The sequence below is a fragment of the Molothrus aeneus genome, chromosome 3, assembly GCF_037042795.1.
Source record: "Molothrus aeneus isolate 106 chromosome 3, BPBGC_Maene_1.0, whole genome shotgun sequence".
Classification (NCBI taxonomy): domain Eukaryota; kingdom Metazoa; phylum Chordata; class Aves; order Passeriformes; family Icteridae; genus Molothrus; species Molothrus aeneus.
Genome location: NC_089648.1, coordinates 14,352,358 through 14,422,452, shown reverse-complemented (window position 1 = coordinate 14,422,452; position 70,095 = coordinate 14,352,358). Strand labels below are relative to the sequence as shown.

General features: G+C 41.6%; 4 protein-coding genes across 6 annotated transcripts; 2 read left to right on the top strand and 2 right to left on the bottom strand.

Moving 5' to 3' along the window:
• Positions 1-1,101: 1,101 nt before the first annotated feature.
• On the top strand, positions 1,102-15,006 carry PLEK (pleckstrin). The gene is made up of 9 exons (XM_066547806.1): positions 1,102-1,187; positions 1,734-1,889; positions 6,933-7,114; positions 8,137-8,228; positions 9,041-9,225; positions 10,469-10,573; positions 12,220-12,303; positions 12,957-13,026; positions 13,870-15,006. The coding sequence occupies exons 1-9, from the start codon at positions 1,140-1,142 to the stop codon at positions 14,007-14,009; spliced, it is 1,062 nt and encodes a 353-aa protein (XP_066403903.1). The 5' UTR covers positions 1,102-1,139; the 3' UTR covers positions 14,010-15,006.
• Positions 15,007-23,284: 8,278 nt separating this feature from the next.
• Positions 23,285-25,480, bottom strand: FBXO48 (F-box protein 48). The gene is made up of 2 exons (XM_066546326.1): positions 25,011-25,480; positions 23,285-23,718 (listed from the first exon to the last, which is right to left on the bottom strand). Exons 1-2 carry the CDS (start codon positions 25,278-25,280, stop codon positions 23,557-23,559), a joined length of 432 nt encoding a protein of 143 aa, XP_066402423.1. The 5' UTR covers positions 25,281-25,480; the 3' UTR covers positions 23,285-23,556.
• On the top strand, positions 25,360-44,836 carry APLF (aprataxin and PNKP like factor). 3 transcript variants are annotated; one of them, XM_066546325.1, is made up of 9 exons: positions 25,360-25,586; positions 26,984-27,132; positions 27,817-27,947; positions 29,686-29,860; positions 32,561-32,949; positions 37,848-37,973; positions 39,183-39,229; positions 40,196-40,234; positions 44,375-44,836. In XM_066546325.1, exons 2-9 carry the CDS (start codon positions 27,034-27,036, stop codon positions 44,584-44,586), a joined length of 1,218 nt encoding a protein of 405 aa, XP_066402422.1. In that variant the 5' UTR covers positions 25,360-25,586; positions 26,984-27,033; the 3' UTR covers positions 44,587-44,836. The 3 variants fall into 3 exon arrangements, with proteins under 3 accessions (XP_066402422.1, XP_066402420.1, XP_066402421.1); XM_066546323.1 differs by lacking the exon at positions 25,360-25,586 and adding an exon at positions 25,604-26,189; XM_066546324.1 differs by lacking the exons at positions 25,360-25,586; positions 40,196-40,234 and adding an exon at positions 25,604-26,189.
• Positions 44,837-50,696: 5,860 nt separating this feature from the next.
• PROKR1 (prokineticin receptor 1) lies at positions 50,697-57,754 on the bottom strand. Its single transcript, XM_066547805.1, has 3 exons — positions 57,702-57,754; positions 55,516-56,186; positions 50,697-52,929 (listed from the first exon to the last, which is right to left on the bottom strand). The coding sequence occupies exons 2-3, from the start codon at positions 56,010-56,012 to the stop codon at positions 52,239-52,241; spliced, it is 1,188 nt and encodes a 395-aa protein (XP_066403902.1). The 5' UTR covers positions 56,013-56,186; positions 57,702-57,754; the 3' UTR covers positions 50,697-52,238.
• Between the last annotated feature and the right edge of the window lie 12,341 nt (positions 57,755-70,095).

Sequence of the window (70,095 nt, the reverse complement as noted above, 5' to 3'; positions counted from 1 at the left end):
AATACCACTAAATAGGCATCAGTGAGGAATGTCTAGGAAAGGTCTCTGAAGGCTCTGCTAACCTTCTGGTCCCCTATCACAGACCTTGTCAGACTTCTGAGTAAGACTTCCTTTGGAGTAAAGGCTGAGACAGAGAGTCATATGGAGAACAGGAATTTCTGTCTGTGAAAAAAGTCCCTGTTTAGGAATTTTTAGCTTGGCAGACGTGACAGATGGAGTCACTCTGGGCTCAATCAACACTTATCTGAATGAGGTTAGCTGCAAAAGTGACCTGGAATCTTGTGCTTGAAAGAACACAAGAGGCTGCTTCAAGACACCATGAAGCAGCCTCTTATTGCTTCCCATATACCCCCACTTTTTTCTATATGGGGAAGAGGGATTGTGACTCTGGTATGTATAAAAAACTATGGGTTTGCCTTGTCTTTTCCCAAATAAAGCCAAACAAGCTCTCCAGCAAGTAAAAGATGACTGTAGAAAGCATTTTGTGATCAGTGCTCTATGTAATGCACAGGTCTAATCCATTTGTGCCTATTTGACAGCTGACATCTTTGAGAGGCCTCAGCACCAAAATCCAAATCCTGATTAAGTCTGGTAAACAAATTTCTTATGTCAGCAGAGGGCGCATCCTTGTTAACGAAATGAGGGTCCTCCACCTTCCTGCCAACTTCACATGCTTGCCTTCATGGAGCCAGGTTTGGAAGGCAGGGTGAAGTGAAAGCATTGATGCATTGAAAACCTGTCTCTGAAATCATTTGGCACACGCCAGGCAGCAGCAGCACCATGCCCTGTGTGTTATGGTAGAGCTCATGTATTTGCAGAGCAGGCCCAGTTTCTTGTGACTGAGCAATGAAGTGCTTATTTAACTTCCCAGGACTCTGTCATCAAGGCTGGCTGTATTTGAGATGATGGAGTGTTTTGTCAGGCTGTTGTCTGTGCTGTCAGAGACAGACTATAAATACACACGTACTTCTGCATTTCACTATCTCTCACTTTGTAAGAGGAAATGGGCTTGCGATTAGCATTGAGAGGAACTTGTGAAATGACACAGTTGTACTGTAAAAACACCATCCCACAGACTTTGCTGCCAGAGGAACTCGACAGCCAGCACTGATAGAGCTGAGAGCAGGATTGCCCAAGCCATGGAGCGAGAGCCAATGCGCATAAGGGAGGGCTACTTGGTTAAGAAGGTAAGTGGGGTAGTTTGGGATTGAGTGGAAGAGAAAACTAACTCTGAACAGGTTGGGAAGATGCAGGGAAACATACTGTGGAATCTTGGCAAAGAGGCAACAGGAAATAGCCACAGCCTACTCAGTTGCACTTAATTGGGTTAAACATCAAGGAAGAATAGTGAGATTAAAGAAATCACATCACCTTGCCTCAAGACAGTGTGTGGGGCCACAGGCACATCAATCTTTGGGAAGGTGTTTGCCACTCCACAGCAACCTCTTCTTCGGAGTCTTTTGTAGTACAGCCCATAGGATAAAGCCTTTACTTTTATTTAAATCCACAGTGACCTCCACTGGCAGAGCAACTACAAGGGGAAATAAATGGTGGTCAGAAAAATAACAATATTTAACTGCATAGTCAGATGGGTGAGGCTGTGGCATGTTCTCCTTGAAACACAAACTGTAGTTATTTTAGCATCAATCAGGCACTCCCTGGAAGCTCATATCTTCCTTGGGTATCACATGAAGAGTGTTTTATTGAACATAATTTGTGATTTATTGATGCAGGGCAGCATGTTTAATACCTGGAAGCCAATGTGGGTTGTGCTCTTAGAAGATGGAATTGAATTCTACAAGCGGAAGGCTGATAACAGTCCCAAAGGGATGATCCCACTAAAAGGAAGTACTATTCACAGCCCATGCCAAGATTTTGGCAAAAGAATGGTACGTACTTTTTTTACAAAAAGAATTGACAGTATACTTATACTTCTGGAAGCACTGAAAAGGCAAAAGGGTGATGGTTGCAAATTCCTGGCACTCATCCTAGCGGAGATTCTTACTTGCCTTAGGAGGTCACAAGCAGGCTTGGAATTGTGCACTATTTGAATTCAGGACACTTCAAGAGGAATAATTCAAAAAGCACTTGGGGGTTGGTTGGTTGGTTTTTAGTAAACTTCTGAATCTCTCAGAGAGCAGAACTAAATTTTATTGGTGTGAGGATGTTTTGCATCTGAATGGCAACAACTCCTGTATAAAATGTAAATCTAAGTGCCACAGAAAAATGGTAGTGGGAAAGTATTTTGTGAGCAGGAGAAACATTTATTTTTTGTCAAGGAACAAATTACTTGCTCAGACAGGAAGGAGATAAATGCTGTGACACATATATTTTGTTACAGGGTTACAGGGTTACAGGGTTCCTGAAAAATAGTTGGTAAAACGGGATTTCTCATATGAGCAAAGAAATATATCATTAGTAATTTATCATTTTGTCCACTCAATTTCATCAAATAGGCATGATATCCCCATGAATTCCTCTGACAAAGGGGTGCCCCAGAATCTGGAACATTATTCCACCACAGTTAAAAAAAATTTACCACAGGGATACCTGACTAAAGATAGAAGTCTCTGTGAGAGTATTAGAAAAATGGAAAGCGTGAGACACAGCTGAGTTGGTGAACTTTACTTTTTCATATGAGTAAAGTGAGGATACTTAAACCTGTCCTTAGGTTTGGTAGTAAGTGGAATCAGGATCCCTTGTGTCAGATTTGGACCTGCTGGCTTTGCTTTTTCCTTCTTTTCTTTCTTCAGCATTCTTTCTTTCCTTTTCTTTTTTTTTTTTTTTTTTTGGGGGGGGGCTGTGGTGTTGTTGTATTTTTGTTGTTGTTGTTGCAGAACCCATATTTATATGAAAAAAACCCACCCTGATCCTTACTAAGTCTTTTTAGACTTACATCTGTCAAGAGAAAGGGCCTGTTAACTTCCAAGCTGTCTTTAAGACAGTATAGAAAAAGGATGAGGCAGAGAATAAAGATTGCTGTTAATCCTGTGCTGATTATCTTATTAACAAGCCTCACCACAACACTCCTTACTCTATACATGAGGTATGAAGGGTACTATGCAAGAGTATCACCGACCTAGATTATAATGGTAGAAATTAAGTTTTTCTCACGAAGCATTCTTCTTCAAACAGTTTTGTGTTGGGTTTTGGCTTTTTCCTTTAACTCTCAAAAAGGCACTGCCATCAACATTGTTTCACAGTAGTTGCTTGAAAATGTCAGTAACATATTTACAATAAAGGAAAAATAATTCACCAACATATGTGCATTCAACAAAGCAGGCACAGAGGTCTGAAGTATCTGATGTCTGCTGAAGACAGAGTGAGAGAGATCCTCACCTGCCCAAAGCTATCCTTTGGCATGCACCAGTCTCCAGAAGATGCATTGTATCTTTATGGAAGGGTGACAGTCTCTGAAGATCATTCCTTTGGCTGCACTGGGTTTTCTGTTATGCTTCATTTTACATTGGGTGTTTACATAATGAGCTTTACATAATGTTTCATTTTAGTTCCTGGGGCCTTTTCTGAGGGATAATAAAGACAAAGAAAGACCCAGGGGTTGAGGCATCCAAAATAGCTTTTCATAAATGAGATATGCTGCAGGGTTTGCTGAAGTCAGTGGAAACAATCCAAATTACTTCAGCAGGCATTGGAGCAGATCCTTCATATTGAGGTGGTGAGATTGTTCTGCAAGTCCACAAACCAGTAGCCCCGGAGATGGATTTTCTCTTAAAATTTCAAATAGTCAAAAATTGAACATGTTTATTCATATGAGCAAAGCTATCACCAGGATTGTTCTTACAAGTACTGCCTAATATGATTATACCTAGGTTCCTACATGTATTCCTTGAAAACGTAGTATCTTTATTTTTACATCTTACATTTTACAGCTTTACAGTACTGCTGAATTCAATGTTTCTGCATTCTGCTCTGGCTTCTCACTAGTTACACGTCAAAGCATACGGTTATTCCTCTAATGGGAATTACTCTGGTTCTTAAGTTTATATGGCTAGAAATGAAAGTATATTTTTAGGACAGGAATTCTGTATGGTGAATAGTGGGATAATTCTCATTGGGTCTGTTTTAAGTATAGTGTCATCTGTCTGGGCCCAGTTTGGAACAGGGACTATTGGGCCACAAACAAACTTCCATATTTCTCTGGTTAAGTTTTTAAATCAGCTTGTGTATCTGCACCAGGACTTCATTTGAAAGCTCAGAGCACATCACCAACATGCTTTGTTTACTACATCAATTGCAAATTGCAGGTGCTGAGGGGAAAAGAACCAATCTTGGATTTGTTAAGCACAGGTAAAGGCTGTTCAGAAGGGGCTGCAACTGCATATTTTGAGATTATATTTCAAAATGCATTCACTGCTGTCTGCTGTCCTTGATTTAAAGTTTGATCATTGTTTAATGTAACATAAATTCTGATATTCTTCAGCTTTTTCCATTTCCCCCATGGTTTTCTTGTGAACAGCATTATCCTGTTTGGTTGCTCATAGTAAGATTCATCTCTCCCAATTTAAGTACGTAAAATGTTGGTATTTAGTTTAGTCGAATGGTCTAATTTTCTCAAAAACACAACCCGATATACATCATCAGAGGGAGGCTTGGTCATATCTAGGACTGGAGAATCAACCTCTACCAATTTCAGAGGAAGCCTGGAAGTCCATCTAACTTACTAGCTTAACTTTGTAAATGCTAAAAAGAAATGGCTTTGCCAGTCTTTTCTGTGTGCTGGAAGTGAAAACCCTTCTTGGCATTTCACTCTAGGTTCCTTCTCAGCTCTTTGAAAAGGCTATTTTTTTCCTTTGGTAATAAATTTCATCAATGCTTTGGTATTTCATTCTATTAATCTGGGGTGTTAGCTTGACTGTTGAATATTGGGATTTGGATACATCTGTCTGTTTACTTTTGTCATACATTGTGCATTGATTTTTAGTGTGTAAGTCTTTCCTGCATAACAGAAAAGGTGAGTATTGCTGGAAATATGAACAGTATCAGATAAGAAAAGGCTACTTTTCTATCTGAGATGGACTTTGATGACTTGTTGCTTTATAAGTTTGAAATGTATCTTCCATGAAATTCAGTTGGACTTTGCACAATTTCAGGGTGTCAGATTTTTTCCTATTGGCCATTGTTTGGAAAATGCTTGTGAGGGATGTTCAGAAATGTATCATTTACAAACGTGGGCTTCAGCAGACTCATTCAGAGTGCTGATTTCACTGATGTAAATTTACTGCTCTTTGACAGAGGCCTTTGCTTTCCTTGCAAGTCGTGCTGTTAGCTTGTGGCTTAGCTTGGCATTTTTAGACACCTGCTGAGTCAGAATCTGTGATATTTATTATAATACAACTACAGAACAAATTAGTGTCACTCATGAGGAGCTATATTTTAGAGGAAGTGGAAACCTGAATAATTAGATCCTGATTTTCCATCCAGAAGATCACTGGATGGAAATTAGTTCAAACAGTGTGAACTTTGTTGGATGGTTTTGGGGTTTGTTTTTTTTTTGTTTTGGTTTGGGTTTTCTTCAGCTTATTGTTATTTGTTCTGTTCACAACTACCTCTAGGTGATCTATTCTCATTTTTTGGGAAACACAGTCTTTCCATTGTTGCTAGTGTGTTTGGATAGGTGATCCTAAGGTGTAGCCAAGGGTTGGAGGTATCATCTCCCTACTAAGCCATTAAAGGTTTACTAGGCTGCAAATATACTCAGGTACTCTCTAGTGTATGACCTTTTCTCCCCTTGTGAGACAGTAGCTGAATATGATGTGAGGTATTTTTCCTTCTTCAGACTGCTCACGTGTCTCTAAATATTAAAAAAATTTACATCCATTGTAAGCCTGCAGGGGCTGGGTGCTTCTGATGCCTTAGGGTTTTAATTTTTATCTTTTTCAAATCCAAGTGTATAACTGTAAAACTCCATATAAAGTGTTAGCTATTGCTTCACATTTTGGTCAGACAAAATGATTCTCTAGGCCTGAAGCCCAAAGACACCTCATTGTTCCAGGCCCTGAAAAGTGAGTTGGGGGAAAGAAACTGGGGGTACATGACTTCATTTCCTGAAGCTGTAATTGGAATATTAACTTCTGATATGTAAATGGACCAAACTTATATCTGTCTGAAAAACTCATGACCATTGTCCATCTTGGGTGTAACCCCTCAAAGGCCTCTGACTGTCCAAAGTGTACCTATTGAAGGCCTTTAATAAATACCCACTTTTATTCTCTTAATCTTGTCTAGCCTCTGTTCCAGGTAGCCACTCCAAGGAATCACTTCAGCCTTTCAGCTGTGTTGAACTTCTCAGCAAAAGTTAGAATCAGTAGCTGTACTGGTCCCACATACTGTTGCTATTGGGTCAGAAACAACACAGATAAACAAGTGCCACACTCCATGCATTCACAGAAGACTAAATAATTTTATTAAGAAACCCATTCCTTTTATACTCTAGTTCACTACAGGTGGACCTGATTGGTCCTTTAATTAAAACACCGTCACCATCAGCTAATTAAGAAACCACCCTTTTGGAAAACATATCTCCATAACACATTCCACATATTCACAACACCAGGTGCAGCAAGTTAAGATAAGAATTGCTTATAATTCTTCTCTCGGAGCTTCTTACAGCCTTTCCCAGAACAATGCCTGGGAAAGTTGTCTGTTTCTCTATGTGACTAAAGAGCTGCCTCCACAGAAGACTTTGGATGTGCTGATGTCAGCATCAGTGATGGTGAAGTAACAAAAGGATTCAGTTACATGCAGTGCTTGTTCATGGTTTTCTTCAGAGTTTCTATCATTTTACTGTGTCTCTAAGGCACTTTCTATAGTCCTTAGGCATAGGTAGGCTGTATGCTGTGGCAGCTTAATTGTGCCCAACTAGCTACACAAAAGCAACTTTTAAAAAAAACTCCTGTAATTTATTATTCCAGTTTGTCTTCAAGCTCACTGTGGCCAAGCAGCAGGACCACTTTTTTCAAGCTGCCTACCTGGAGGAGAGAGATGCCTGGGTGCGGGATATCAAGAAAGCAATTCATTGCATAGATGGAGGCCAAAGATTTGCCAGAAAATCCACAAGGAAGTCCATCAGATTGCCTGAAACAATCAATCTGAGGTTTGTTCTCATGGCTCTGCTCTCCCATTTACTTCCATCTGCAGTCAGTGTGTCAGACATGTAACCTTGGCCAGGAAGAACAATGAGCCTGTCTGTCCATGGATTCTCTCACAGCCCCTTCTGCATGACTAAAAACTTCAGTTTGTACCATGTGTCAGAAATGACCTGTCAATCAGAACTGGAAAGATCTTTTTGAATATACTATCATTTAACAAAACATGCTTGTTTATCAAAGATTTTTTGCTGATAAAGAGATTCCTGGGCATAATGGAGTGCAAGAGGATGTGCCAGCCAAAGTGTGACTCTTCCAGGAGAAGCATTTTATACAATAAATCATTTATTACAAAAAATATTTTAGACCTTTTGTTTGCTCTCCATCTTCTCTTCTTCTGATGTTGGCCTAGTTTTTGGATGGTGAGGGGACTGTGGTGCCTGTCAAAGAACATGAAACTGGCAAAGGGAGAAGAAGAGATAAAGGGAAGCAATCTGTTAGTACTTTTCAAAATCAAGGATGACTTGTTTTCTGCCTCAGAGCTGTAAATACCAAGATAAAGATGAGCCTGAAGTGTTCTTATAAGACAGTAAAACTGCACACAGGGTGAAGATCATCTGAGAGCATGCAGGCTTTGGGACAGGGACAGGTTTTCTGCTCAGCCCAGGAGCTTTGGGTGAACACAGAGCACAGCAGTGAACCCTCTTGCTGAGTCTGTGGGGCCCTGTGAAGGTCTCTCAGCAGTGGGTGTTCCTCTCTTCATGCTATAGTCACCACAAGTAGTTGCATTCTCAAAATAGGGAGATGTGGTGAGCCCTTTGTGCACTCTGCCCTCTGCTCCCACAGCTGTGAAGTAATGTAGTGAGACCTCTAGGCTTTTGCAACTTGAATTTTTCAGAAGATGCAAGAGATGAAACTAAGCCATGTTACAGCTCTGCAGAGAGCTGAACATGATGACAATGATATTGTTGTACAAACTGGCAAAACCTTTTTATTTGCTAACAGTTTCTGTGGTTCTTTTTATGCACAGTACTTTGTACCTCTCAATGAAAGATCCTGAAAAGGGAATAAAGGAATTGAAGCTGGAAAAAGATAAAAGAGTGTTTAATCACTGCTTTACAGGTAAGGAGCTCCTGTCCCTCTATTCTATACAATAAAGGGAGCACAGAGTTGAAAAGCTAAAGAGGTGAAACAGCTCTAAGCTCTGTAGAGCACATAGAAGTTTGATTTTTTTCTTGACTAATCCAGGAGATGCTCAAAGGATATATCTTGGAAAAGTGTTCAGTTATGGCCATGGTAAACAAAGGAGAATGATGAAATTTTACTAGTGTCAGAAAGATTAAAGTAATCTTCTGAGCAGATTGTAGTGTGAAACACTTAAATACAGAAGAATTACTCCATTCTGGATTTTTCATCACCAAATGGTGTCCCATTGTAATTCCCGTTTCACTCAAAGTCAAATCTGTATTTGTGCTCAAAAACACATAGATGTAGCACTTGAGGACATTGCTTATGGGGGGACATGCCAGTGTTGGGTTAATGGTTGGACTGATGATCTTGGAGGTATTTTCCAACCTTGGTGATTTCCAACAGCATTATCTTAGTAGCATAGCAGCCTGGATCCAGGCTTGGCTATCCTCCGTACATCCCCAGTCTCTGCCTTTGAGGCTTCCCAGCTCAGCCCTGTGTCCCCTCCCAGCTCTCTTCTCCATCAGGAATGGTGTTTGAGAGTCGTCCCGGCCCCTGCCATCAGCTGGAAAGGCTGTACCTCGTTGGATGGCCAGGAACCTCCCTAGATTAACTCCCCATATTGTTACTAAGAACATTGTTCAGGAGATTGATGAATACATGGAGTAGGCTTGTTTCCTGTGTACTTTTAGGCTTTTTCATGTCTCTCTTGGTTTGTGGCTGATATTTTGTTCCTTTGTAACCAGGCACATGTGTGATTGACTGGCTGGTGTCCAGCAGCTCCATCCGAAATCGCAAAGAAGGTCTCCTGCTTGCCTCTTCCCTCTTGAGTGAAGGCTATCTACAGCCTGCTGGGGACACATCCAAGGCAGCTGCAGAGGGACTGTCAGACACCCCCTTCCTGGATCTCAGTGATGCCTACTATTACTTTGTGAGCATTGATTCTGGTTTTTATTGTCTCACTTACTGATGCTCTGCTTTTCTCATGCTTCTTGTTCGGCTTCTTAAATCCTGGAGGAAAGATTGTACAGAAGTGGAGAAATCTGTCTTAATTGTCTTTTTCCTGTGATGCTCAGAATGAGCCTGCTCACGTTAATAGTTGTAACCAGGATAGATTTTTTTTTTTTCTGGCACCTTCTAAGTGTGAATTGAGTGCTGAGACTAAGTGTGGGAAATGAATTTTTAGAGAATTCTCAAAGTGTGATAGAAGGCTCCCATAGTATGCATCTTTAGGCTGGGTTCTTTTTAACTTAGACTTTGTTCCTGGTAATTGTACTGGTGACCAGAATTTAACCATCTGTTTCCCTGTTGATTCAGTGGAAGAGAAGAGAGTAAATCATTCTCACAGGGCCTCAAAGAGTGGCAGAAGCTACAAATCCATTTTTGTGCAGAGCCATCAAGTCTGACTCAGCGTGAGTGTGCACACACACAGCTTGCCCGTGAGCAAAGAAGTAAAAGTTTTTAATATCCCCCAGTAACCTGTCCTGGGTGTCATACCCAGCCTTCTCCATTTATTACTTCATATTGTGTGGCCTGATTTGGAGAACTTGAAATATCCCAGTCAAATACTGTTTGAAAGATATTTGGCTTATGGACTTATGCTAACAAAAAAGTATGCCTTCTATAAAGTGGAAAAAGTAAATTGGTATTACAATTCTGTTTATATTTACCACATGGAATCACTTCACTTCAGCAGAATGACTCTCCCACTACTCATTTGTTTTCCTAAATATGTTTGTGCTAGGGAGACTTTACCTGTTAGCAGAGACACTCCTGGTAAAGGCAGCCTTGTGGCCTCCTGGGTGCTTCTTGTAGCAGCCCATGTGTGACCTGCTTGCTTTTGGATTATTTTTAGATTGATTCAATGCCAGTGTGGTGTGAGGAGGCCATAGAAAGTCAATGTCTTGATTTGGTATCTTAGAAGTGTGGTTCCACCTCACACTGAAATGTGCCCATGGTGATTTGGAGAGCTCCTCAACTTCACTGGGAGGCTCTTCCAGTAAAAGGTTCGAGTATTTAACAATAACCATAACAACAACAACAACAATAATAATATCTTCTTTGGGGTGGCAAAAAACAGCACGGAGGGAAGCAAAAAGATGCCAGCTTGGTACAAGTACATAAGCATGCAGCAGCTGTGTAACTTCTGTAACATTTCTCTTGTGGTCTTGCAGCCAGACAGTGGATTTTTCTGTGAGGGATATTCCAGTGATGATGACGTGGTCCTAAAAGAAGAATTCAGAGGCACAATTGTCAAACAAGGATGTTTGCTGAAACAGGTCAGTGCTGCCTGTCACTAGGATGATGTTCCATGGGTGCAAGATTACTCTTTTACACTTAAAAGCTTTAGATAAGAGCGAAACTACCCTATGGCATCTCCACCCTTGGCAGGTTTCTTCTCTGTCTCTCCTGCCTTTGCACAAGGAACACTTGCTGCAGCACAGCAGCAGGACTCTGGACAAATATTGCAAGGTTAATTGCTCTTACCACAAAAGAAAACAGTTGATAGCTCTAATTAGGAAAGAGTCCTACAGAAGATGTGACAAGTCATTGGTACAATGCAAAACTGAACTCAGGTAAAAAAGCTGTCACTCTGTGTCCCTCTGGACACAAAACTGGATTCAGTTGCCAGTTTTCATGGACTTTTTCAGCATGCTTGAGCAAAGGAGTTGTTTCGGTCACTAATATTTGACGTGTAAGACAGAAGATAACGGAATACCTTCATTTCCAGCAAAACTTTAAGCAATACAGTGAATGTCATGTTTCCAAGGCCATTGCAAGCAGATATCAGTGAACTGAAGGCAAAATCAGGATTCTTCAATGAATAAAATGGATCAGGTGGGAGGGACCTGCAACAATCCTCTGGTCCAACCACCTGACTGCTTCAGGGTTGACCAAGGGTTAAAGCACATTGTTAAGGGTTTTGTTGTCCAAAAGCTTCTTACACATTGACAGACATGGTGAATTGATCAACACTCTAGGTAGCCTGTTGCAGTATTTGACCACCCTCTCTCTAAAGAAATGCTTCCTAATATTGAGTCTGAACCTGCACTGTTAAAATAGTCTTTGAGGGCCTAAGAACTTTTTGGTGGTGCTAACAAGTATTTCTCTTGTTTAATCAGTTTACTCAATGGAAGAAATTAGACTCACGCCTTACTGCTCTTTTACTCTGTCACGTTCTTACCAACCTAGTTAGTAAGAGCTTCCATGCAAACAGGAGGTAATTGAGAAACTTGTATTTTGAAATGCCAGAGGAAGTGATTCATGACAATCTTCCACCAGTGTTAGTCTGCACTTGGTCAACCTCAGTGAGTTGTGGGTCATTGCTTGGGAGGGTCACTGCTTCTGCTGAAAATGCTTCCATACCCATCCTTTTCAGTCATGAAAATGGGCCATGAGGCACTTATGTCCATATGTCTACCTGAGCTTCTCAGCCATGAGCCCTCCAGGGTGTTTAAGCCAGATAAGCATTTTTTTTGTTGTTATCTTTGCAGGGACAGAAAGACTTTCAGCTCATCCATGCCAATAATTCAAGGTACCTTCCTGCCAGGCACTTTGCAGCCATGTCTCTAGCAAGTAGTTATTAAACCCAGTTCTTACAGAACTCATGTGCATGTCATAACTACCAGACTGTGTGATATGTTTAGAGGAATCTCCCACGTTGAAGCTCCTCTGTTTTGCACAAAAAAAAAAAAAAAGAAAAAAAAAGAAGAGAGAGAGAGAGATAAAGCAGTTTGATAGGCCAGTTCTTGTGCAAAAGATTGGAATGTAGAAAAGGCAGATTTAATTCCTACTCCAGTGAGTATTTCCTGTCCAGAATATTCAGGTTTTTTCCCTTTTGTGTTTGCCTGTCCTCTCACACGTGGGTAAGATTTGCATGCAGGCCAAGCAGCTCTGTGACACTCCTGGTTTTGAATTTTCCTAGGGACATCGGAGGAAGAACTGGAAAGTGAGAAAGTTCATTTTAAGAGATGATCCTGCATATCTTCACTATTATGATCCTGCTGGAGTAAGAGAGATTCGGTTTATTTCCCTGTTTGTTTTGAATCCAGTGCCCTGTAGAAGTACTTGAAAGTAGTATTTGCATGAGAATGTGACAGGGAAGATCAGGCAGGACAGTGGGACTGTTCTTCCATGGCCTAGCCATCCTCTGGAAAAGGAGAGTGAAGGATAGTTTCTGGGGCTGTAAAGTCAGGGTGGCAAGTGCCACCCAGACCTGGGAATAAGGAACACTAGTCTGTATTTCACCTCTTATTTGTGATTAATTGGAATTAATGTGTACTCTCACTTGATCAAAACAAATTAGGTCCTAAGTGCAAATGAACACAATGCAGTAATTTTGCAGTTTATATTTGAAGTATTTGCCATGCTAGGCTGAGACATGGCATCCTATTTCTTGTGTATTTCTAATGGGCCCATTCCCATACTACATACTCTGCAGATCCTGAATTCTAAATCACAAGAGATTCCCTATTTATTTAGGGTATTTAACCACACCCCTAACCCTCCATGTTGACACCAACTGAAAATTTTCTGTTCTCTCAGGTGAGACATACTAAGTAATCAAATGGTTTTGTCTCCATTCTGGAAACGTAGCCATATGTTAACATGCTACTGGCTTCAGAAGTGTTGCATTTCATTTTGATTTCATGTCCTCCCCAGGGAGAAGAACCACTGGGAGCAATTCACTTGAGGGGCTGCGTGGTGACAGCAGTGGAAGATATGCCAGACAGTAAGGAACCATATTGAATGAGCTCTCTAATACATTTTTGGTACAAACCCCTCCTTTCAATCTGCCTAAAATCACAAGTGTTTTTTATTCCAAAGCAATCTATGTACAATAATTCAGTAATTCTAATAACTGATCTCTCTCTTTCTGTCTGAATTACTGGGGAAGGGCACTGTGGTAAAAGTAGCAATAGGGAATCTTGTATATTGTCAGCACTTTGGGGAAGGCTGATCAAAAGGATGACACACACCCTGTGTTAGGAGAACTGGCCTTTAGGCAAAGTAAACTGAGTTTGATCTCTTTAGTTAATGAATTTGGGATGGAAGCTTCATGTTAGAAATTGTTATGCCAAAAAATTGTTACTGTCCATCTTCTCTTCCTTCCCAAAGCTAGAAGTTGTGGGAACAGAAAAGGTGTTGCTGCAAGGACCAAGAAACATTAATTTCATGCATTCTCCTCTCTCCACATGAGAGGCTGGCTATCATATCCAGCAAGAGAGTTTGTTGGCATCTCAGAAAAGAAACAGATATGACAAACTCAAACATCTTATTTTTGTAGCTGGCAAGGCATGGGATGGTTTGGGGAATAGGATCTGTCTGCAGGATTGCAGATCCATTCATGATTTGAGACCAACAAACCTGTGACTCCTGAAAGTGAAATGTGCAGAATTCATGAGTGGTTTTGCTGAGAGAGAGAGACTCATGTCTTGGACCCAATGTTTGTGAAGGCCTGATCAGGCTCAGCTGTAAAAAAAAAGGAGATCCCCTTACAGTGTGTAAAGGAGGAAATATTCAAAGTACAAGACTTTTTTCTCTCATACCTGACTTTCTTATTTTTTCCCTGTAGCCAAGAAGTATGATGCTGACAACATCCTCTTTGAAATCATCACAGCAAATGAAATCCACTATTACTTGCAAGCAGCCTCATCCACAGAGCGTACAGAATGGATCAAAGCAATCCAGTCAGTTTCTAGGACTGGTAAATGAGGACGATCTTCCAACAAGACAGACAAATTAAATTAGTTACTCAAAGCAAAATTTAGCATTTCCCTAAGAGAAAGCAGTATCATCCCAAAGGGCTTGTAACTTGGAGTTGAGGACTGGGTAGACGTTTCAATTTTATAGTGGGAACTAACAAACTAACATTTTTTCCACTTGTGTTATGGTAATATTTTACTAAATTATAACATAGCATATGCCATATTAGTGTGTTGCTTAGAGTAATCAGTTGACCTTGACAAGGTTGTACCTGTTACCACAGCTGATTCTGCGAATCTCACCATTAACAGGGAACACAGTCATGTCACTGACAGAGAGTGCTTCAATTAATCACTCTCTTCAGCCCGTGATGTGTTTCAGGATTTTCATTGTCTTCTCCAGACAAGTTTTACACTTTCTTCTTGACCAGATCTTGTTGCTGCTTGTTCACTTATACAAATAATGCCATAGATATAAGGAAAAGAAGTCAACTCATTTGGAAACCTGATCCACTCCTTTCCAATCTGTAAGCATTAAGGGAGGGAAGAATGTATAGCTATGGAAACACCATAGTATAACTCCATGGAGTTATATGCTATGGAACCAAGTATAACTCCATGACAACAATATGAGGAAAAGTCTCTTCCCACAGTATTTCAAACACAAAGGAATCTCACTCCAAACTCCATATCACCCAATTTTAAACATTGCCAAACTTCTCCACAAGAATCTGCCCCGGGACCATTGTTTCCTTTTATTTAGGTCTACAAAGCAGATGCTGGGTTGTTAGGTACAGCACTCTATTTGAATTAAGAATCTTGCAGGAAAAGGGCAAGGATGCATGGGTTGGTTATTTGAACTATTGATTGAAGTGGTTTCAATTAGGTTTTCCTTTTTTAACCTCCAGCAACATACTCAGTCCTTGATTCTGTGCCTTAGCAATATAAGAGAAACCTTGTGCTTGTAACTCAAATAAATATTTTTATTTGATAATCAGTTCACCTGATTAATCCTTGCATTTTTGTCTGACTGTATATCAAACAAATTTCTAAGTCTTAAAATCTAAGGAGGAGTTGAAAATCAAGTTAATGTCAGACGGTGCATGTAGTCTGTTCCTGGTACAGACTGAAGTTTGAGTGAAGGAGACTTCAAAATCTTTAAAACTCTGTTCATAGATCTAATAAGGTACCTTATACTTAAGAATTCTTATTGGGATCTCTTCCATATAAAAATAAATGCAGAGCTAAAGCTTCTCTCCAGTTGTGCTTAATTGTACCTGTAGCTGAGCTAATGAGCCTGAAGCCCTCTTGCCTTGCATTTCTTATCCCAAAGAAAACACAATCTTGCAGGAGCAGCAGGCTGAGACACTGCATCATCATGTCCACTTCAGCTGGCCAGCAGAAATCAGTTTCTGGCAGGCATTTCCTGTCTCTCATGCAAGCTATCGGGATCGTTGAAGTCTGATGTGTCATTCTGAGGAAGGAAGACTCATGGTAAAAAGACCCACTTTTTGCTCAGCCTGCTTTCTTGATAATTGCTGCTTGTTGCTGCTTATTTTGCTTTCAGAGCTCACTAACCCAAAAATACCCAAGGGCACAGGAAAAGAGACAAAAACACGCCACACAACCACATCACAGAAACTTGTCCAGCTTACCAAAGGAGAGACGTGACTGCCAAAATTTAATAAAACTAAAATGTTTTACCAGTCCATGACCTTATCATTTTAACTTGTGCTCAGTCCAAGGTATGGCTGTCCACCTATAAATGGTGTTTTCTTAGGCAGAGAATGATAGTCAGTGTATTTATGGGAGAGCTCTTATTTGTACCATCCTGTATTGATGGGGTCTGTGATCTCATAGCTGGTGCTTCAGAAGACACAGTTCAATGGTTTGTAGGTGCCTCTGCTTCTTGGCAGCAGTGAGATCTTGTCCAAGGGAATTTAGAACTAAAAAGCAGCTACATGTCTATCAGAGATGAGAAGGCCAGCTCAGTAACTCAGAAGGCATGGAAGAGGCACAGATCATAATTACCGGCACAAAGAAGAGAGAGACAGCTTTGTGCAAGGAACTACCAAACAAAAAGGAGGAAACAGAAGAGCAGACCTACGTGTGTCATGCTTCCTCTAACTTTCACCCTCTAACTATTTAAATCACACTTCTACCACACCCTCAGCAATTACTACATTAACATTGGTTTATTTTTTACTATAAGAAAGACCTAGTCTAAAGGACAACAAAATAAAGAACCCATTGTAGATAAGGATTGTATTTATTATCTTCAGTCTGAAAGACTTGTATAATATAATCTTATATAAATATCCTCTTAAGTTCATATTTGTCTTGCCACAACCTGCACTGAGCAATTTTCTCTCCCCTGGAACACTGCCTACGTGCTTACTACAGTCAGAGTCAGATTTTTGGTAATGTTGCCTAACCATGCACTCATAAAAACACCCACACAGACACAGCGCTCCTACTTCCATTTTAAAATGAAGTTTAAAAGAAAATGGTATGAAGCAAACCACAAACACAGATGCTGAAAAAATAATAACCTCAGCCCAACAAGCTTTTAGTTTGAGTCAGTGTTAGTACTTCTTATAATCCAACAGACAACACATATGGATGTAGTTTGGACTCAGTATGTCTCCAGCATTTTTTTCAAAGAGCTGTTTACTTTCTCTGCCCCACAGCTTTCTTCTGAAGGGTAAGGTGATATAATTTGTTGATAAGTGTAGTTTTTTTTGGTGCTTTTTTTGCAGTGTGCTGTCTTTGCTTTTTATTTGAAAGAACAGTTAACAGAAAGTGTGAAATGTCTACTGAAAAGGTGTTTTAGTAATAGAACAGTTTACTTAGTAATATTTAATCAAAGTTGTTTCATAAAGACAAAAAACTCATTAAGACCTCTGAGGTATCTAACTTTTACTGTCAAACCTCTCTTTTAGAAAAGTTTTTATTTTTATTTCTTCTCGCAATATTACCTATGACTCTTCAATGTAGTAGTACCTCTTCTGTCTTTGGCTTAGAGTTCACTTTACTACAAACATTAAACACCTATTTTTCCCCCCTAATTTGTTCTCAAATATTTGAGAAGTTATTTTAAGTTCAAACTACTTGCTTCACAGGGCTCTTGATAAGTGCTTTTCTCTTTTTGAAGTGTTTCTCCATTTGTTCTGAGTTCAAGCTTGGGCAACACTGAAATCCAGAAAAAATTTCCCTAAATAATCTTTTTGGTGGGGGCCAGAAACATTTAAGTAGGGTGGGACTTTTTGGGAGGAGGGCAGTGGGGTGGGAATGGGTTGGGTTTTTCAGTTGTTCTTTTTCAGTTTGTACCTTTTAAAACTGTAGGAGACTGTAGGAGGAACTTGAAAAAGGAAATGAGTAGATAAGAGTCCTCTGCAGGTTGTTGGTATTTCTGTGGATGCCTTCAGTTTGTGTTTTGAAAAGTGTAAGTAATTTTTTTTGTGAGCGGTGATCTTCTTGGTGATGTATAGAGATTTTTCTATGCTCAAAGTGAACTCTGACTGAAAACAAAGTTCTTCTTTTGCTGTTACTCATCAGACTTCTTGAAATAGGACTTCTTTTTTTTGCTTCAAAATAAGCTTGGGAGGAGGGCTTTGATTAGAACATAGCACTTCCTGCTTTGCATTTAGAACGAAAACTGCGGCTTTCCACACTTTGTTTCTGGTTCTTGTAGATTGCTTAATCTTTTTTTCCTTCCAGTGCAGTAAAAGGGAGACTTAGACTGTAAGAAAAGTGAATAAAATGCTGCTTTTCATGCTTCATTGGCCATGTTAAATTTTTTGGGCTTCATTAAACCTCTTTGCTTTCCTGCATGGACTCTGCCTTTGTTTTAAGATGACAATGTCTTTCCCTCCTTTTCTTCAACTCATTAAAAGATGACTGAGCAGGCGGGAGGAAAATAATCAAAAGGAAATAAAATAATAAATAAAATAAAACTAATGGAACTTTGCTTCTAGCACTTGAAAGGGAGAGACATGATGTTAGTGTTGTTTAAAATTTGCCTTCAGTACGTTTTTCACCACAATTTTGAATATTAATAAACGGGATCAAGGGAGAGGAAAAAGACCTGGGGATTGACTAGTTCAATTAAAAAATCCCAAACAACTAGACATCCTAATCTTCCTACATTCTCAAACTCTGATATAAAAAGGACATTGAGAACTCTCAGAGTATTGCCATTAGCCTCTCTCTCTATCAAATATACTAGAACAGCCTATTGCAGACTAATAGAGTATCAATTATGTAAATCAGTGTATGATCATGTATAAATCATAATCATAAATCAGTGTATGTCTTTTCATGTACCTGCTTCCATATCGTAAGGAAAAGTCTGAAAATCCTTTCTTAATCTCCGAAGTATATCAAAAGAAAATCAAGAAACCATCTCTTTTGTCCTCTATTGCTTCTGCTATATGTGTATGTAGGTATCTTGCTTTTGAAAGCTTAAGTTGCTGTGTTTCCCAAGTACATGATGGTTATAGTACAGTAACAAAATGATTGCACATGTGTGAGACATTTTTGAATTAATAGGAAGAGTTATTTAGATCAGGCTTTTAACACTCTTATGTAGCTTTTTGCTACAAGGAAGTCTTTAATGATTCTGGTGTACAAGTGATAAAATAAGATTGGCTTGTTGGTTTGGGTTTTTCTCAATTAATATTTTTTACTTAAGGAAACAGTTTATTTCCCAAGTTACATCTTCATTTTTCCCTTTCTTCTCTTCTGCCCTCCCCCATATCCTTCTTCTTATAGGTATTTTGACTTAGACATGCTAAAAGGTAGCTTGTGTTTCTGCTTTTAGGCATCATAGAGTGGATCTTGGATGAGAAAACATAAATGCCTAGTGTCATTTCAGAATTGCTTCAACATAACATGTGTTCTTTAATCACCCCCTTAAAACAGTAAAAACTTCCTCTCTTCTCCTCATACTTGTGGGCTGTACATACACATGTAACTCCTTTATGAGTATTGGGTCCCTGTTTGAGCAGGTCCCTGGTGTTGTTATCTCTAAGTACACACGTTGATGAGCTGCATGTTAAAATTACTTTAAAGAGAAGTGTAATTTAGTGAAACAAACTGTCTAGAGACCTGTGGTGTTCAAAAATAAAGGTGCATTAGAAAAGCCAATTTATTCTGGTCAGCCATAGTGGGTGACTTTTGGCACGTTTTTGTCATTGGCTATGCTGTTAAATGTCTATATAGCGTACCTGGTGAAACCTAGGTGTTAGGATATCCCACATATATTTGTTCAGTAGCAATGTGTTCTTTAGCAATGGGATGGAAAAGTAGTGGAAACTATTGAAAATATTCCTTCAATGGAACAGACAAGTAAAGCTCTTATGGGGTATTGTAATATTTCATTTATTAGTTGCTAGATACTGCTGCTGCAAAAAAACCACTTTGTCTTTCTCGACTTTTCCTTTTCCCCATACAGGATTAAAGGCTTAAGGTGGCTGGTTTGTTTGACTGAAGTTTTCTCTCTGCTCCCAGCTTGCTCAACCTACACCTTCAGTTCAAGTCTTCAAGCTGAATCTTCCAATAGGTAGCTGAGAGCATCTTTTGGTTTTGGCATTCTGAGACCATGGAAATGTTTAAAAACAATATTTGGTGCTATGAGTGATACATTACCTCATGGCCACTGGTGTCCTGTGGCATCTGGAGAAGCCTTTGTGCATAGCTCTGGTATCTCAGCAACAAAACAGCTCATGCAGTCAGCACCCCTGGATTGACAAAAAGCAACTCCTTTGCCCCTTAAGGTTTTTAAAGTTTTTAAAAATGCAGCTTTAACAACATTTTTTAAATGTGAGCTGGGGGAGACTGCAGCAAACTGTGCCAGTACATAGAGTTATCCTCTTAGGTTTCATCTTGGTAGGTTATCCAGGATCTCTGAGTCTGCAGTCCATCACCTCACTCCTTCCCTTTCAACCCACGGTTGTAGCTTGGGTTTTTTGGTTTACCAGAATAGCAGAAGTGGGTCTAGCCCTTCATACTGAGGTCTCAACCCCTCCCGGTCCCCTACACTCAATTCTTAGCATTGTGCTGATCAGAAGCTGCTGCTGACTTAAGGTGTTAAATGCAGCAGGTTATTTCTTCTGTGGTTTTGGAGATGGACTTTTCTAAACAAGCAATATGGTGAAAAACAGCTGTCAAGTGTCAATGTGCTCTTGGGAGCCCAATATACCTCATCTCAAGTTCATTTGGAGGGAAAATAAAAAAATAACACCGCCACCACCTAAGCCCTCCTAGCTGTATCCTGTCAGCTCTGGTGGACTGAAACAATTGATCCCAGTCCTGAACTCAACTGTTCTGCCTTCAGTTGGGATAACTTTGTCACTGGGTACCTTCCAAAGATGATCAGGATAAAGACATGACTATCTGCACGTGTCTGCCTATTGGCAGAAACACTTGACAAAATTAGCCTTGAAATTTCAGTGGTCTGATTAAAAGTCTGTGGTGATTAAATATCTCATGCATACTTTTTCATTTAGTCAGTTAATGGTGATGGCCCAAAGCCACATCCTGCACCATGATGAAATAAAGCCACGCTGTCAGCTAGTCATTTCAAAAATGGAGCACTGCAACAATGAGTAGTTGCAAAGAAGGTTCTAACGCCAACAGGTGTTATTAAAAACACCACAGGTGGTTTTGGAGATGCAGAAATGAAAAGTTGACCTGGGGGGCCCTACAGTTGAGCTTCAGTGCTGGTCTTTTTGATATCTAGCTGTGCAGCACCTCAGAGGGTTTCATGCAGGAGAGAAGACTTTTTTCCTCACAGAAGCCTGGCTGGTTTAAGGCCTTGTTGCGTAGTTGAGTTGTGTGGGCAGAAAACATGTGCAAGCAGCTCTGCACACAAAAACTTCACGTGCTTTCTCCAAAGGGCTCTGTATCCAGGGAAAACCAGGTGGGTAGGATGATGAATTGCAGGAAGGCCAGCCTTGTGAAGGCTGACCTAGAACAGAGACTAGATGGAGCTAAAGAATAAAGTACGTATTTATTAGAAGGCCTCAATGGATACACCTTGGGCAGCACAAGAGCCCAGCCAGGGCTACACCCAAGATGAACTCAAAATGGTCACAAAATGGATGACCAGTCAGGGGGTCTCACACTTTTATAGCTCTGGTCCTTAGCATATTGGAGCTAATTGTCCAATTATAGCTTTAGGTTATGAAGTCCCATCCTTATTTTTCTCTCTTCAGTCCACTGTTGTTTATGCTTTTGGGCCTGAAATTTGGATCATGTGTCCTTGGTCTTCATCTGGAGAAGGAATTGTTTTGTCTACCTACTCTGTGAAGACAGCCTACTATCCCCTAATATGAAGCTCAGAAGTACACTCTAAAGCAGTATAGAATTGGAAAAATATAAAAGCTAAAACCTGAGGCATCACAGGTGGCTAATGGAAAGCCTAGGTGATGGACACCTTCGGCACCTTTCTGCAGCTGACACCTTCCAAGTGTCAGAGGCATAAAAATGGCATGACAATGGAAGGTCAGTGGGGTTTGCAAAAGTAGAACTTTGCACTTCAGCAAAAACGTGTGGGTAAGAGGCAAGCACTGGAGCAGAAAAAGGTCTTCACCAGCCAAGGTGTGAGGGCAGCTAATGTGTGCCCCAGGTGGTGTGGGCTTTACATGTGTGGTTTTAGCTGCTGAGCATGCTCTCTGGGGAAGGACACCCACATACGAATGCTAATTTAGGCATTGGTACAATCTTCCTATTTCTGGCATTTCAGTGGCTTCTGTTGGCAGACAGAAGGGGCAAGAGATGAGCCCAAACCAGATGGTGCAAGGAGTGCACGACTGGATGCTGCTGGGATGTCCTTAAAGGGAAAGGAACACATCCATCCTGCAGCAGAGATGGGAGGCTGAGTAGATGGTGCAGGGGCAGAGACGAGTAGAATAGATGACCAGAACTGATGTAATGAAATCTCCAGGCCGAATTAAAACCCTTAAAGGAAGGAGTCAGAGTAGGTAGAGGAAGAAGACTTTGTTTTTATGTGGATTTGTACTTAAATGTATTTTTTCTCACTAATAGATTTTTCACAAGAAATATACACCACTGTTACTCTAGCTTTAGAGATGCAGGCCTTGTGTATTGCATAGCTGCATGTTTAATTCCTTGTTTTTAAAGAGGCACAGCTATCTGATCTGAATAGAGGCAGAGACACAACAGATACTGGGGATTCTTAATGCTCATTCGAGAGTGGGGAAAAGCTACAGCCAAGTGCACAGTGAAGTAACTGTTTTAGGATTCATACCTGAATATTATTCTATTTACAAACTGTATCCTGAGACAAATACATGAGAACTTACAGCATAAGGGCATGAAAGGAGCAGGAATAGGGGATAAATGTCAGGGAGTTACAGACTAGAGGTAACAGTGAAGGCTGGATGAGAAAAGTGAGGAACTAGATCCATTATTGAGCAGTTTCCCTCTGCTATGATTAAAAAAACTGGGCAAATTTGAGGTGATGAGAATGTACTGCTAGTATTGTTTTCATCTTGATTAACTTAGATGCACTTTTTGCACTTCTAGCTGTCTTAAGTCAGGGTAAAACGTGCTGTGAGCAGGGAGTGAAGCAGTACCCTCAATGTGCTTGGGTATGCTTTTTTGTGGTTTTTTTTTTTTTAATTTGAGCTAACTAGATACAATCTTGGAGCAGAACAGCTAACAACAGTGGAAGCAGTGTTTGCAATTCATTGATTTTTCTGCTACATCCTCTATATTTAGGAATGCTCTTTACTCTGAGTTACACTTGTTGGAGGTTAGGATTTTTCTTTTTTTTTTCCTTCTCCTTTTTTTCTCAGGGAATTTTTTCCCATCTGTTGCCTAAGAAATGATAACGATGGTATTTAAGAGAGACAAAACATGTAGCCAAGAGGGAGGGGGAGCAGCTGGCTGCAGTCTCATAGGTGAGGGGTTTTTTTTCCTTGGAAAGGGCAGAGGTACAGCGAGGGGGTGAGGGGCTGGGTCGCTCTCTCTCTCTCACTTTCAGCTCGGAGGGGAACGGAGTGTTGCTGCCCAGAGGATTCTTTCTGGTGTCTGGATTTGTCCCATCCCCAGCCTTCCTTTGTGGGCTCTTATGTGCTGCTAATACGATACACTTCATGTTGAAAGGTCAAACACACCTTGGGGTTTTTTGGGGGTTGGTTAGGGTTTTTTTCCGTGGTTTTTTTTTGGTTGGGTTTTTTTTGTTTTGTTTTTTTGGTTTTTTTTTTTTTTTTTGTTTGGTTGTTTTAATATAAAAATTATCTCTTCCAAAACAAAAAGTGCAAACTGAAATTATAATCAGCATATTTTTGACAGTGCAGTAGAACATTACAAGTATAAATATAAATTACAGCTGAATATTTAGTTGTTTTTAGAATTTTACATAAAATTAATACAGTAAAATGCAAATTTAAAAAAGACATCCATAACGTTTTTTTGGAGAAGTTTTCATCATAAATTCATAATCAGTTCAAAATCAGTTTCACAACTGCTGAACAGTGTGTCTGCTATTGGCAAAAGCTATCTCAGCTGCAAGAATCAGCACTGGTTTATCATCTCTCAAGTTCTGCTTCCAAGATTTCTCCCCACGTGTCGACATCCATTGGATACATGCTTTTCTCTGGCAAACTGAATTGTGAAGGAATGTTGCTGTATTTCCCACTAAGCCATTGTTGCTTCACTTTGCTTTTCCAGTAGTTTCTCAACAATGTAATCTGGTGGAAAAACATATAGTCAGATCTCGGAAAGGAACCAATTTAAATTGCATTCAATATAACAAGTTTACACTAGAAGAGTAGTGCTAGAAAAGGGATTTGGAATGTGCCTTTGGATATCTAGACATTAAATCCAGGAAAGGGCAATGCTGCCAAGAAGCAGACCTTTTCTGTTCCTGCCTCAATTCTTTGGTGGTCAAGATGAAAAACCCAAACTAGGAATTTGTCTTACGGCTTAAAAAAGGCACCTTCCACTTTCTATTTAGGCTGTGACCTTTCTTTTGTTCGGAGGCTGTCTGGGTTCTTCTCTTCTACTAGCCTTTAAGGGCAAGAAAATGAAGACTTGGTGTGTTTGTAGCTTCTATTTCAAATCCCTTCCAGATAAAACAGACAATCAGTCCCGGGAGCTTTGGAAATTGCTGTGCAAGAGTAGCAAGATCTACACACTGAAAGGGTAACCACTATCTGCTCACGGCTGTGCCTCACACTGCAGAAACTTTACTGAAATGTCAGAGTCCAGCGGCTGCTTTTGTTTCTTTTGCTGCTGCTTCTCTCTTTTCACCCCTCCAGTGCTCTTAAATACACCAGCTAAAATAAGGTGGGAGACTACCCTACAGCTGGCCCAGAGTAATCTGTGGAACCACCTATCTGGTCTACCTGATCGGGTCCTGATCTATCTCAACTTCCAGGCTGAGTTCAACAGTGAGAGATCATTCTGCAGGTTCTGGAGCTAAACCTGCTAAAACTCCTCAGAGCAGTCTGTGTGTGGGGGGAGTTTCTAAACAGTTTATAAAAGCTCCTGCTCATTTCCTTTTTTATTCCCCATTTTTTTCCTCCTGAATGTGTGTCACTTGAGGTGTATTGAGACAACACTATCCAGCATGATTTTTCAGGAAGACATTCCTAACCAGCAGATCTATTCCCACAAAATACAACCAGAGCGCACACATCACCTATCGGAGTTCTGTTATCTAGTCCCTATCGGCGGGAACGTGGGTTTTGTCTCGTGTTAGGGCTTGTGTATGACGAAGGTCAGCGCTGAGGCTGTGCGGGGCAGCAGGAGGACTAATGCCGAACCGGACAGGTTGTGTCTTGGGTAGGAAAAGGGACAGCTTTGCTTTATCTCCCAGTGTATTTTACCAGATGTCCGTCTGCCACGCTGTCACCGCAGTCGTCCCCCCTCACAACCATGGGATGGGTGTGACAGATGTCATTTCCTTACATTTTTCTACTGGCCCCCAGCATTCTCGTTTATGTCACTGCCGCTGTTCAGCCGCTGGAGGTGGATTTACCTTCCAGGAATAGCCATTCCCTCGGTCGCAGTCGATTTCCCGCTGGCAGACGGCGCGCACGGCCAGGCAGTGGTGCCGCCACAGCCGCTCGTTGCTGTCGATGACGCGGTGCCAGCCCTTGCACGTCACGGACGCGTGGCACAAACTCTCGACATCCAGCCCACTGAAAATCCGGGAGATGATCTCGGGAGGAAGGGCAGACACGAAGTCACCCAGTCCTCCTCTTCCTCCCTCGGCGCTGTCCTGGCCGGCAGCGCGCTCCGCGTCCATCCCCGCGGCCTCGGGGTTGGGAGGCGTCACTGCGGCCTCTCTGTGTGCGGGCGGCCGCCGCCGGCAGCGCTCTGGGCTGGGTGCCTGCCTGCCGCCATGTCCCTGTCGCCCGCCCGCTGCGGGTGTGCGCGTGGGGCACTGGTTTCGGGGCCAAGCTCCGCAGTTTCGGGACCGCGGAGGAGGCGCCGCCGCGCGGCCCAGGGAAGTTGCGCGTCACGGGGCGGCCGCGCGTCATCAGGCAGCGGCGGTTCCTGCCGGGCTCGGCACCACCTCCGTCCCTGTCCCGGCGGCTCCGGCAACCTCGAGGTGAGGCCGGCCCAGCCTCGCACAGCCGCGGGCCCGAGGGAGCGGCCCCCGCTCCCAGGGCCGGGTTGGTTCGTGTCCGCAGCCTTGCGGTTCAAGGAGGAGCGTTGTAGCCCCGCGACGGCTCTGCCGTGGGTGGAAGGGGCGGGGAAAGCTCGGCTCCAGCGGGAGAGTGGAGCATCTCTCGTAGGAGGAAAGGCTGGGGGAGCTGGGTCTGATCAGCTTCGAGAAGAGACGGCTGAGAGGAGACCTCATTCATGAGTATAAGTATCTAAAAGAAGAGTGCCGAAAGGATGGACCAGCCTGTGCCCACTGGTGCAGAATTATAGGACAGGAGGCAATGGGCAGAAACTGATGCATAGAATTTCCCCCTGACTATAAGGAAGAACTTCTTTACTGTGCCATGGCTGCACATGGAGTAGGTTGCCGAGAGTGGTTGAGGAGTGTCCCTCAGTGGGGATATTCCAGAACCATTTGGATGCCATCCTGTGCCATGTGTTCTAGGATGACCCTTCTTGAGCAGGGAGCTGGAGCTAGATGACCTCCCGTGGTCCCACTGAACCTCCCCCATCCTGGGATTTTGTGAGCCCCTGAAGAGCTGAAGGGGTGAGTGCAGAGCTTAGCCTTTGGTGTTTCTCTTCCCAGGGCGACAGAGAGAAACTTCAGCTGGTCAGTGTGCTATCTCTGCAGTGCAGAAAGTTCTGGAAGGGTTGGCAGAGACTCCCCAGTGATTCTGTGCAGGGAAAACTCCAGCTCTTGGACTTGTTTTTCCCTGATTATTTGTGCTGGTGAATTGAGTAGTGAAAAGACAGTGTGTTGAAGGAAAAACAGTTACAGTTTGGGTGTGCTTTCATAACCTAAAAAGCTTTTTAGATGTAGTGACTCTGGACTGTGGCTTTTGAATCTAGCACCTGCGTATCTAGTGTCACTTCGGTGCTGCAGGCTTATAGCCTGTAGTGAGAACTTGCTGGGAAGTGCTTGATTCATTTGGCATCTGATCCTGAAAACTGCATCTTAAAATTGTTGCCTGACTTTTAAAGTAGGATCAGATTTTGAGGAGTTGTGCAGATTTACCATAAAGCAAATTCTAAGATGGAGTTTCAGCTTTCTCAAAGTTTTGTCATGGCAGCAACCAGTGTAAATTATGTACTTAAGCCCCAAAACAGCACAGTCATGGTCAGCAGTTATTAGAGAGTCTATTGTTCAAAACCCTTTAGGTATGAGGTAAAAAGGAAGGTGCATTTATTCCCTCTATAAGCTGATGTTAAGATGATGTTGACGATCAGTTTCAAACTGCATTTGTTAATGGCAAGCATTCAGACCAACTTTTGTGTTTGAGTCAAAAGTGCATGTTTATATTTGTAGTGTGTGAGTAGATAAAATTGATTTTGTTTTGTCAGAAAAAAATCAGGAGGCTGATGAAAAAGCACCAACTGTTCATGCTGTTGAGATGTCCTGTATTCCATTGTTAACGGAACCAGCATGTTCCTGCTCTGAGGTACAGGGAGCCACAAAAACAAGGAATAATGATGCTACTTCCAGATTTTTGGTGGGTGTTTAAGTTTTTAATAAAGTTTAATATTTGTAAGCATGTGTTGAAAGTTAAGGAGGTGTTATGTTCTCTATACAAATGAAATGTCAGCCTTTGCTGTAGTTGAGATCCCTGGGGTGGACTGGCTCAGGAAATTCAAAATGATAGTGTTGTTTTCGGTAAATAATTAATGTGACTTTGGTGTTTTTGCATTGTTTTTACAGAGATTTAGAGTCTGGTTACTTTCTGGGGAAATAAATTGTAGGAATTTAAGAAAGACTTTTATGTTTGCAAGGGTTTGGGTTTTTTTTTTCTTGGACATATTTGTTAATGTTAATTTGACTTTTGTTAAACTTGCTCTTTCTGTTATATCTATGTAGGGAAACTCTAGAGCAAGGTGGTCGTAAAGCTCTTCTATGAATCTTTCAGTTTGTAGCCTTTTAGATATTTATTCCAAATATCTAAGAAGTTCTGCTTTATTTTGTTTTGTTTTTACTGCATGAAGGTTCCTATAAATGTTGTTTTTCTGAGTGGGTGGAAACTGCAAAAAAAATTAAAATATTTGAGCAATGGTCCCCATACAAGAAGTAGGTGGTTACCCAGACTGCTTTTGAAGGGCATAACTGAGTACAAACTATGGTCTAGTTTCCCCCCACTCTTCTGTGCCTGGATAAAGGAACTAAACAGTAAATGTTCTTTCAGGTTCCTCTTTCTGACAATAATGAAAGCAAAGAGTCAAAATCTATTCAAAGAAAGAGAGTGCTTCCATCTTGGATGCTGGAAAGAGATCTTCTGGTGCAGAGGGTTTCCAAGCCTGTTACGACAGGAGGTAGGTTTGCAGTGTGATAATGATTGCATTCCAATATGCATTTCTGTGCTTTGATATACTTTTAAAAATTATAATGGTGGTGGTAGGAAGTATTAATTTGCTACTTCTCTTTCCATGCTCTGTGTGGGGCCAGCTGACAAAGACTGACTTCTGTTGTCTCCTTTGTCATCAGTCTTATGGGTGTGATAGAGCTCTTTTTCATCAGTTAATTTTCTTTCTGTTCTTTTTGTTTTTGATGCTAGATAATAAACTCTGTAAAGCTGAGCGTTGGACGTTCAGGAGCCCTTTGCTATAAACTTTCCTATTTTGTATGTAAATTCTAAGTAGTTTCTGTCTCTTTAATTCCTAGAGTTCTCCACACTTAAGTCACTGATGTTTTGCCCTTCTAAATTTAGATTCTTAATTTCACAGGTTTTAAAGGCAGAAGGGTTTGGGTGGTGTTGCATGTTAGTTTTTTAATCGTAACTGAATCAAACTTGGTTATTTAGTCCAAAGTTAATTCCTAGGAGGAGCAGTTCATTACAGTCTGATAGATTCTTACCAACAGAAGGCTAAAATAGTGTTGCATTTCCTCCTGTTCTTGTGGGAAAAGAAATTGCTGGATGTGTCATGTGCTGCTGCTGCCTAGCAGCAGTGACAGCAGCAGAAGGCTGTTTTCAGTCACTGTCAGTGGGACACACGAGGTGCCTATGCATTGGCACAAGCTCAAGAAGACTTTATAACATGTCTGCCTTTGGTCCTGGGAGCTGTTAAAATGCCATTAGACAAACTTTCTTCATGGCATTTATTGCCCTTGTGACTTCTATTGATGGAACAGGAGGGCCAAAGAAGTGAGGGGGAGAAAGTATTTCTGTCACTCCCTGTGCTGAACACAGCACACCCCACCCTGTTTGCCCTTCTGTGGGGAGATGTGAAGTGGTTTGGGGGCAAACTTGAGTTTCCTTTGCTGATCAGTCCAAGTATATGAACTGTGACTGGTGAGTGTGTGTCTGCTCCCATGTGCAGCAGCTCTACTCTAGTGACTCTTTTCAGCTGCTCTTTCTACTGAGATGCTGTTATGGATTTGGCTCTAAATATCCAAGCAAGCCCACAGGAGTATGTTAAATGCAGTGTCTGGCCAGTTGCTTCTTCCCTCCTGTTGTAAATACAGGTGTCTGTGTGCACTGATGAGGGCAACTGTGGCTTTAAAAACCTCAATCATGTGCCATCCACCACACTACCTATTCTTTTCCACAAAAGCTAGTTTGGAAAAAAATTATAAGATGACAAAGAAAATCTGTGTTTCCGTATTTTTTCTTTCATCTCCCTTCTAAATCTAGACTGTTCCTTCCTGCCATATTTATATAAAAATTGCATGGTGTTGAGTCCTGTACTGGTGTAATAGTTTTCTTATGTTTGTGCTTTTGTTTTGTATTTTTGGGGGGGTGGGGTTTGTTTGTCTATTTGTTTGTTTCTCTGCCAGTACTATAACATTTGCTATATGTGTGAATATAATGTTTATTTCAAAGACTGAATGTTTTGGTTTTGTCAGTGTTGAGATTAGGAGCTGTGTGGGTGAGTATCTCAAGCCCTGACATTGGGGGAACTGGGGATACATGCAAACATTGGAACTGTTTAAAAAGTCTTTTTCACAACTGCTGCCATTTCTCATGCCGTGTGCCCAGTGTTCTGCTTTAATGATTTCTAGTGTCAGGATTTCACTAAAAAATTGCATTCCAAAAGTACCCTTTTTTTTAAGGTAGTAGAAAGAAAAAAGGCCAAGGAAGGGGAGAAGATCTTACAGAGTCATTAAAATCAGAATTACATCTACAGCAGAAAAAAAGATTACCTTCTGAAGAAACTATAGAGGATTTTGAAGGTGGAGAGCAAGATCAAGGGAAAAGGAGCTGCCTTGCAATCCCTGTTCCTTTATCTCAGGTAACTTTTTGGCTCAGGGCGCAACCATGATATTGCAAAAAATGAGAATGTAGTTGGCATTGTCATGTTGAAGGTTAGGTCTACAACATAGCTTTTTGTTCTCTGTGTTCTGATCATGATTTGTTGTTTTGAAATACCAGTCTTTTGGATAGCTCTGTAGCAAGAATCATGGAAGCCTCAGAGATTTGGTTTTCTGCATTTCCTTCAAAGGATCTGGGACATGGGCCCCAAATGTCCCATGGAAGTACCAGACTGAGAACTTCACAGCAAGAAGCAGGAGCACATGGGCCAGAGCACTGCTCCTAGGAGTGGCTGGTGCATGTGGCTTCTTTTTCTGAGAACCTCTGGGGATAGATGATGGTGTGAAACTGATGCAATGCAGCACTGGGCTTTGCCCAAGCTATTGCCATTCTGGTAGGTGAGGGTTTATGGTCAGATGAGGATGGTGTGTGGCTCAGCAACTGCTGTTTCAAAGGAGGGTAGCATGGAGTGTGCTTATGCCACCATCTCAAAATCTGAGTCAAAAAAAGGAAAACAAAGTAACCTGAAACCTAAAACTATTTGTGGCAATGAGTGAACAGACCCTTTGGTCCAGCAGGTCAAGTCTCTCTGTGACCTCACAGTACAGCTGCATTTATAGGCAGTTAAATCCTGGCTAACAACATCCTGCAAGTGGTGAGAAGGATCATTGCTAAAGTCAAAGAAAGCATATTCTGGTGAGAGCAAACAGAATTTCACTGACTTGTTTTCTTTAAGTGAACCACTCTGGAAGGTGTTTTTAATGACTGGCATTAAAATTGCCTGGGTGTGTTCCAGGATCTGATAAAATACTTAAAATGCTTCTGACACTGAAAATTATTGGGGTTTTGGTTTTAAGGTTAATCGAAACAAAATGTGCATGGAGAGCAAGTAGTAGTAGTAGTTTTGGTATAACAGTGGTCCACTATGTCCATTAATAACAGCTGCTGAGCTATTTTCTCTTTTCCTGGTTATAAAATGAGTGACTATGTAATTAATTATTCAATTTTGCAATTTGTACGTAGGAAGCCTTACTTGTTTTCACCTAATAATTTCATAAATCATTTTAATTTCAAGTACAGTTTAAGAAATTGCTTTCAGGACTTTGCAGAGAAACTGATGTATTAGGGCAAGCAAGAGTAGTAACCATAGAGAGCTCTGAAAGACTGTAATTTGGATAGCAGAGCCTAAATCGTGGTCCTGCTGTCGTGTTTAAGGCGATTGAGAAAATGTTCTGTAGGGAAGAAAGCAAAAATATCTGAATTGTTGTGGCTGGCAACAGCCACCAGAGGCTGTCCCAGTGCTGAGTGCTGGTGGCTTTTGGTTTCCCTGGATCACAGCCTGGTGTGTAACCAGGGAATTAGTGTGAGCTTCTGTCTCCTTATGTACAGTACAGGCAAGGGGTGGAAATACATGGTAGAGAACTCAAAAGTGGTGTTGGCAAATAATAGTAATTTATGCTTTCTTTTGCAAAGAAAGGCTTATTTCCTTAATTGCAGTTGATTGCTGAGCTGTATTTTAAGAGTTGTCTTTGTCTCCTAGTTGAGTCACTAAATGTGCTTCTGTCAGGATCATCTGATGTTAATCCTGACTTTCCCTTTCTTAATCAAGTTGCTGCTCAAATGTAGTTGGTTTTGGATAACATTTCATGGGACTTGCTTGGAAAGGAACAAAATCCAGTAGGAAATCACTGGTTGATTTTCAAGCTCTGCAAAACACACCTGTGTAAATTAAGTATAAATTTACTGGAGGGGAAACATAGATAATAATCTTTAGAAAGCACAGACATTTGAATAGTTCTATGATGTATCAAAGTAGTTCAGCCTTGAATGTAATATGCTTCTAGGTGATGTCTCAATTGTCAGGACAGTGTTTTTTCCTCAGTTGTGTATCTCAGATTCTTTTTTTAAAGAACATTTCTTATTTTAAATGTACATTTTTTTTCCAAAATTTAAAATGCAGTTAGTGTCAAAACTGAAATATTTGCTTAATGGTGTCTATGACAGACTGTTGTGATTTAGAGTCATGAGCTGAAGCATTTAAGATGTATCAGTGTGGGATTAACCTCAGGGTATGTGTCCTGAGTTCCCATATATCTTCTATATAGATAAATACAAATATACTCCATGTATCTGGGTGCTTAAATTATTAAGAAACTCATTAAATTAGTAAGTGATTCCTCAATAATTTACATTGATTCATGGGTAGGAGTCTGTCCAAATTACATTCTTCTACAGTCTACTACATCTTCACCTGTATAATCCCCATTAATTTTTCAGGAGCAGTAGTTTAAATTGTAAGTCAATTTAAATTAGTTCTTGGACTGTTCACAAACTGAGGTGATGAGAGAACAGGTCATGTGAGGGAACTGAAGCTGAGGAAGGAAGCTGTTAGATAAGTTTTTCTTTTAAGTTTTTCTTTTAAGATAAGTTTTTCTCTTTGTGTTTTCTGAACTTGAGGTTTTCATTCAGCAGCTGTGTTTAGCAGTGAACTTGAGTTTAGGAAGTGGAGTAGAAGATTTTTTAAGTCTAGAGCAGATGAACTTTCAAGGTCCTTTCTAAATCAGGCTCTTCTGTGACTGATTTTGAAAGCAGGGATGATGAGGCACAGTTTTACTTCAAAGCTTTTCATTCTGAGGAGTGTAAATTTTCAGGTTCTTCAAAATGTAACCTTGTTCCACAGAATACATCTGGATTTCCTCTTGAAACTACCATGAGAGATATGGAAGCAAGTGGCAAGACTGAAACAACAAACCCTGGAAATTCTCTGGAAAAAAATGATAGGAAGCTGCATAGCAAATGGTCTAAAAGAGAAGGTCAGATCTCCATTAAAGACAACAGAATTGAGGAAACAGAAAACAAAGAGCGCATTGCTGGCTCTACAAGCCGACAAGCTCACTGGGGCAGGACTTCCCAATATCTTGGTGCTCAGGAAAGGATTCTTGAGCCTGATGCAAATCTGGACTACAACCCTGAGATTTCTGATTCAGCTAGAAGTGCATATGCTTCAGAAAGCTCCAAACTGATGCGCCATAAGAGGACACCTTGCAAGTATGGAAGTGGCTGTTACAGGTAAAGCAAAATCAATACTAGCTTGGTCTAGCCTGTTATTCAGAAATAACGTATTAGCTATGGAAGAGAAAACTGTAAAGTTGTTATAAGCTTTGATTTGGAAAAAAAATCTTTTGTTGAACAGGGATCTGATGAGAAATAAATAGCAGAACACTAATTTTAGAAGGATAAAAGGAGGAGCTGGGATGTCTTGCTAACTCCTAATACAACCCAAACAAGGGATGAAGTATTTGAGCAAACTAAAAGATGAAGTGTTGCAGGAAATAAAATATAAAGGTCCATTATAAAGGGAAAAGAAATAAAAGACCTGTGTGTATGGTATGAGGTTCTAGTAGGGAGAAGAGGTGTAAAAGGTTCAAATGCCCAACACTGACCCTGTAGGTTTGTTTTTTTAGCAGATGAGACTTATATGAAAGATTACTGTATTTATTGAAGTTACTGCCTGCTTTGTGATCTGAATGTTTAAAATACTTACTCTTTGTCATCCATAAATAATCAAGAATTTATCTTATTATAACTTGATGTTTCTGCAATTTTTAAAAAGCTTTCAGTCACCCCTAAAACCAGAACAAAGCATACTTAGAATTTGAGGTTAACTCTTATCTGGACAGTCTTTAGAAATACTGCAAGTGAGGAATAACAGGGGCTTTTCCTCTTCTTTTCACTCATATCCTTTCAAGATGGACATGGTAGAAGATTTGTCATACCAGAGAAGTTCCAAAACACCAGTGCTGGGTGCCTGGCTTCCTGCTAGTTCTTTCTGCCCAGAAAAGATCTGTGGTGTTCTGTCATGTTACATTAAATGGAAGGCTGAAATCTAGAGGTGCTCTTGAGTCTAGAAAATGCCCACTGACCTGTGAACTACATTTAGGAGAAGGTTTTGAGCTCTAGATAATCCCTATAATGTAATTTTTTTGTAAATTCAAAAGGCTAATCCAGGAAACAGCAGATCCTGTGACTTTTTTTATCTTCCCCCAAGGGGCTTCAACAATAATAAAAGCAGTGAGTTTGGTTAGGAACTAAACAAGCACAAGTGACTGGCTTCCTGTATGTTTGGTGAGCCTGATGCTGAGATAACTGAATATCAAAATTGTAAAGCTGTTGTGTTCATGAGCACATCACATGTTGGTTTTCATGTAACTTTGACATATCTCATTTTTTCCCCTTAATGATTATGACAAAAGCATGTCTTATTAGACAGTTCTGTTGATGCAGTGGTGCAAATGCAGCCTCTGGTTTGCTCCAGCTACTTTGAATATTGCTGAGACAGGTTTTGCCCTGTGTGGGTATTAAGGAGATTCAATGCTCTGCTATGAAGAAATATTCTTATCTTTAGGAAGGCAAATCTTAGGTACTGGTAGTAGGGAGTAGGAGTCTATATGTGCACGTTTCTTCCTGGGTCTCTTGATTGTGAGACATTTGGCAGCAGTACTTTTGGAAAGTATTGCTTTATAAAAAGAAAAGAATGTTCTGAAATTACAAATAGCAGTCTTTGTCAGATAGGGAGAAAAAATAGGGAGAATTTTGTAAATAGGTAGAATCAAAATGTTAGCTTTGATCTTCAGGAAATATTATGAAACTCAACTTGTTTGCTTGCAGCAAAAGAAATGTGCTTTGTAGTCTATCTTTGTATTTGCTTTTAGTTCAAGGCCCCTAAGTAGTTGTTTCAGTGTGGTGGCAAAAGTGTGTTAGAGCAAAGATTAAATGTTAGATCTAGTTATTTGACTACATTTCTATTAGCCTGTAGCGAACATTTAGCAAGTAAATTTGTAACCCATAGTTTTGTTTCTTCATTTATGAATTTGAAAACACTGCTTTTGAAAGAGTTAAACTTGCACACCTCTTGCACCAAGGAGTCTTCTTGTCACCTTCATTCAGTGTCACTTTCTGAGGTGGCCAAATTCAAAGGAGTTGCTGTTATCATCAGGAGACAAAGTGCTCTGTGTATGTTGTAGCTGCCTTTATTTGTTATCGAGGAACTCACCCTCTGAATGCTGTCACATGTTTTTGTCTGCTTCTTGCTTTTCTGAAGTTAGCAGAATAGGGAATTAAAATAAATCTACCACCACCACCCTTTTTAAGGGCCACCATAGAAGAGGTATAGTAGACCTGAACTCTCATGTCTGAAACAGTGTCGTGGTTTGAAAAGGAAGTGAGTTTTTTTGGGATGCTGTGGTAAACCAATAGGTACTCAGATTTGAATATTGGCACCTTGTGTGGCCACTGAGGACACGGTTATGCCTCTGAGGATACAGGGGGTTAAAAGCAGAGAACTCCCAGGAAAACTTTCTCTTGGTTCTGGTCAGGGAAAGGTTCAGGCCTCTCCTCTGCCCAGCTGCTGCAGCTGGCGGGGGAGGGGAAGACATGTGGCCAAGCGAGGTAGGCCAGGCCCTGAGGATGGAAGGGTGGAGGGAGCACCAAGAGACATCGGGCAGCCACCCTCCCCGCAGGAGAGAGAGAGAGAGAGAGAGAGAGCGAGAGCGAGCTGGTATCTGTGCCTGGGCCAACTTGGAATTTCATGGCGGGCCGGCTGAGAAGGAGAAGGGGGAGTTGCGGCAAGAAGGTGCCAGCAGGGCAGCCGTGGGAGTTCTGGACAGGCAGAGCCTGAGATTTTTTTAATGCTTTTTTTGGATGATGGAAACCTTACAAATGCTGATCCTCCTGGAGTTGAATGAGAAGAGGGATAGAAATGAGATAAGAGGAAATGGGCCATGAGAGAAGTTGAGAAGAATCTTGATGGCATGGATGATGGAGTGACCTTTGGCTGGACTTTTCTTGTATAGCCATAGACAGAACCATTTTTCCTGTGACACAGAGACTGCATTTAGGGGGAGGCAATGGCTTGGAGCCAAGAGAGTGCAGTGATGTTATGTGAAGGAGTGCGTGAACAGAGACGACGGGTGAGGAGGGTGGTGGTGCCCTCCGTCCTCAGGGAAGAAGAAGACCTCTGTTCTCGAGACCCCTCAGCCCCAGGGGGTGAAATTTGGGGGAGACCGGTGTCCCAAAAGTGAGAGGACTGTGCTTTTTTTTGGAACTGGGCAAAGCATCCTTAAAAGGGGCTCCCTTTTAAGTTGGAGCCTGCTTTGCTCTATTCCTGGTCACATCTCACAGCAGACACCAGGGAACATATATTTTCATGGGCCACTGGCATCGTGCCAGTGTCAAACTGTGACACATGGCAACCTTGATGCTTTATGTATCTTGATGTAGGAGTAAGAATTAAAATTAAATCAAGGAATATCAGTTGCTGCTGTATCTCTTTCAGAAGATAAATTGTATTTCATGTGACTGAGAATTCTTGCTATTACTGCAAGTATGTTAGTTCTGTGCATTAAGAAAACAAAGTGGCAAACGGCCTCTAAATGATTTGGTTTCATCCCATTTATTTTAATGGGGAAACAAGTAGGCAGCCAGTCTGAATTTGCCTCAAGAAGTGATGTTTTATGAGAATTTGTTATAGAATAAAAGACTGCAACCCTGCAATAGTTTCTAGTGAAACGTTATTCAATTGTCCTACAGTTTGTAGAAGCAACAAAAGACCAGGACAAGAAGCCTATCACCTATGTAACTAGATCCAAGGCATACTGGATCTTTGGTAAGTGGCTTATGGAAGAGTTTATCTGTAGCTTGCTTGTGGAGTTTCCTCAGTGAAACATACCTAGCAAATGGAGATTTAAAGAATTAATACTAAATAGCTGGTATTTCTCAAATGCTAAAAGGAAGCCTGAATGGCCAGCAGAGCTTACAGTGTTTAAGTCATCCTTTTGTGAAAGCTGTAACAAATTCTCTTTTGTTATAGTGGTAGTTGAAATGCTGAAATGAATATTGACTCTCCTCTGTGAAGTTCAGAACAGGTACTTGTGAGTTTAAAGGAGTTTCTCTGATCAGTGAGGAAGTCGCTGTGTATGGAAGTGGCTGCACACATCCTTGGTGTGTTCCATACCTGCTTCTAAATGCAGCTGTAGCAAGTCCAAGCTAAAGCAGTAACTACTCTGTAGCTGAAAGTTGCTATTCTTCCTGCTTGAGGCAGGCAGCTCACTTTTATAATTTGCACAAACACATTAGAGGTTATGTACTCTGGAATGATTGAGGTAATCAGTAAAGTATTTTGCAGATGTCTTTTGGAAAATAATTTATTTAAACATCTCACATTTCTTGCTTCTCAGTATTACACTTGGAAAAAAAGCCTACAGGAAACTATAGGGAAAAAATAGATTTGCTTTTGCTACTATTATGTTAATTTTGATGTAATTTTTTTAGCCTGTTTTGATCTGTCACATGAATTTCTCCTGAAGTGGGAACTTGATTTTCTGTGTTCTTCTTAATTCCACTTACAACAGTTCTAGAAGGAAGAAACTCTTCTTTAAGTGATGTTTATGACTGCCTAGTCTTGAGTGGTGTGTGTACAAAGCTCTTGCCTAGAAGTGGTAGAAATGTTCTTTCAGTGATGCATAAATTTATGTTCCCTACTTGTTCACCTCAGATTAAAGTGTTGTAGAGCAAGAAGTTGTGGATGATGGTCTTGTGCTGTCCTCACTAACATTGGTGTGACTCAGCTACACATGAAGTTGTTAATGTCTTATGGTACAACTTCATGTCAGCATGCTAGTTTGTAATTCAAATAAAGCTTTTTGTACATGTGTTGGAGGTCTGAAACTTAAAGCTGATGGGAAATAGGAAAATTCCTGGTTTAACTTCTGTTGCAGCAGGTGCTAAGACAAAATTTCTTCTGTTGTCCTGAAAGTAGGTCATACAGTCTGCATCAAGTTAAACATTTAAAGCTCCTCTTCATGTAACCACAGAAAAATGAGCTGTCAATGATTCAGTAACATGTTTTACATGTCCTCTCTTGTGTTGAAATGGAATAGTCAGTTTCAGTGCATATTTGTCTTTTGCAGGAAGAATCCCATTCACTTCCAGCAATTCAGTCATCCTAATGATGATGACTATCACAACATGAAGATGGTGGCTCAGGATGATGATGACAGCCGGCCTGAGTGTCCATATGGAACAGCTTGTTATAGGTGAGAAACATGTGCACAGTGGCTCTTCTTGTGTCAGGTTAAGAATGTTCTCCTCTGCAGTTGCAGAAGGACAGTAGAATAATGACTAATTCTTGATGTATACATTGGCTGTAGCCTTCCGAAATTTACTGCAGTCAGACTTCTACCCTTAAAGCACCCAAGTCTGTGCATATTTTTAACACTGACACAGTAAAAATCACTATTTTGGTAATTATGTCAGTTCTCAGAGCTGAAAACTTGACTGCTCAAAGAGCCTATTCAGTGACCTGGAGATCAACACTGTATCTCTTTTCAACATTCAGTAAATTGTTCTTTTATATAAGCAATTTATTGTTACATGTTGTTCTTGATCTGTAACTTTTATTTAAATTTTGGTAATGTATTTGTTGTGATTTTGCAAAAAAACTATTTTAGTCAGTACTTGATTTATTACAAAGCATAATTGAGGTAACAGCAATAAAATCCAGTTTATGGCTGACTGCTGTTTCTTTTAAGCGCTGTTGATTTTCTTCAAAATATTGTTGTATTCCATTGTTTTTCAGTATCTTGGGTTTACATATTTAGCAGACTGCATAATTATCACAATGGACAAGAAGATATATTTTGAGGCAATAGCATTTCTATGGGAGCATATTGAAACTGGTGGCTGCTGTTAAAGATTGTTTCTGCACATAAACACTTTCTCCTGGAAAGTGTGGTTGTCCTAAAAAGCATGATCTCCATGAAATGTAACAAAATGAGGGCAGCTCTTAGGAAAAAGCCTTGGTGATACTCAGCTAATACAGAAAAAGTGGCTCTCTTAAAAACATGTATGAGATGAATTTTCTATCTCAGGCTGAGCGATACAGACTTGTATCAGTAATGAAATTGCCAACATACTTCTCAGGAGTACAACGGATGCTTTATCTAAACCCCAAACTGGCTCTCCTTCCAGATGAGACAACCTCTGTGTTGCATGAGTTAGTAATTTCTTAATCTGTGTTTCATTATTTGGGGATAGAGGAAAGGAGGCACCCATGAAAAATTGATCATTCTTTTGATGAAGCAACAGATATAATTTGAAGGGGTTTTGTGTTAATTTTTTTGTCCTTATCTGTTGGCTATTACCTGACTGATCTAAATGCTGTGCCTTGAAAATTATCCATAAAATACCAGGGAATTCTGCACTTGTGAAATGTGATGGAATCAAGCTTTTACTGTTCTTTGCAGGAAGAACCCCCAGCACAAACTGGAATACAAGCACAGTGCACCTCCAGGTAGGCCAATTTATTCAATATTACAGAATGACAGAAAATTCTGAATTGGAAGGGACCACAAGGACAATCATGTCTATCTCATTAAAATGCTTTAATCTCCCTTTAGGAAATAAAATTGCATTTATAGCTCCCTCTGTATTAGGATTTTTTTTTTCTGGGATTTTTTTAAATCAGAAATTCTCAGGTAAGATAAAATGTTAAAATATTCTGATGCTCTAAACAAAATACTGCAACCATATCTGTCATCTTTTTGTGCTGGGTTTTTTTCACCAGTGATTTTCTTACTGTGAGAATTAATTTTTGCATGTATGTTCTCTTGAGGCCTGGAGGGAAGATAACTAAAACTGAATTTGAGTTCCTAATCTAACACTTTGTAGTCTTTTCATATTCCAGTAACTTGATTTGGTGAAGAAACACAGGGGAATGTGCTGTTTACATTTTGTTTGCTCTTAAAGAATTGAAAGAGATACTTCTTGGTTTTATTTTTTTGTGGTGCTTTCTCTTGATTATTGGATTGGAGCTTTTCCACGTGAAATCCCAATGCTAGAAACAGTAGTTTAGAGCAGAACACTTAGGGATCTGTCATGATAATGCATTTTGCTTTGAAGATTCAGGGCTATGACATTATTAAGTTAGAATGGCATTTATGGAAACAGTAGTGTAAAATATTTAAATGCCCTAAAATATTCCAATTTCCTGCTTAAAAACTCCCAGTCAGATTTGATGACATTTGTCTACAGATGGCAAGGGTAATAATTTTAAGAACAGTTTATCTGGGTAATCTCTTGGGAATGATTCAAGACAAAAATGGTATTTTTGAGGCATCAGAGTAGCTTTTATACCTGTAAGTACAGCACAACCATTTCAGCATTTGTTTAATAGGTCAGTTTCCTGTTGTAGCAGCTCTAAGAATAACCCTTATGGCAGGGTTCCCTCTGTCCTGACTGACAACTTCCCTTTCTTTAGTAACTGGAAGAGGAACACGACAACGAGCTTCAAGCAATGGTGAGTGTATTCTGTAGTTATGAGTGGGCACATCAACCTGGGACACCATTGGTCTGCTGTGGCTCTTTTGGCATTTAATAGTGCTGGAGATGCTTGATAATACTTAGCTGAGGAGAAAATAGTCATTATTTTAGTAAAATCCTTGTTTTCTTACAAGTAATAGTCCTTCAGTTGTATTTGTGCCAGTCTTCCTGGATAATCACACCTGTATTTTCCTAGAAGCAGACAAGAAAACAAACATATTTTAAGGAGAGACACACATGGCTAAATGGTGTCTTCCATCTTCACTCCTTACACAGCAGCCATAATAGGATTAAAGGAATCCAGTATTTCATGCACAGCTAGTTAAGGTTGCCTTATAAGGAGTGATTGCTCCTGCAACATGGAGATACTCCCTCTGACCTTTAACTAACTTCCAGGTGATAATCTGTGCATGTGCTGATGAACTTGCTTACTCTTACAGTGAGGTACTGAAATTTCAGGGCTTGTTAGGATCAAAGTATAGAAGTTTATGTATGTTGGGGGCACATAGACTCAAGTTTTAAACATGTTGTCTTGGTTTGAAAAGACAGGTGTCTTCTAAAGAAGGCAGGAGCCTCCCTTGAAATGGAAAATGTAAACCTGCTCCTTCCGAAATATAATTTTGAAATTAAAAGGCTCTCAGGCAAAGACATGGGGATAGGAATAACAGTTTTTTACTAGGAAAACTAAAAATACAAATGCAATAGTACAAACAAACAAACAAAAAAAACCCCCACTGACAGAGTCAGAATGCAACCTGACACCCTGTTGGTGAGGGTGGCAGCAGTACAATTGAAATGGTGGCTGTAGTCCTCCTGGAGTGACAGGTGTGGTTCTGTTGAAGCAGTGATCCTGTAGAAGGGTGTAGTTTTCCTCTGAGGACCCAGTGGTGGTGTAGATGGGCTTTGTCTTCCTCTGGGAATCTAGTGGAGAAGAAAGCTGCTCCTCTGGGAATCCAGTGGGAAAGGGCTGCCTACGGTGTTCCAAATCTCAAATTATATCCAGGTAGGAATGTTTGGCTCCTCCCCCCCGGAGGAGCTTCTCACAATAGGATGATGTAATTTTATCAGTCATGTGGTGACACTCAATGGCCCACTAACAGAAGATATTTCCTGGAGAGAGGAATGGTTGTGGAACAGATAAAGAAAACTGCCCAAATAACAGAAGATAACTGCCCCACCTCTAACAGATAGGAATAGAATACTCACATATCTTACAACCCAGGACACATGCTTAGGTCTGCTTCCAGGATTCTTTTTTGTCTCGTCTTCCAAATGTGAAGCTTCCTATGTTTTCTAAAATTAAAAGTGAGCTTTGAAGAGCAGTCTGAAAGTCTGATGCTGTGCAGTCTTCGCTTTCAGTGACCAGAGTAAGGCAGGAGGGTGTAGAACTGTTTCATTTTGAGTGGGAGTGGGAAGTGGCTTGCCTTCTTTGAGATCACCAAGGAGAGGCTGGGAATTTCCTAAAGAAATCTTCAAAATAGATTTGCTTTCTACAGAAAGTAAATAAAAGTGCAAATAGTTGTAGTTAGCTTTCTAGGCAAAGTGTTTTGACCTCTATTTCTGTTCTGTATGAATGCAGGAGGTTGTTTTAAACTTTCCACTGAGAAATTTCTTTGCCATATCATTTTCTTATCCAGTTTGTGTGCACTTTGACTATCACCAATATTTGCTATGCTTATATCTATGCACCAGCATATTTTGAGGCATGTTTGTTACCTGTGTGTTTTAGTGTATCCTGTGATACAAGTACCAGCCCCCGTCGTGATCAGAGGTCCGTGGTAGAAATTTGTGTTGCAGAGTGTTGAGGCATGCACTGAGTGTTGAAGATTTTAATATGAAGCAGGCTGGGCTGTGTGCATATCTAAAAGTCCAAATCTATTCTTGAAGGTTTTAAATTGCAGCTCTGCTTCTCATAAGAGCACGTTCCTTATCCAAATAGTAGGGTGTACCCTACCCCTTGTGTGTGCAGCTAATGGTCAGGCAGGGGTGACTCTGAAGGAAGAAGTGCTGCTCTTGTAGCATGTAAAACTTGCACACAGAAGTGAAATTCAGTCTGTCAAATTCAACTCTTCTTACTAAGAACAAACTGTGGAAGAGTTGATATTCTGCACACACAGGAAAGAAAGGAATTAATTTATTAAGTTCTGTTTATATTTACTATTAAAAAAATTGTAATGTTTTGTTGACTGGTTTACTTAGCTCTGTGGAGGGCAAAGATTATAAAAGGTGGTGCTCAGCAAGTTCACACCTGAGGCCATTATACCACATCCTGCAGGGTCAGATAGACAGTAAGAGCTCCATTAACCTTTATTTTGTCATATTTGGCACAACTGCACCATTGGACACAGCAGGATTAAATTCCCTACAAGTGTATTTAAATTCCACCAGCCAAGAGAAGAGGGGAACCCTCTACATGACAGTTAACATGTTTAGCTTTCAAGTCTAATTGCTGCCAGAATTGCCTGTAGAGAATGTCTGAAAAATAAGCTGAGGCAAATTATTGAGGAATAATTGTAGGGAAGGATTAAAAAAAAATGTCAGAGTTATGCTGTTGTTAAATTGCCACTACCAAATGACTTCTTTAGGTTGTTGCTACTGAGATGAATAACACCCTGTAGCCATGGATTCTCTTACATACTTTTGTATAGGTTTTCTAGAAAGCTGATAAGCTCACTTCAAAATAGAATGTTTTGGAAGGAGCAGTCAGCAAGCTTTTTTTCCCACATCAAGGAGATACTTCCATAGAAAGTTTCAAGATCATCTTTATAGATAGACTACTAGAGAAAAGGCCAAATTAAGCTTAATCGTCAGCCTTAGGGGCTGCAGGGCTAAATTAAACTACAGCAGAAAGAAATGGAGAGGAAAGGCATAAAAGGAAGTACATCACTCACTGCTGAAATCAAAGTGTTGATATATGAGGAGGGAGAACAGAGTATGCACTTCTTACATTTTTAAGAAGAATATGAAAGTTATCAGTATTTTGCCAGCATTCCTGCTTCTGTTGTAAAATACCACTCACAGTGCTGTGAAAGTGGCAAAGGGCTTTTCTTTGATAAACAGCTCTTGGGCTTATTATTCTCATAACCTTAGTCTGAGAAGGGGGATTTTGTTCTTACTTTATTCAGCATCTTCATTTTGACCCCTCCCCTCCAATTCTGCAAGGACTATAGTCTGTCATTCTGCTGAGAAATTCTGCTGGTTATGGGCTAACACAGTGTCTTGGTTTGAGACAAACTGGGAGGAAACATCCTGAAATGAATATGCCCTCCCAATTATGGCATGATTAATTTCCTGTGAAGTCTCTTAAACAATAATGCATAATAAGGAAGGTAATTCTGGAACAGGAGTGTTCCCAGTCACAGAAGAGTTTGACTGAAAGAGGCTGTAGTCTGGCTATGTGAGGTACTGGTGGTGGTGTTTATGCCTGGAGGTTTCAAGAGTTTGCTGAAAATTGTTTATGGTTAATTTAAAGAGTTAGGATTTGGGGGTGGTCTGTAGTTAAAGAAAAAAAACTCATATTCATAGTTCCATATGAAAGCTGGTGACAACTGCTCAACAGATAAGTTAGCTAGACTGATTACCATTGCGTGGTTATTTCTAGATAAGGTAAGAATGCAAAACTGGGAGGGAAGCTGAGGAATGAACATGATTTTACTCAGAGATATGACTTAAAGGTAGAATAAGACATGATTGGAATATTAACAGGCCATAGCTAGTTAGAAATTTTGGAAATTTAAGATAAGAGGTGTCACAGATATTGAGAGAAAGGTTGAAATACATCTGCCAAAATGCATTTCTGAACGAAATGACTTTCAGAAGGGAAACACAGACTATCCAGCATGAAGGCAAGTGGAGAACATAGGAGGTGAGTGATCTAAAAGATTTTATTCTCTCATGTGAAGGAAGCTTTTAGCTTCCAAAGACTAAGAATACAAAGGATGGATGGATGGGATGGGATGGGATGGGATGGATGGATGGATGGATGGATGGATGGATGGAGGCAGAAAATTTAGGTCATTCTCTCTTGTGAGGAGAGATGCTTTACTATCTGGGCTCTGGGAGTGATCTTGAACTCTACATTTATTGGTCATGAATACATGACATTTTGTCCCTACAGGAAAAAGGGCTGTGAAGAAGGATGGTGTCAATGATGGTGAAGCCAATGAATATGACCTCAATGACCGCTTTATAGATGAGGAGGAGGACGAGGAGGAGTGCGAACCTACTGATGAAGTCTCAGACTGGGAACCAAGTTCAGAAGAAAAGGATAATGAAGATGTTGACACACTTGTGCAAGAAACATGTAGATTTGTTAGGATCAAGAAATAGCTGCTGAGAACAGCCTTATAAATGTCCAGTGCAGTTGTGTTAAAACATGGTTGCACAGAGGAGAGGAATTGGTTTGAAAATTTTTTTCTCCATGATGTAGGCAGTACAGGAAGATAATAATAGGGGTGAGGGGTTTCTGCAATGCCTTTCTTATCCGTATGTATTATTTTGAGGGTGGTGTGGTGTTTGGTTTTTTGTTTTTTTAAGTTGTGGACCCAGAGGATAGAGCTCTTAAATTTTTGGTTTTTTCTTTTTTCTCTCCTTTTTTTTTTTTTTTTTTGCAACGCCATTGGTATCTTGTATTTTGAAATACAGTTTTAAAGGTTGTTAAAACTTCATCTTCCTGTGCTTGAAAGAAATATTGGTAGGAAAGCCTAAGCCATTTTTATTGTTGAGTTAGTGCAGTTTTAAACTTTGTTATTCTGCCTCCATCTTTTCCAGATGTTGTTTTGTTGATTCTCTTAAGGTACAGTAGTTAAATACAGGTTGTCTAAATCACTTGAGAGCAGGATCTCAGTGTATTGAAGCATTTGACTGGCTCAACAACAAGTATTATTTGCTCTGATTATGACAGTACCTCTTTCCATGTTCATCACTGGAACTGTTTCTAGTTTTCAGCAAAGTCTTGATGACTGTATTTTTGCACAGTTAAACTTGTAACATACAGTGGGAAAAGCATGTAACTGTTTCTCTGATTTCTAAAGACGTTGGAAGATCTTGCCTTCAATGTGTTCATCACTCCCCTGAGCTTCCTGGAAAGCAAGTTAAAAGGTTTTGCTATATTTTGGGACAGATGACTGGAGCCCTGTGAATTTGGCACCTTTTTTGGTCAAAGTCCTGAAGTTCAGCAAGAGAAGCATTCTAGTATAGCTTCAAGTAGGCATCCACATACACACCAGCTGGTTTTACGGGACTTTTCAGGAGGACTTTGTGGATGTGCCCTCTATAACTCTAATGCCCTGGTTTTTGACTGAGCTTGTGTGTTTGTCTGTTGTGAAGAGGCTCCTCTTACAGGAAAAACTGCCAAAGGGGAATCAAACCAAGCATTGCCCAGGCCTTGCCACTGCTGTGTTGAGCTGTGTGCAGACTCAGCTCTCAGCAGCCCTCAGATCTCCTGCTCCCATCACACTGGGGCTGTCTTGGGCAGGGAAATTGCCCTGTGAAGGAAGCTGCTGGCCTCAGGGGAAGCTGCCCTGATGGCCAGGAGGCAGGAGAGCACAGACCTGGTTTGAGCTGGGCTGTGTCACAGAGGAACTGTCTCAGTCCTGCCCAGGAGGCACCTCTACAAGCAGGTGCATCCAGCTGCCACAGGCTGGAGCAGCGCTCTCTGGAGAAGAGGAGGAGGGGGAGCCAGCCTTATGTTGAGGTGTTGGCAGAGGGAGAAGCCACTTTCCTCTGGGGCACAGGAGAGGTGTGCTCCAGGCTATGGGATGCAAGATGGGGCTGAGCAGCCTCAAGTCCCAGCAGTTCAGAGGTTGGGCACTGGGGATGGACCTTGTGAACCTCAGCTGCTGCCCATTTCTACCTCAAAAAACCTCATTACACACACCCCCTTGGCACTTGGAAACTTTCATTCTTGGAGGGTCATCTTGGTCCTTACAGATTCTGCTGAAAGGGGAAGCATTCTTTTTGACAGATTTCTCAGATAAAAATAAAGCACCGATGTGGCAATATTATATCTGAGAACTGTTTCTTGGTAAAGAAAGAATATGGACTCAACTAGTGTGGGATAGAAAAGAGAGCAGAGAGGGAGAAAGAGAGACAGAGGAAGAAATAGAAGACAGGGACAGCATCACTGCCAGGACACAGGGGCATCCCGCCATAAGACATAAATTTCTCATGGATTAATTTTCCTGACACCTCCATTTTTTGCCTCCTTATCACATGGTCCATGTTAAGGTTCCCAGCATGTCTAACAGCCCCTATAGTAATTTTTCACCCTGTGTATAACATATGTTGAGACATAAAAAAAAGTCAAATTGGTTCCTTTCAGGTCCCTTCCCTCTGCCAAAAGGGAGGGCATTCCCACGAGGTGAATTTACTCAGTAGGGCAAAGGGATTCCTGTCTGCCTCTTAGGTACAGTGCCATGTCAGGGCCTTGTGGTGGCACCTGGCATTGGGGAAAAGCTGCCATGGGATTTGTGCTGCTTGTGTGTCTCTTGTTTGTTGGGCACACAGGGAGGGTGAGGTGAGAGTGACCAGAAAAGCACAGATGCTGATCCTGAGTGAAACAGGAGCTCTCCAGGTCATTTGAAGGGGCCACCTTGTATCTTGGCCACAGAGGGCCTAGTGTGAGTTGCAGGTTTCTTCAAAGGCTGAGAAGTGGGTTGTGCATTACAGTGTGTACTGTACCATGTGGTATTTACTGTATTTTTTTGTTAGGAAAATTAATCCACAATGCCAGACGTTTATATTCTAAAAGGAGACAGAGTCCTTCAACTTTATTCAAATAAAGGAAGAGGCCATGGGACATTTCCCATGAGGTCTCTCAAATTGCTGGAGGATGGAGCTTCTCTTTATCCTCATTTCCCTGCTTCATTTTCCTCTTCCCCTTGGCTGAGGTACTTGAGAGGTACAGACTTCCTGAATAGCCTAATACAGAACCCCTTCTAATGTGTACCCTCCCACCCCGTTCCCCCGTTTTTCTTTGTATTGCTGTTCTTTTTCTCTAAGTCCAGGAATTTAGCACAATCTTGGATGAGCAACTGAGTCTGTGTCAATTAGGGGGATTCCTTGGAATTTATGGTTCCTTCCATTGTTTCTTTCATCTATCAGTATCTGGCTTTATCTGCAAGCAGACCCACGGTTTGTTCGTAAAGACACATCCCTCTCATTCCTTTCATTATGGTCCTAGATGTGTTGTGTGCTGTCATTCATGTTTATTGTAGTTTACATATTTTGAATGTATTGCAGAGTATGTACTGCATTATATCATGGTTTCTTGTATAGCTATTGTAGCATATGGTACAGTATTGTATTGTATTCCGCTCTGTATGCATTGTAGGGTTTTATTGTCTTGTGCTCATTATTACCCTGCAGGAGCCAGTTCTTTGCCACCTCATAGGAGCCTCTTTCCCTTGTCAACCTTCATGGTGCCATTTCTCAGGAGCCCTTTAGCCTGCAGCCCCACAGGAGCCCTTTTCCTTGTCAAGCCTGAGGATCCCTTTGAGCGACATTGAGTGACTTTATGCTCAGTTATGTTTCTTACTATCCATGAGTATTTGGTGACTTTTATACTGGGATTTGTTCCACATTCTTTTGTTCTAGCTGGTTTTACGAAGGTCAGTTTTGAAGCTGCAGGAATTCCTGCCTTGTCAGTGGTTTTGAGGAACAGCTGAGGGAGCTGGGTGTGTTTGGCCTGGAGAAGATGGGACTCAGGGATGACGTTATCAGTCTTTACAACTACCTGAAAGGAGGTTGTAGCCACGTGGGGGTTAGTCTCTTCTCCCAGGAAACAGGAAAAGAGGACATAGTCTTAAGCTGCACCAGGGGAGGTTCTGGTTGGACATTAGGAGGAATTTCCTTCAAAAAAAGGGTTAGACATTAGAATAGAGGTGGTGGAGTCACTGTGTCTGGAGGTGTTTCAGGAAAGACTGGCACTCAGTGCCATGGTCTAGTTGATATGGTGGTGTTTGGCCAAAGGCTGGACTCAAGGATCTCAGAGGTCTTTTCCAACATAATTGGGTCTGTGAGTTAGGGTTTATCCTGGCAATGTGGGTTACAGTGCAGCCAATAGGACAGGATCCTAACAGAGTGTATGAGAGAGCAAGATCTCAGTGAGTCTGAGGGACAAGTGTCGATCTTGCCTCAATTCTGCTTTTTTTCTGCTCAATGGTGTGTGCTTTTCTGCACTGGTGGTGCAGAATACTTAGAAAGGGGACAGCCCAAGCATCCAGCATCTGTCACAGCCAACACAGGGAGAGGGAGAATGCAGACACTACAAGCATTGGATAAGTGCCTGGGTACCCAGCTGTCAAAAGCTGAAGCATCTGTTGCTACTTGTTGAAGTCACAGGAATCCTGGGAATACCTACTTGACACCATTCCCATGGTGTTTGATGTGAGCTGATGCAGTTTGTGGTGACACTGTGCTGCAGAGGCAGCAGCTGGAGGGTGCTGTTGCCACGGCAAGGGCTCAAAGAAGAAGGATCACAGCAAAGTCTTAACTCCTGAATGAGTCAGTCAGTCTCTAGGGAAATTTTCTGTGCTGGCTACTTTGATGTATGCTGGCCTGGGATCTTGCAGGTCATCCCCCTTTTGTAGAGGGACAATTGCTTTAATGACACAGCCTTTGTTTTCTCGGTTCCTGTTGCTGAGAATAACTGCTTTTTCTTCTCCTAATGCTCTCTTTCAGGTCACTGTTTTAGCTTCCAGGTGCACCCGGCTTTATGTTTTTCAGCATGAAGGAGCAGAGACTGCATTTTACTCTCAAGTTATTTCTGGAGAAACTGCTGTAGAAGGAAGTGAGGCTATGGTTTTGGAGCTGTGCTGCAGGAGGACAGCTGAGCAGTGATCTGGTGTGGTAGCACCAGTTTTGCATTTGGCAGCAAAAATTTGAGCTAGCAGAACCGAGACATGTATCTGGTTGATTCACTGCATGGTGATCTAAACGCTGCCAAAGGATCTCAGGTCCCACCCACTCCTCATCCATGACACATGGCACAATTCTTGCCATGTGGAGCCCTTATTGCAGCTGTTCCCCTACAGCTTCCAGTAGGCAACTTCCAGTAGGCAGGAGTTGTGCTGGAAAGGCACAACTTTCTCCTCTGAGACAGATGCTGCCTTCTTCCCAGCTTGTGCTTGTTTTTCTCTGTTTACAATCAGAGCTCCAAATAGGTGCAGTCCGTATTCAATTCCCTCTCTAAATGTTGTCCTTTAGTAAGTTGTGAGGGTACAAAAAAAGTCTTTTTGTTCTTTTCTTCCCTGCACAGCTCACATAAGCCCTAGGGAATGTGGGGTCTGGTCCTCTCTCTCAGACCCTTCCCTGCCTGCTCCCCCCTTGCCTGAGGGTGCCACTTGAGTCACAGCCTGTTCCCACTGCCTGCACACTTCAGGAGTATTCGCAATAGTTTTTAAGTGACTTTTGGTCCCCCTGCAAAGCATTGGGCCTCTGCTTGCTGGAGCTCAGTTTGGGAGCAAATACTGTCTCTGAAAGTGCCCTGTTTTGGGCTGTTTGGAGTTGGTGCCAACACAGGCTAAGGGTAATGTGACTGCTTTGGTTTTGGATCAGGGAACAGAACTGTCATCCTTCCTCAATGGGAGTACCCCTCTCTCTGTGGATGCAGCTCACAACAAATGCAGTTGAGGGCAAAGCATGACTTCTGCACTATCCAGAGGTTCAGGCAGCAACAGTGCTTTGCTGCTTGGAGGACTTCAAAATGTCAAAAATGCAGCAGTCCCAAAACCTAAATCCTCAGCAGGGGCTGTGGAGGATGCTGCATTAATATCCTAATTCACAGGAATGAGAACAGTAGTTAGGCCAGACCACAAGAGCTCTCTTGGAGCTCTCAGAGTGATTTCCTGTGTCTTAAAGCAATTCTTTGCCCCAGATTTTGTTCAATACTATATTTCTTGATGGGAATTGGGTTTTTTTATTAACTCGGCCTTAGATAGATTTCCCTAGTGTGGAAATTGTCAGTTGAATTTGTTGCACCAAAACCATGCAGGGAAAACGGGTGGAAGGAGTATCACACACTCTAATAACAGGCAGTAATGTTAGCTAATCCCTTACAACTAGGGCAGGTTTCAGAAGAAACCATGAGATTTCAGGTGAGATTACAAGATTAAGCCTTTTGATAGTGAAATACGTAAACTCTCCGGTCCTTTAAATTTCTGTGGCAGGCTGGAAAACAAATGAATTTAGTATTTACCCCTGTTTAAAACTGACATTTTGAAGGATGATTTCAGTCATTATTTTGCCTAACAGCAAACGATGAAATACTCTTCAACATATATTTAAGAGCAGCTTTGACCATTTTAATGGATTTGAATATCCTTTTGCCCTTTAATTGGTCAATTTTTCTTCAGCAGCAATGGGATCATTCACATTACTCAGTTGGGTAAGAAAGTGATGGCTAAGAGAAGACAAAAAATAATTCAGAATGCTTATACTGAGGTCATATTTTATTTGCTGCTCACTTTAAATTCTCAAATAGACAAGTTATTTACCAAAACCATTGACTCCAAAAGTAAGCACAACCACATACGCATTTGTCATCACAACAGAAAAGATTTTATTACCATACACAGAAGTCTGTTATATCTTATGTGTAGTTGAAATGAGTATGTATTACTGTCACCTGCTTTGTCACAATTATCATTTTAGAAACATCCAAACTGGAGTTGCACTAAATCAGAACAGTAAAAGAGGCACTGCAGAAGGAAAAGCAGAATTCATCTGGAGTTGAGTCATATCTGAGCAGACAATAAGCTTCTCAACTCAACCAGAGGCTGGGTCGCTGAAGCCTAAGCCTGTCTTGCTCCCAGAAAGATGGATGGATCATCTCGGGATCTCCTTGATATTTTGGTGTTGCTTATCCTTTATCGTGAAGGTGCACACAGACTTGGTAAGATGTCTGGTTGGATTTTACCCACCACCATGCTGTAGGTTTATATGGATCCCACTGACAAGCAAGGTAAAACACATGAAACTCCATCTGAATGTAAGAAAACACTTTTTCACTGAGTGAGAGCTGTTGAGCACTGACACTGGTGATCCACAGAGACTGTCAGCATTCCCTGGAGTCAGTCAAAGCCTAGCTGGACACAATCCTGGCTAACATGTGCAGAAGGATGGGCTAGACAATGTGGAGATGTTATTCCCAAGTCCTACAGTTTTGTGATTGATTCTGTGAGGAGCTCAGCATCTCAAGGCAGCAGAAGCTGGCCACAGGGTGCCTGGAGGTGAGGGAGTAGATCCTTTTCATATATATCTGTGACATTTCCAAATGCATAACAGAGTTAAAACTCTCCATAAAAATAAAGAGTGGAATATTGATAAAGCATTCTTAAACAAGGTGTAACAGGAAGAAACTTGAGGTTTTCACTTGACTATGAAGCAGATTTTAGCTTTCAGAGCATGTGCCTTTCATAAGAGCATGCTGTGCGTATTGTCCAATGACAATAGAAAGCTGGTGGTCTGTAGACTTCAAGAAGCTTCATCAGGAAAGGTAAACGGAGAGGTTAAAAAGTGACTGGAAGCAAAATGGGCTTTCTTGGCATCCTTTCTCTTCTGAGCAGAAAGAAAAGGACACCAAATAGCTTAAAGGTACAAGTCATAAGCTCAAAGGTGTTAAGAGGTTTCTCTTAGGAAATAAAGAAGCATTACTGCTAGGGTCAGCACTCAACTTTTCCATCATTGTAGTACACTCTAATGTATTCATAGACTTCTTTGTTCTTATTAAACAACTATAAAATTAGTGTCTACATCCCAAATTGACAGATGTATGAACTGAAGCACAGCATCTTTTCAAGTGTAAGGATTATCCAGCAGACCAGTGAAAAGAATTCTGGTGGGAATGCAAAGTAGGCTGCTTTTTTGAGGGCTCTCACCAGTGAGAGGGTATTCCCACAGTCAAGGAAGAAGCTTCTGACAAGGTATTATTTCCTCTTTGCCCCCTCTCCAAAAAAGGTGAGATTAGAACCTCAGAAAATTTATTGTAGTTTTATGCAGTCTACTTCCTCTGTGATTGCACTTGTTCTCAGGTCCAAATCTATGCTAGATTTGCTTCCCTTATACGTTGTCCTCCATCTGAGTAGCATGATCTTCTTGAAGTACTTCATAGTGTTGTTTTTCACGGTTATGAAACATATGGTGTTTATCATGCTGTTACTCATGGTGATGCACCTGACTATGTAAAAGGCAGTAAGATAATGCTTCTCTTTCACCAAAAGGGTGGGGAAGAAGTCCCGGACAATTGTGAAGCCATAGAAAGGTGCCCAGCAGAGAACATAGGCAGTCAGAATGCACATTAGTACCATAACAGTTTTCCTTCTGCACTGAAGCCTCTTTCTGATTTGTTTCGTCTGAAATCCTGGGACAGTTTTAAACCAAAGCTCCTGAGAGATCCTGGCGTAACACAAGGTCATTGTAATCACAGGTGCTACAAATTCAATGCCAAAGATGAAGAGAAAGTATGATTTATAGTACATCTGCTGGTCAACTGGCCAAATTTGGCCACAAAAAAATTTCTTCTGGTTTTTAACTATAAGCAACACAGTTTCAGTAGCAAAGTATGCAGATGGAATAGCTACAAGTATGGAGATGACCCAGACCAAGGCAATGAGGAAGGTTGCTGTTTGATAATTCATGCGTGGTTTCAGTGGGTGAACAATGGCCAAATACCTAGAACAGAAAAATATATTCAAAATGAAGTCTGAAAACACTGGTCAGAACACACTTCAGAATACAAGCAAACAGAATTGGGCAGGAGGAAATTGCTGTTATTCCTGAGGGGAGAGCCTGAACATACTTGTCTGTAAGGACATAATCATCTGTAAGAACATGTTGTGAAGTAGCAGCCTGGAGCTGAGTTACAATTTTGTATCACAACTTTTCCTTTTAAACAGGAGTAAGAGTTAGAAAAATGCAGTATTACACATCTAGTCAGGTCCAGGGAAGAAAACACAAACATGTAGAATCAGGAAAATGTTTTCCCTAGGCCGAGAGCTACTTAAATAGCTCTTTTTACAAAGAGGTGAAATATAAATCACAATGTTTTTCTTATTTCTGTGGTTATTCTGTGGGTTGCAAAGACCTGAAGGTGATGCTAATGTATGGTTACAGGTGAACATGATTTTAAGCCACCAATAGAATGTGTATCTATTTTCTGCCCATGCAAATCCTTTTTATGTGTATTCTGGAGGTGACTATTGCTTATTCATCTTAAATAGGCAGTATTAAGTAATACGGCAAAGCAGAAAACTTGAGTTAGATATTTGCACTGCTGTAAAGCTGCAAGGTTGTAGTATTCCTGCTAGGGGGAGATTTTTATCAGAGATCCCAGTACAACTGTATTTAACCCAAAGTATTGTTTCAAAAAGTGGAATTTCTCATTCCTTTGGAGTCTATTACATCTATATACATTCAGTATATAGAATAGCATCCCTAAGATATATTTATTCTGAAGTAAAATGGAAAGTCAGCAGCACTTTTCATCAGCCAGTTATTGGAAGCAGATAAATTGTTCATGGCTCTTAATAGTGCAGGGTAAATGTCAGGGGACAGCAAAATGAGTCAGCGTCCTTGTGAAGCAGAAGGTTAACATTTTTAGATCAGGTTCCAGGGAAGTAAGTTGTGGCATAATGTATGTGTATGTATTCATAAATGTGCATATCTGCTCAGCAGAACATTTGACTGGATGGGATTGATCTGTCCAATAGATTCTGGAGGAAGCTTTTGTGGTGGATTTTCTGATTGTCCTTGCTTACCACGGCTGTTACTGTGCAGCGGTTCTGCAGTTCACAAACTGAATTCAGATGAAACTATCCTGGAAGCTGTGCTCCTAAAGTGTACATAAAACACACCAAATGCCAATGGGTGTTTGGTCCAGGGGACCCAGCTAAATATTTGCAGTGTGGATATTAGACCCTTACCACGCACTCTTCTTCTTCAAATGTTGCATTTTTGTAGTGTAGGTGTGGCCTTAAAAATGTGAAATTTCTATTTTTTCATGTGAATAGACATGGATGAAGAAGAAAGAGAGCCCTCCCTAAAGAAAGTCCGCAGTGGGACAGGCTTACTCACTTTACACAGCCGATTCCTTTTAAATGATCTAAACATGGGAAGACTTTTGTTAGGAGTCTGATCCTTTTAGAGACAGAAGTCAACAATCCACATGACATAACATGAAATAGGTGATTGTTAAACAATGGGGTTTCTCTCTGTTTACCAAACCAATAGCTTGCAAAAAAAAAAGATAAATAAAAAAGAAAAGCCATGAAACCAAAACATGGTGTTCTTACATCAAGCTTCAGTGATTAATCTTGTTAATCAGGCCTGTTTTTAAAGATGTGTGGGAAGATATGCTATAAATCTGATTTCTTAGCAGACATAAGGGCGCCATGACCCATTAGTTCATCAGCCTGGGATGCACTGGCAGAGCTTTCCAAGAAAACCTTGTTAAAGCTGAAAAACTGATAGAAAATGGTAATGCATACATGATAGTGTTTAGAAGCTTTACCCTGAGTCCTCAGCTGCTGTTGAAAGCCTATTCTGTTAGATGCTTGTTAAGGATTTGTTTTGTAGGAGCTGATCGTCCCTTTGCCCACACCAAGGAAAACACCTCTGAACTTCTCCAGAGTCTCTTCACAGACTTCCATGCACACCAGGAACAGCTGAATCAGCCATACACAAGCTGTATCTGTACAGCCCTCAGCAGGGCTAACTACTCCTGAGCTGACTTTTGCATCAGGGACTGAAAACTGCAACACTACACTAAAGTTTGAAATGGCACATGAGAGAAATTGGGGAAAAGAAGAGGAAGTGGGCATCACATATGTATGTGCATAGGGTCTACAGAGATGTGTATTGTGTTTGAACATGAAAGAGATCTTGTTATGATGGCCTTTCTGTAAAGAGTTTACTGAGCCAGCCTCTGGCTGTGAGTCAGTCATGTCAGACTTAGGTCAGCACCAGACTGATGCTCAGTGTCTTGGTCTGTCAGACTCCGTGGTGCACGAGGCTGAGAGAAGAGTCTTGAGAAAGGATACAATTAAATTAAATTGTTAAAATTCCTGGAGTAAAAGGCAGGCAGTCTCTCAGGACTGCAGCACAATTAGAAAAAAATTATTCACTGAATGAGTGGTCAGGCATCAAAACATTCTACCCACGGAATAGTTCACAAAAAATGTGGATGTGACACTTGAGGACATGGTTTAGAACTTTGGAAGCTGTGGCTACATCTTTGTGCAGTCATAGCATCCCACTTACCTGTCAACAGCTATAGCCAGGAGAGCATTGGTCGAAACATAGAGGGAGACAGTTCGTAGGTAGTTGACTGAGGCGCAGAGGACATGGCCGTGCTCCCAGGACAGCTGCTGCACCACATAGTAGTCCATCTCAAAGGGGCAGCACACAATAGCCACGATGAAGTCTGAGATGGCCAGGTTGGCAATCAGCAGGTTGGTGAGGTTTCGCAGCTTCTTGTAGCGGGCAAGAGCAGCAATGAAGATGAAGTTGCCAATGCCACAAACCAGCATGATGCCAACCAGAGCAACCCCAATCACAATTTTGGCTGTGAAGAAGGTATGGGTTTTGGTTATGTCTTCTTCACTGTCCAGTGGCAGGTCATAATCACTGTAAGTGAAATTGAAAGGGAAAGAGAAGTTTCTCAAAGAGGTGAAATCCCCATTATGGATGTTGTAGATTGAAGCAAAATTGAGGTGCGCGGTAGCATTTAGGTTGCGTTCAGTTTGCTCCATGGCCATGTCTGTCTTCTTTTGGCATGTGCAGCTTGGCTGGCACTCAGTGTTGTGTTAGCCCAGTGTGGCAGGGCACAAGAGTGGCAGGTGAGAGACCTCACCCAAAGCTTCCTTTTGAGCAGTGAGTAACCTTGTCTTTGTCCCAGAAGATTATAGGACAACAGCCTCATTTATCTTCTTCTGTGGGAACAAAAAGAGGAAAATGTTTCCTGAAAGGAAATTACAGCAAAAGTACTCATCTTGAAGGAAAGCAATAGCCACCTCATTGCCCACAGATCTGTTGCGGCATGTGCACAGAAGGAAGAAATACCCTGTGAAGGGATGCTTCTGTTCTCACAAAATAAATGCTTCTAGTTGCTTCATGCACTGTTTGTTACAGCAGTTACAGTTTTATTTACCAACAATGAAATTTTCACCTGGCAGTGAAATGACAGTCTAGGAGGAATGTAAAATCGAGTTTAAAACTCTACCAGCCCGCAAGCCCATGGTGCTGTCATCATCGTGCAAGGTAAAAGACACTAAAGTGACAACTCAGTGTGCTGTAAAGCATTTTATGTGCCTTTTGGACAAAGTTTATGCTTTATTCTCATTATTTCACAGGGATGTGGTAGAGGACAATGAGAAGAGAACTGATGTTATTGCTTCTAAATACATTTCTTAAGTAGAGTAAGAGTTGAAGTAAGAGTTGCAAAGGCCCAAGAAAATACTAAATCCAGCACTTCCCTTTTGGCAACCATTAATTGAGTACAGGACAAAATTTTTCCACCAGCATAATCCATTATCACTTCTGTCAAACAGGTTTGGCAGAACTCTGCCAATTTGCAAAGACAATAATTTTGTCCCATGAACTTGTAGAGCTTAGCTGTGAAGGCAAATCTGCCATTCACAGGGAAAGTGTTTCCACAGAGAGTGAAAGGTGAAAGATAAAATCTTCTGTAAGCAAGACAGAGTACCTTGCATTTTTGATGCTGGGGAGGAACAGGCTCCCCTCTTTGTACTGCCAGTTGTACCAAATATAAAAAAAAAAAATTTTTTTTCCCACACAGATGGGAAAAAAACCATTTCATCTACTCCTTATTTTTGCCTCTCTGCATCAAAATGCTGAGAGGGCATCTTCTTGTATCTTCCCATGGTCCATCTAGGAATCTTCACACCAGACTCTTAGCTGTCAGGACAGTCTCACCTCATCCAAGCAGAGGATCAGGGAGCATTACTGCTTTTTCTGCCCTGAAGCAGTAAGTCCTCGGGGTGTGAAATGCTACTGAACGAAGCAAGTCACGGCTACAAAGAGTAATCTGCATAGTGGAGCTGCTGCTCCCTTCTTTCCCTGGAACCACGCTCAGACCCTGATGTACTGACACTTAACAAATATCTGTCAGAAACTCTGTTTTACAGCTTTGGTCACCACATTGTTTTTTAAACTGAGCATTGCAGAACAGAATAACAAAAAGCCAAAGCCTGAAATGAAACAGTTCTGACAAGGGACTGCTTCAGGAGACACCTCCACAGCTGCCTGGAAAGGTAAACATTCATTTAAGAGAAGTGCTAAATAAACTCTCGGATGCAAAATCTGTTGGCCAAAGGAAGGGGCAGTATCTGTGTCAGATTCCACTGCTAAATACCAAAAGATCTGTAAAATAAATACAGACAACACAACCATCTACAAACTGACATAACACTATCAGCAAAGTGTACCTGCAGTTGTGCTCATCATCTTGGAGGTCTCAGGCATCCTGAGAGAGAGCCAGGTTTCTTCTCTGGTGAGAGCGCCGCCAGGTTTCTCCTCTGCATGTGCTGCTGTTACTGGAGGAGAGAAAGGATCACTGGAAGTAGCGCAAGGACTCCACTGAGTGCTGCTTTCTCTCCCATTAGGTTAGCCCTGTGCTCAGGGGAGGATGGCTCCTCTGCCTCTGTGCCTGCATCCAAAGCCTTTGCTCAGTGGGAGGCACCTTGAAGCTGTCCGTGCATTTCTGATTTTAAAGAGGCAGCACGATCTGAAGACAATAGACCACAGCCCTTTTGGGGTTCCTCTGCCTTAAACCCCCTGAAATGCAGGAATGGAATTGGCAGAGTGTCTTTGTTAGCAAGCCTGAGCATGGGACATATAAACCCTGGTCTGCCCTTGCTCTTTGGGTTTTGCCTGTGCTAAGCAGTAGCAGCCTGCACATGATGTCCCACAGAAACAAAATACAAACCTCCCCCTGGAAAGTAGGGGGAGAAAGGAGGGTGATGTGCTTTCCTGGGAGCCTTTCTCTGTGTGTCTCTGGCTATTGTCTTTTGGAGTGCAGCTGCAGTAGCTCCAGCAGGAGAGACACACAGTGAATAGCTGTAAATCAGAGGACCCCTGACAGCTTTCCTTGCCCTCTCAGGGAATTACTCAGAGCAGAAAAGCGGCAGTGAATCCTTAAAGACTTGGTGTCCTTTGCTAACGCTGTCTCCTCACTGCTCTAAATCACGCACACTTGAGGGAGCAGTTCTTTTGCTTTCTAGTTCTCCAGAAGGAAAGGAAATGTGTGGCACATCACCTGTCGTCTTCACCTCCAAACTTGTTCACTTAGCTGACATTTTCCAAGGTGCATAGTCACCTTGGGGACACATTACACAGTCCCCAGCAGATGAGACCATCAGAGGCTGTCAAAGGTCATGAAGGGTGTAGGAGGTTTGCAGAAAACTTAGACTGTGTGTCCCGATGCACATTCACAAGGCTCTTGTGAGCTAGTGGACACTTAGCTCTGGAAAAAGAAGGTTAAGGAAAGAAACCTGTGAATATAAAACATGTCTGGGGTAAAAGAGCCACTACTGTGGCATTCCTTTCAGAAAACTTGAAAAATATTGGAAAGTCCCCAATGTCTGCAGATAGCAGAGAGCATTAAGAATTTCACAACAAATACTTTGCTTGGTTTTGTTTTGAACAGCCAGTTTAATATTTGAAAATACACTAAGGGATTTTTAATGTCCTGAAAGGGTGCAACCAGATGAACAATGAGGAAATCAGATCCAGTGCACCTGTTAAATTCTGTCACAAAAAATGTAAATATAGTAAGTATGGAGAAAGAGGCAAAGGAAACTGTGTACATCAGAGCCGCGTTAAAATGATCCCTAAAATGGGCCACATAAACCATAAATGCCCCTGAAGAAAAGCTGATACGCTAAAGGGAGCTTTGCATTCAGAATGTTCATGATCTCTTTAAGACTTTGTTCAGCTATTTCACATGAAGTTATCTAGTGAGCTAATCAAGCAATATGATATCCAGATATTTATATTCCTTTAGGCCAAAACCTCATCTGCTGCAGAACTCTCTCCCAATTGACTCAAAGCAAGTTCACATCAGAACCTTGATAACTCCAGATGTGCACTGCGTGCTCAGTGAGAGCTTCTGTACAGCAATAGTTCATCTCCTGTGCTCCAAGGAATTGTGCTATATGTGTCAAATTGTTTCTCAGAGAACACCAGTAGCACTGTGAACCAATGTGATTTACATGTGCTGTGCAAGGCAGTGCTTTGTAGCTGTTGACTGGGAGTCACTGAATAGAGAACAAAACCAGTGGTGCTGGGAACTGTTCTTGGGCAGAGTGGAAGTTCAGGGGTGAGTCTAGATCCTCAATGACTGTCCCAGCACCCTGCCCCACTGCAACAAGGGGTAGTGTGGTAGTCTAAGGGGTCTAAAGCCATGGGGTAAATGCAGCAAGTGTATGCATATGATTTGGGTGTACGATTTCTGCAGAGGACCAGGTTTCTCCTTAATAACATTAATTGATGATTTCCCAATGGTGTCACAAAATCAACACAGTATCACAAGGCATTTCCTGGGACCAGTGTTACCAGTGTGATACATTCAGGCTGAGAAAGAAAAGTTGCTACTGAAAACTAGAATGGAAAATACTGTGTTGGTTTTGTATGGTCTAGTTTTTGGTAGCGGGGGGGGGGGCACAGAGATAGCTTCTGTGAGAAGCTGCTGGAAGCTTCCACCATGTCCAGCAGAGCCAATCCCTGATGGCTCTGAAGATGGACATGCTGCTGTCCAAGGCTGGGCCAAATAGAAATGATTGTAACGGCTCTGTGATAACACATTTAAGAAAATCAAAGCAACAGGGGACATAGTTTTTGGTTTTTTTTTTTTCCTAGCCAAAGAAGAGGAGGATCTTCCTCTGAGAATATGTGAAGGAAACAACATGGAGACACCAAGGTCAGTGGAGAAGGAGGGGGAGGAGGTGCTGCTCCAGGTGCCAGACCCAAGATTCCTCTGCAGGCTGTGGTGAGACCTGGTGAAACATGGTGAAAGCCATGGTGAGACAGCTGTGCCCCTGCAGCCCGCAGGGATCCCTGGGGGATGCAGAGATTCACCCACAGCCCATGGGGATCCATGGGGATCTGCAGGAGATGCAGAGATCCACCCACAGCCCATGGGGATCCATGGGGATCTGCAGGAGATGCAGAGATCCACCCACAGCCTGTGGGGATCTATGGGGAATGCAAAGATCCACCCACAGCCTGTGGGGATCTATGGGGAATGCAAAGATCCACCCACAGCCCATGGGGATCCATGGGGGATGCAGAGATCCACCCACAGCCCATGGGGTTCCATGGGGGATGCAGAGATCCACCCACAGCCCATGGGGTTCCATGGGGGATGCAGAGATCTGCCCACAGCCCATGAGAATCCATGGGGGATGCAAAAATCCACCCACAATGCATGGGGGAGGTGCCCATGCGAGAACAGGTGGGTGACTGGAAGAGGCTGTGATCCAGTGGGAGACCCAGTGGAGGGAGAGGGCCCTGCTCCCTGGTTGGAGCAGCCTGTGCTTGGAGTACTGCACCCCATGGGAGGAGAACCATGTTGCAGCAGTTTTGGGAGGACTGCTGCTTGTGAGATTGGGCCCATATCAGAGAGGTTTGTGGAGATGTGTCTCCTGTGGGAGGGACCTCAGAGTCTCAGGGAAGGACTCCTCTCCTGGAGCAGCAGAAGAAAATCTTGGGTGACAAACTTACCAAACTGGAAACTGCCGTTTCTCCCTGCATTGTCAGTGGGAAGAAGTGAGGGTTTGGGGAAAGAAAATATGGTTTTAAGGGCTTATTTTACTCCTCATTATCTTCCTCTGATTTTGTAAGTAATAAATTCACTTTGTACCTCTAGGCTGATCCTGTTTTGCCCTTGGAGTGTTTTCTCCCAGTCCTTATCTCAATTCATGAAGCCTTCATTAAACTTTTCTCTTTCCTCTACCCAGCTGATGCAGGGGAGGCTGAGTGAGTGATTTTCATGGGTGTCTGGAATTGGGCCAGCATCAAATCACGACAAAGATTCACTTTCCTGTTTATTTGTTTTGATCATTAGTATGCTCACAGGTTGAATAGGGAGGTTATTTGAAGGCTGAATGATGCAAAAACAATTGCAGTGTAAAGTACTTGTTTGGAGACTTTGAAATCATAAAGTACTAAATCCAGCATTTAGCCTGGGAGCAGACCTGAGGACTCAGGCCCTTCACTTCAAAACAGCAAACTCAGGTACTGTCTAATTTTTCCTAATTGCTAAATAAATTGGACTCTGAGTGAAGTAATTAATCTTACCTAAGCTTTGCATAAAGCATAGCTGGGGTTTTCCATCGGTTACTAATTTAAATCAGGCAGTGAAGTGAGACAAAGCATCACACTTGTGATTTTCTGGGAAAACAAGCAAACAGATGGTGCAGGCACACATGGATTACAACCATGTGTATTTTTGCTCAGTATTCCCACCATTTGGCCCAGAGGCTTTACTCAGTCTGAGAGTCTGCAACTGATGTTAATGAACCCTACATTTGCCTGGAGAATGTCAGGTATATATATATTTTTTTTTAATATATGGAAATGTGCCTTGTGGCACAAGAGGAAAGTGACTTTTGGATACAGTTTGGCAAAAATACTTGGCACACCGAAGGAATCCTACCCTACTCAGCTGTTCCAATGGTAACTTGGGATGCGGAAATGTCCTGGAAAGGAGTGAGTAGAGAAGAATTTGGACTTTTTTACTGGATTATGTCACCATGTTAGTTTCCTTTTATCACTTCTGCTTCCTTACTGAGTGTATATCACTTTGTGGCTTGGGAAAAGGCATAAAGCATGTGAAGGAACCATAAAGCAGGCTGTCAACACCACAATGACACACTACCAGGATGATTGTCAGCACTGCAGGAACAGCAGAAGTGGCACTTTCATCCAAAAGGTCTTCTCCTTTCAGAGCAGCAGAGGTTCTGTGGACAAGGCCATTCAGGTGGCTCTCACAGCCGAATGACACAAGATTTAGCTAGTCTGCTCAGGTCTCACTTCATGTGCAAGGTGACACAGGGGCAATCAGCAGCTCTTTTTCAAGTAGAAGCTTCTTTGTTTTCACTTCTCTGGGTTTTTTTCCCCTACTTTATAATTTTCTGACAGTATCTATTTCCTGCTTTCTTCATCTTTGTTCAGGCTTTTGTGATTGTGTAGGAAAATTGTGTTTATTTTGCTCATTTCAGCTTAGCATGGAATTTTGCGAGAAGCACCTCCTGCCCTCAACAACAGTGTATGAAATATGTAGAAATAGCTCTAAGAAGCTGATGTTCTGACTATTGCTTGTCACCCTCACTAGAGAAGCAAACAGTATTTGGGACAGGGTAGGAAACAAGGACCAGCCCAGGGACTGTGCATGAGTCTCGATGCCACAGTATATGACATGAGTGACCACAAGAAAAATATTTCAGTCTTTAAACATTCCACTTTTTGTTTAATTATTAACTATTCCTTTGAGGGTTTTGAAAGTATTTTTTAGGCTTTGTGTGTTTATTTTTTTTTTTAATCTTCCTGCCTTAGAACAAATGTCTGTTAGCACAAACCCTTCTCTTGAGCAGGCAGCCTCTGCAAGGCAAATGTTAAGAAATCTCAGGATTATTGTCTAATCTGTACTGCTGTTCCTGGGCTGTGTTACATATACACAAATGTTGGGGTTTGGGATTCTTCCTCTTGTAGTATATGGTAGAGATAATTCATGCTATTTATGTACAAAATATTGTAAAATCCAAGCTATGTCTTTGACCACCCGGCTGGGAGCAGAGACTTATGTTTATTGAATTAGTTCCCGGACAACTTTAGGATAATATCAAGTCTGTTAATGTATGAATGAAACCTTCCCGGGCCATGATTGCTGACTTCCCTGGAATGTCAGAGACACTCACGAGGGACCTGCACCTGGGAGATTGCATCTACCACACTCAAGCACCTGCACCACTCTGCTACATGTGAATACAGACTGTTCCTCTTCCGAAGTGTTCAGACAACCATCTAGACACCTGGACTCACTTTTGTCTATTCCTGCACATGTATGGCCCCAGTTCTACATGTGAAGGGACACAAAGGAACATTCGGTCATTTCTGCCTCAGGCAGAATAAACTGTATATAAACTTGCTGCATGAAGCAGTCGGGGTGAACCACTGGGGAGATGCTGACAACTGTCGGTTGGATCCAGGTTCACCCAGCACCGACACCCAGGGTTGACGCTGCCTTGGCTGTGGTGGTTTTTTTCTCGGAATTCTATTTTGTTAATGATCTAATAAATAATTGCTAAATTTTCTTATAAATTTGGTTTCCGATTTGATCACTTATAACACTCTTGCTTCTTTCTCTCAGGGAATTTTCCCCCATATGTATTGCTAGGAGACAATAATAACCAGGAACTTAAGAGAGATAAAAGCAGTTGCCAACCTCAGAGGAAGAGGGCACTGGCTGCACTCCTCTTGTCTGAGGGTTTCTCTTGGAGGGGCAGAGATACCAAAGAATTTGGGTGGGGAAAAGGGGGCTGGCGCAGGTGCTAGGGGGCATTCCTTCTTGGTCTCTCAGCATTCAGAGGGGAAGGAGGCTGCAGTCGCTGTAGGAAGAACTCACCACCACTGTGGGGTTCTGTCTTCTGCTGCCTTCTACCATGAGCAGAGCTCTGCTCATAAGAGCGGCCGATGCACTAGGACCTTATTAACACCTGACCTCACTAAACAAAGGACCTGTCACCATCTCCCTGGGTGCCTCAGGGGACATCCTGGGATCTCCAAGCCCCTTCACCCTCCACACGAGTCTCTGCTGGCCCTGTTTGGGAGCCAGGCAGCCACTGCCCAGACCCCACTGTTTCTCTGCCACTTCTCTGAGGTTTTTTTGCTGCACTGTAACCACTCACCTCCTGCCCTGCCAGGACCTCTCTGATATATCTCACCGACCACTCTGGGACTTTGCTCATCCCTGCCTTCTCAGCTTGCTACTCCAAGGTTCCTGCTACAGCTCCTTTTGCTATCCCAAGGGGGCATCAGGATCGGCTCCCCCTGTGAGTTCGTAAAGGAAGCCTTTTCTCCATCCGTTCCTGCCGGCTGCGGCCATCATCATCACTGTTCGCAGAGACACGACCGAAACTCGTGTCACAGCGCCCCCTGCAGGCGCAGAGGAATCATCGCACCCGCCCTGCCTGGCCGGGAGCCACCAGCGCCCCTGCCGGCTGTGACTGGAACTGCACAAAAGGGGAAAGTGCCTGCAGCCCAGAGAAAGCTGGGACAGGGTTTGTGGTTCTGCTGCCACAGCTACTGTTGTTGTTTGTTTGCCTTGTTATACATACTGGTAGAGAACTTGTTTTCATTTTCTCATATCTTTGCCTGAACGCCCCTTAATTTCAGAATTATAATAATTTGGAGGGAAGGGGGCCATATCTTCCATTCCAAAGGAGGCTCCTATCTTCCTTAGCCGACACCTGTCTTTCAAACTAAGACAACAAATAATCTGGGAAAAATGCTGTCCTGGCCTAATGGCAAGTAAGTTTTTTAATGTAGAGCTTATATCTTCTGTATGAAACTCTTAAATGTTTCTTAGCTGCTCCAGATAGAATTCTAGTGGTCCTATTTTAAATTCCTTATTTTACTATATCTGATCCATATCTGAAGTGTGCATTTGGCCTCTTCTTCAAGGTTTATACAGGTTTATAAAGACCCGATATTCAAAAGCCTTTGAATTTAGAAATATCCAAAAGGAACTAAATATGTCCTATATCTCATTCGGGCTTGTCATTCCTTTGGATTTTCAGTCTTTATTGACTTTGGATTTTACTCAGAGACAGACTTGGTTTCTCTTCTCTTTTAGTGGGTGCTTGGAGCTGTGGAATGTTTTTGGAAATGAACCAGCTTTTTAATTGAAGTGTCTCAGTAGGAGATAGATCCTTCCAAAAACCTGCCAATTCCTTTGGTGGTCTAGGTAGGAAAAATTGGGTGCTGCATTAATTAAAAAATTAAGTGTTATTCATTCCAGCTACAATCTCAAATTTAAGCTCAATTATCAGCACTTTGCCATTGCTGTTCTCTGTTAACAAAGTGATTATCATCACTGCAGCATCTTTATTCTGCTCTTTGTATTCAGTGATCATTACTTTCTGTGTATTTGCTGTGGACAGAATCCTGCTCCTTCACGTCTCCTCTTTGGAATATTGTGGTGGATTTGCCAATGCTATTTGTCATTGACAATTTGGTATTTCACCATGGCAGGCAGAATGGTTCCAAGATTTTCTTGAATTCTAATTCAACAGAATAATGCTTAATGGTGGTTTCATTTGAAGCTACCCAGAGCACAAAAACACAATCTTGGTGTCAGGATGAGTCATGAAAAGATGGTGTCACCTAATTTCTAACATAAAAAAGGCCTTGTGGTACTTCTGATATGGTGTCAAAAGTGCAGGGCTTCATCAGCTTCCTTCTCCTCATATTTTTGAAGTCTGAGAGAAGCATTGTAGAAGGGACAGGAGATAAAAGGCATGCCCATGCTCCCCAGACTAGGTGGAGATTAGGAAAATCCATGCCAGAAGATGTCCATCCATGTTTTGTGATGCAGTCTGTGTCCGCCCAGGCACTCCAGGGCTGACTGCTGACCATGTCGCTGGCAGAGTGGTAGAACAGGCTCTTGTTCAGGGCTCTGTGGAATATGGGTTATTTATGGTCAAAAGAAGACAGATACTGGTTTGTCTGAGCGTACAGCTCAGGGGCATGAATGTTAGAGCCAAGGCTCAGCACCTGCCTTTTGGTGTGACACATAGACTGATGTAATACTTTGGGGCAGGAATGACCAAGGCCCCACATTGCAAAGGGAACCGCTTTACCATTTGTTAGTGGTGAGGAGGAAAATCCTCCCTTCTCTCTGCTGGTGGTCACAGTTGTCAGGCAATTATACTCCCATGTTTCTTGTCTTTAAAAGTGTGGCCACACGTTCTTGTGTAAAAAATCCTTTTTGTTCAGTAGTAGGATTGATGAGTAGGATTTGAGAAAATCCTGTTAAAGCTCAAAACACTAAAGTGGGCAAACCTTCCTATGGATGTCCGTCAGGATGATGTGCTTGGAGACCTGTTGAATAAGGTGCAGCTCAGAGGTTCCGCCTGAGTCAGGTAAGATTATCCATGCTCTCCTTTTTGTCATATTAGCTGTAATAAAAGGCATTTTAGGTGATAATGTACAAAGTTTGAATGCCTTGCTTACTGGAATAACAATGAATTAGCACCTCCTTGTTCAAAACAGTGGTGGTATTTTCCCCAGAATATTTAGAAATGCTCTGGACAAATTAGAGGCAATAGGAGAATGTGGCACAGCTAGAGCTGTGTGGGAATGGGTATCCCTCAATTCCTGAATTGAAAGCTCCTGAGGAATAAAATGCATGGTAAGTCCCAGCCTTTTCTAAGGGACTTATTTATAAATTGTTTCTATTTGGTAGAGACCAAAATCAGCAGGGAATTGCCCTTTTGAAATCAGACCCCATTAATTGTGATCTTAAAAAAACCCCAGGGGCTATGGCACAGTGCTACAAAACTAGCTCAGGAGGAATGAGCTGTTCAGCCCAAAGTCACATCTCTCAGCATTGGGGATGTCGTGGTTTAACTCCAGCTGGCAATAAAGCCCCATGCAGACACTCACTTACTGCCTGCCCCCTCCCAGATGGATGGGGAGAAGAATCAGAAAGAAAATTTAAAAAACTCTAGTGGGTTTTTTTAAGAACAGTTTAATAATGGAAGCAAACTTAAATATAATAACAACAACAACAAGAATAGATAACTAAATACCAAGAAATACAGCTACTCACCACTTGCTGACCAAAGTCCATCCAGTCATTGGGCAGTGGTCAGCCCCTCTCATCCAACTGCCCCCAGTTTATGTACTGGACATGAAGCTCTGTGGTATGGAATATCCCTTTGGCCAGTTCTGGTCAGCTGTCCTGGCCATGCTCCCTCACTTGTGCTGCTCCTCACTGGCTGAGCAGGAGACACTGAGAAGTCCTTGACTTAGTGCAAGCAATGCTCAGCAACAACCAAAACAGTGTGTTATCAACATTATTCTCATCCCAATCCAAAACAGAGCCGTGTACCAGGTGCTAAGATGAAAACGAGCTCTATCCCAGCCAAAAGCAGGATAATGGATCAATCGGCTAGAATACAATCTCCAGATTTTTTTAGGAAGAAATTTAGCTGTTCAGAGGTCATTTGTATCTCCCCTTCCCCTCCCCTCCCCTCCCCTCCCCTCCCCTCCTCTCCCCTCCCCTCCCCTCCCCTCCCCTCCCTTGGAAAAAGTCATCCCATGGCATATAATGCCCAAAGGCCAGGATAGTGGATCTTATGCTGTTTGTGAACCAGAGCATAATTGAACTGCTGTGAGAGACGCCTTGGGGGTGTTTCTGTCCACATGACTGCAGAAGGAGGCAAGGGAGATTATCCCTTCCAGACTGGTAGTTAGCTCCCAGGCCATGGGATGCAGTAGGATGGCCTGCTCTTTCCCACTATTCTGAGCAAACTTGTATTTAAATGAGCTTGGAATTTTAAGACCAAAATTCTCCCAGAAGAAATACTTAATCAGAGCCCAACTGGCTTTTTAAAATGAAATTCTTTATTAACTGATTTGTTGTCATTAGTCATCAGGAAATGCACTTGTACAGACACCAGATTAAAAAAAATATGGTTTCCCAGTACTCTAATTTAGTGTACCTTAATTTAGGTAATTTTGCTGTAGGGAGTTCACTTGGAAGAGAAAAGGATGACTGACCCATATATTTGCTATATGAGTATATTTGATTTATGAGGATATTTGAGTACTATTCAGAAGGTTTTTTTCTCACCTCTCATGCAAATGCAATCTGAAATCATGTCAGATTCTTTTCTATCTAATAGCTGATCCATTACTTTACTCCACTGGAGATTTTTACCATTTTACTATTTTCTTTTGCAGCTTGTGGAGCCAGCTGCATCTCCACGATCTGTAGACCCTGTTGAACCTGAGACAGCCTTTAAAGAAAGGTAATGATGAAAAGTCACCCACTTCCTAGTACTCACAGACATTACGCAATGCTCTTTCTGCCAGGGCAAATGGATTTTTTTGAGCTTTCTGCATTGGTTTCTTGGGCAAAGGAACATTTTTTGCTTGGGTTTTGTTCTGTTTGGCTGATTAAGAGGTTATTTGCTAAAGCCCACAGAAAGCTAACACATGTGTAAATTTATTTTAGCCCACTTAGTGAGAAAGATACCAACATGTTGGTGTGAAAGGCTACCTTTGGGATACAAGGAATCTGCTTGTGTCCCCTGCTAAGAAAGGGCAATTCCAAAACACGCTCTGAAACTCAAAGAACCAGTGCTACCCAGAAGACTTTGTCTGTTGTCTTCAGGGTGTGCATTTTTTTACAGTAAGACACAGCATCCTCCAGCCACTGTACACTTGACTAAAGAGATTTACGTCAGGAAATTTAACACCAGGCAGATGGAAGTGTGCCAAGTCTGCTTTCTGGAATGGAAGCACCTCCTCAGCTGTATTTGTATCAGCCATCGGAAAGTCTGCAGGTACAACTGGCAAGGTAGCAGGAGATGACAAGAAAATATTGAGAACCCTTAGCTCTACCGATAACAGGTCTTAAAACCAGAGCCACTCCTTATTCTTTAGGTATGTTCAGAACACACTGCAACAGGTTCCCCAGGGAAGTGGTCACAGCACCAAGACTGACAGAGTTCAAGGAGCATTTGGAACAGCACTCTCAGGCACAGGGTTGGATTGTTGGGACTGATGTGCAGAGCCAGGATCGGGGACTTTGAAAATCCCTGTGGATCCTTCCAACTCAGGAAATTGCTTGTATGATTCTAAATGTTTCAGGTATTTTTCCCTCTAAAATTATTTTGCCTGGGATAATAACACAGTATTCTGTCCTTGAGATTGAGCTCAGTTCCCACAATATGCAGAAGTAACTGCTTTTTCTTTTGAAAGACTGTGGAAGGAAATTTGCATAAGCTGTTTTCTTTAAGTTCTTCATGGCCCTTCAAAGCTTTAAATGATATTTTTCTATTGAAATAGCTCTTGAAAGAAATTTCTTAAGGGAACTATGAGTGACTTCTGCAATGAGCCTAAATGAGCTGTGAAGAAATGACAGGATACTTTTAGAGGAAACATTGTTCAACCCCTGGTAGCATGACAAGTTGATGAGATTCTCTGACGTAAATGCCAGTGATTTGACAACATAATTCTAGAACAATTATTGGAGAAGACAACAACGAAGTGAATTAAAAGTCAGGGCTGAAAACGTGGCACAAGGACATACTGATCTAGAAGAATATGGTTCAACTGTATTGCCCACACATAAGATAATCTTCCCCCCCCCCGCCAAACCCCTGATTAATCTTTTTAAAGCTTCACATGAAGCTTTAAAAAATACTATAGAAATTAAATTACTTGTCTGCAAAAGAGCTATAGGAATTTGGCTGACAGGAGAGCTACAGCTGTTCTGAGGAGAAAACTGAGCAAACAGGAGCTAGTGGGGCCAAATTCTGTTCTGAATTTTACACTTGTCTGAGTTTGAGAGACAATTTAAATGAGGACATTGGAATGAGTGTCATCTCCTCTACAGGGTTCTAATAATCCCTTTCCACCAATAGGAAAAGAATACCAACAAATGAAAATGAAAAAACCCCAATGCTTTATTACGAAACAGAATGCTCACAAGCCAAGAGAAAAAAAAAAGGCAAATAACCATTAGATATTAAGCTGTCAGACCTTACCCCACATGTGAACACTTGGGAAAAAGACCCAAAAGGCCAGAGA

Bases quoted from the DNA above. Each gene is read 5' to 3' on its own strand.
- FBXO48 (XM_066546326.1), bottom strand. From the start codon at position 25,280: ATGGACGCGGAGCGCGCTGCCGGCCAGGACAGCGCCGAGGGAGGAAGA. The intron at 23,719-25,010 runs GTAAATCCACCT...TTTTTCCACCAG, and splicing joins GGAATGGCTATTCCTGGAAG to ATTACATTGTTGAGAAACTA.
- APLF (XM_066546325.1), top strand. From the start codon at position 27,034: ATGTCCTGTATTCCATTGTTAACGGAACCAGCATGTTCCTGCTCTGAG. The intron at 27,133-27,816 runs GTGGGTGTTTAA...ATGTTCTTTCAG, and splicing joins ATGCTACTTCCAGATTTTTG to GTTCCTCTTTCTGACAATAA. The intron at 29,861-32,560 runs GTAACTTTTTGG...CTTGTTCCACAG, and splicing joins TCCCTGTTCCTTTATCTCAG to AATACATCTGGATTTCCTCT.
- PROKR1 (XM_066547805.1), bottom strand. From the start codon at position 56,012: ATGGCCATGGAGCAAACTGAACGCAACCTAAATGCTACCGCGCACCTC. The intron at 52,930-55,515 runs GTAAGTGGGATG...TTTCTGTTCTAG, and splicing joins CTGGCTATAGCTGTTGACAG to GTATTTGGCCATTGTTCACC.
- PLEK (XM_066547806.1), top strand. From the start codon at position 1,140: ATGGAGCGAGAGCCAATGCGCATAAGGGAGGGCTACTTGGTTAAGAAG. The intron at 1,188-1,733 runs GTAAGTGGGGTA...TTATTGATGCAG, and splicing joins AGGGCTACTTGGTTAAGAAG to GGCAGCATGTTTAATACCTG. The intron at 8,229-9,040 runs GTAAGGAGCTCC...CTTTGTAACCAG, and splicing joins GTTTAATCACTGCTTTACAG to GCACATGTGTGATTGACTGG.